Source organism: Mobula birostris, chromosome 8, assembly GCF_030028105.1.
Source record: "Mobula birostris isolate sMobBir1 chromosome 8, sMobBir1.hap1, whole genome shotgun sequence".
NCBI lineage: Eukaryota > Metazoa > Chordata > Chondrichthyes > Myliobatiformes > Myliobatidae > Mobula > Mobula birostris.
In genome coordinates, this window is record NC_092377.1 from 114244688 (window position 1) to 114305635 (window position 60948).

The 60948-nt window shown below is 42.6% G+C and overlaps 1 protein-coding gene across 1 annotated transcript; it reads right to left on the reverse strand.

Annotated features, from left to right (window-relative positions):
* Positions 1-48662: 48662 nt before the first annotated feature.
* On the reverse strand, positions 48663-58828 carry dld (deltaD). Its single transcript, XM_072267170.1, has 11 exons — positions 58769-58828; positions 58363-58656; positions 57729-57789; positions 57331-57588; positions 56515-56575; positions 54374-54504; positions 54100-54269; positions 53266-53482; positions 49882-50671; positions 49634-49748; positions 48663-49164 (listed from the first exon to the last, which is right to left on the reverse strand). The coding sequence occupies exons 1-11, from the start codon at positions 58820-58822 to the stop codon at positions 49159-49161; spliced, it is 2157 nt and encodes a 718-aa protein (XP_072123271.1). The 5' UTR covers positions 58823-58828; the 3' UTR covers positions 48663-49158.
* Positions 58829-60948: the final 2120 nt, after the last annotated feature.

Sequence of the window (60948 nt, forward strand, 5' to 3'; positions counted from 1 at the left end):
GAAATGAATGCCAACATTGCAATCGCCTTCTTCACTACTGACTCAACCTGAAGGTTAACTTTTAGGGTATCCTGCACAAGGACTCCTAAGTCCCTTTGCATCTCTACATCTTGAATTCTCTCCCCATCTAAGTAATATTCTGCCCATTTATTTTTTTCCACCGAAGTGCATGACCATACTCTTTCCAACATTGTATTTCATTTGCCACTTCTTTGCCCATTCCCTTAAACTATCTAAGGGTCTCTGTTTCTTCGACACCGCCCGCTCCTCCACCTATCTTTGTATCATCAGCAAATTTAGCCACAAATCCGTTAATCCCATAGTCCAAATCACTGACATACATTGTAAAAAGCAGTGATCCCAACACCGACCCCTGTGGAACTCCACTGGTAACCGGCAGCCAGCCAGAATAAGATACCTTTAGAAAACCATAGAAACCATAGAAACTACAGCACAGAAACAGACCTTTTGGCCCTTCTTGGTTGTGCCGAACCATTTTCTGCCTAGTCCCACTGACCTGCACACGGACCATATCCCTCCATACACCTCCCATCCATGTATCTGATAGAAACCATAGAAACTACAGCACAGAAACAGGCCTTTTGGCCCTTCTTGGCTGTGCCGAAATTATTCCCATTCTCTGTTTTCTGCCGATCAGCCAACGCTCCATTCATGCGAGTAACTTCTCTGTAATTCCATGGGCTCTTATCTTGCTAAGCAGCCTCATGTGCAGCACCCTGTCAAAGGCCTTCTGAAAATCCATGTAGACCACATCTACTGCATCTCCTTTGTCTACCCTGCTTATAATTTCCTCAAAAAACTGCAGTAGGTTAGTCAAGCAGGATTTTCCTTTCAGGAAACCATGCTGGCTTTGGCCTACCTTGTCATATGCCTCCGGGTACTCCGTAATCTCATCCCTAACAATTGATTGCAACAACTTCCCAACCACTGATGTCAGCCTAACAGGTCAATAGTTTCCTTTCTGCTGCCTCCCACCCTTCTTAGATAACAGAGTAACATTTGCAATTTTGCAGACAACCGGTACAATTCCCCAGCAAGACCTGCAGCAGCTGCTCGAGGATAATGAATTCCCTGATCTTTTCCTTGCTATAGATCTCTGGCCTTATTCAGCACTGATAGAGTCCTTTCGGGCGGTGGTAGGTCCCCTTTGGTGACTCTCCAGCTGGCACAGACCTGCCCCGGGACCTCAGTCCATAGGTCTCCAGTCATATGTCGAATTTTGCCAGGAGTGCTTCCTTCAGGTCAGGGTAACAGTTGGACCTTTCCGCATCCATGGCTGAGTAGACTTCCAACGCTCTCCCAGTCAGGAGAGGGACGAGTCGACACACACATTTTTCCATGGGTCACTTCCACGTCTTGGACAGCCACTTGAACTGCAGGGGATAATTCTCAATATCCTCTCCCTCTTGGAAGACTGGCATCTTGGGTTCTGACCAGTAGGCAAACTCTTGGCTCAGGTGCAGGAAAGGGTGCAGGCACCAGTTGCTGGGAAGGTACCTGCAGTGGCCATGAGGGCTGCTCGTGCACACCTGGAGGTCCAGATGACAGAGAGTGCCAGGGTGCTGGTGGTGGAAGCAGCATTCTTGGGCTTCTGCTATCCGAGGAGACCGGAGACGTTCTGAACCTTGGAGTCCCAGAACCTTAGATGCAGTGAGTGCTGCCGGGTCAACACTTGTCTCTGGTGGTGGAGCTTTGCTCAGGCTGGTTTGTAGCTCTCAGAACTCCTGCACAAGTATTTCTTCCCAGGCCTGCTGCGTGGCGAGGAACTGGCTGGGAAGAACTGCCATCTCTGACATCTCAACAGACTTTCCCTGCTCCTCAGACTCCATCATGTCCCACTGTCCGTCCTCATGAGACTCCCTGGATATTTGGCTTAACTCTGCTCTTCCATGAGTGCAGACCCACTCTTTTCCCCACCTTCACCTCCTTTCAGCTTACCACCCCACCACTGCCACCATCTGTCACAGCTCACTGTCAGGCGTGGGTAAGCATGCCCAACGAGGGTCACCAGTTTAAAAAAAACAGATGGTAAACCACAGCAGCACATTAGTGCAAAGGGGTTTTACTGAGTGACTGGAGGAAAAAGTGCAAGAAGTGCGCATATGAAGAAAAAAATATACAAGTAGACAAGTGAAAAATAACCACATATGTACAAAAATTTACAGATATACAGAGGCTTTCTCCACAACTCACATAGTCTAATACCCCGATATAACTAGTTATCATCAAGTCCAACCTCCACACCTCTCTGGCAAAGCTAGACCGAGATTTAAATCTGCCTCCGTCTGGCCTAGAAGGACCAGGAAATTCTACTGTTGGTCTAGGAGGGGTGGGAGGGGGGGATAATCACATGACCAGGCCATAATAATTATTTCAGATGCAGAATTGGGACATTTTAAACAGGGATTCTAACATCCTATACTTTTATACCACAACAAATGTCTCAATTAAACCCATAAATCAGTGTCCATGCTCAGATGACTATAGAAGAATAATGCTTCCCCCCCTCCCCACCAGTGGTGTTGCCTGTGTAGACTGTGGTGCGTCTGCTCCCACCAAGCCCGGCATTATTTCAGGACACCCCAAACTGTCTCCGGGTCTTTTAGGGCTGTTCTGCTGTCTACAAACCAATGTAATGGTGTGATTGAAAATAAATTAAACTTTTTGGAATGCCTGTGTCTAGAATCCTTACTTTTATGAGTTATAAACCAGTAGAGCACATGAACTAAGGGATTGTTTTGAGTAGCCAAGCTAGAAATTGTTTTACTGTTGGGGTGTGTGAATGGTGAACTCCCAAGAACTGCAGAACAGGAGGGCAAAGTGCGTGAACTACTGGGGAAATGAGACCAGGGACAGAACAAGGAAGAGTGACTAACCAGGCAAAGAGGCAAGGTTAGCGGGAGATTTAGCATTGCCAATTTGTCCTGCCACAAGGTCCCATGGAGTTCCACAGGAATATTGTCAACAGAAACTTACATTGAACAGACACTCGGGTGTAAGGGAAGATGATCAAAAGCTGGGTCAAAGTGGTGGATTTACACGGATGGAATTCTGGAACACACTTACTGCTGATGGTGCAATTATATTTGATGAGTCAGTTTTGAAGAAGAATAAATAATTCAGATGAGTGATTAAGTAGAACTGTTGATTATTGATATAGAATAAACCCAATCTGTTATTGAGAAAGTACAGAATTCATTGTTAGAGACAGTTGCAAAACTATAAGACGATGACACAGAGTCAAATGGCTTTCTGAAAGAAAAATCATATTCAACAAATTTGCTAGAGCTGTTTGAAGATATAGCAAACACAAAAAAGAGGAGCCAGTTAACGATAGATTTGGATTTCCAGAAGGCATTTAATTAGATGCAATATGTAAAGTTTACTGCACGGGAGCACTTTAAGTTCTGGTCACCTAACTAGAGGAAGGATATCAGTAAGATTGAAAGAGTTCAGAGAAGATTTACTGGAATGTTGCTGGGTCTTCAGGAGTTGAGTTACAGGGAAAGACTGAACAGGTTAGGACTTTATTCCTTGGAGCATTGAAGAATGAGGGGGAATTTGATAGAGGTTTACTAAATTATGAGGGGTATAGACAGAGTAAATGTGAATAGGCTCTTTCCACTTAGATTAGGAGAGATAAATACAAGAGGACATGGCTTTAGGGTGAAAGGGCAAAGGTTTAGGGGGAACATTGGGGGAAGTTCTTCACTCAGTGGTGGGAGTGTGGAATGAGCTGCCATCTGATGTGGTAAATGTGGGCTCACTCTTAAAAGTTTTAAGAATAAATTGGATAGATACATGGATGGGAGAGGTCTGGAGGGTTATGGACTGGATGCAGGTCAATGGGACTAGCGGAATAAAGTTTTGGCACAGACTAGAAGGGCCAAATGACCTGTTTTATGTGCTGTAGTGTTCTATAGTTCTATGGTTCTAAGTTGGGGGTTATATTTGGGAATATATTGGAATGACAAGCTAACAGCAAAACAAACGAGAGAATTTCAGATTGGCTGTCAGAAGCATCAGTTCTGAGGTGACAAACATTGAAAGTTCAAAGTTCAAATTATATTCATTATGGAAGTATTTATATGTCCTTTGGTACCAATGACATAGGAAGGAAAAGCAATGATGTCCTGAAAAGAGAATTTAGAGGGCTAGGTAGAAAGCTGATAAGCAGGACCCCCCAGGTAGTAATTTCTGGATTGCTGCCTGTGCCACACGTCAGTGAGAGTGGAAACAGGATGATTTGGCAGATAAATGTGTGGTTGAGAAGCTGGTGCAGCGAGCAAGGCTTCAGGTTCTTGGATCATTAGGATCTCTTCTGAGGGTGGTATGACCTGTTCAAAAGTGACGTGTTGCACCTAAACCCAAGGGGGACCAATATTCTAGTGGGCAGGTTTGTTAGAGCTGTTGGGGAGGGTTTAAACTAACTTGGCAGGGGGGTGAGAACTGGAGTGAAGGGACTCAGGAAAGGACAGATGGTAAAGAAGTAAAGACAGCGTGCAGTCAGACTGTCAGGAAGGGCAGGCAGGTGGTGGGACTTAGTTGCAGCCAACAGACTGAGTATCAAATCATTAGGGATGCAGAGTCAGAAAGGACAGCAAATATAGTACTCAAGGTGTTGTATCTAAATGCGCATAGTATAAGAAATAAGGTGGATGATCTTACAGATCGCCAGGTATCATGTTATGGCCATCACTGAATCATGGCTGAAAGATGGTTGTAGTTGGGAGCTGAATGTCCAAGGTTACACGTTATATCGGAGTGACAGCAAGGTAGGCAGAGGGGGTGTTGTGGCTCTACTGGTAAAGAATGGCATCAAATCAGTAGAAAGATGTGACATAGGATTGGAAGATGTTGAATCCTTGTGGGATGAGTTAAGACACTGCAAGGGTAAAAGGATGTTGATGGCAGTTACATACAGGCCTCCCAACAGTAGCTGGGAGGTGGACCACAGGTTACAAAAGGAAATAGGAAAGGCATGTCAAAAGGGCAATGTTATGTTAGTCATGGGAGATTTCAACATGCAGGTCGATTGGGAAAATCAGATTGGAAATGGATCTCAAGAGAGTGAACTTGTTGAATGCCTAAGAGATGGCTTTTTAGAGCAGTTTGTCATTGAGCCTACTAGGGGATCAGCTATATTGGACTGGGTGTTATGTAATGAACCAGAGGCGATTAGGAAGCTTAAGGTAAAAGAACCTTTAGGAACCAGTGATCACAATATGATTGTGTTCAACTTGAATTTGATAGGAAGGAAGTAAAGTCTGATGTAGCAGTATTTCAATGGAGTAAGGGATTTACAGCAGTACGAGAGAGGAGTTGGTCAAAGTAAATTAGAGAGGAGCTACTGGCAGGGATGTCAGCAGAGCAGCAATGGTATGCATTTCTGCGAAAAGTGAGGAAGGTGCAGGACATGCGTATTCCAAAAATGAAGAAATACTCAAATGGTAAAATAGTACAACCATGGCTACAAGGGAAGTCAAAGCTATTGTAAAATCAAAAGAAAGGACATACAACAAAACAAAAATTAGTGGCAAGATAGAGAATTGGGAAGTTTTTAAAAACCTACAGACAGCAACTAAAAAAATCACAAGAAGGAAAAGATGAACTATGAAAGCAAGCTAGCAAACAATATCAAAGTGGATAGTAAAAGCTTTTTCAAGTATGCAAAAAATAAAAGAGAAATGAGAGTGGATATAGGACTGCTAGAAAATGGGGCAGGAAGATGCTGGAGACAATTATTAAGGATGAGGTGATGGAGTACTTGGTGACACAGGACAAGATAATACAAAGTCAGCATGGTTTCCTTCTGGGAAAATCCTGCCTGACAAACCTGTTGGAATTCTTTGAGGAGATTACAATTAGGATAGATAAAGGGGATTTGGACTTTTAGAAACCTTTGACAAGGTGCCACACATGAGGCTGCTTACCAGGTTAACAGCCCATGGTATTACAGGAAAGTTACTAACGTGGTTAGAGCATTGGCTGATTGGTAGGAGGCAGCGAGTGGGAATAAAAGGATCCTTTTCTGGTTGGCTGCCAGTGACTAGTCGTGTTCCGCAGGGGTCGGTGTTGGGACCACTTCTTTTTATGCTGCATATAAATGATTTCGACAATGGAATAAATGGCTCTGTTACCAAGTTTGCAGATGATATGAAGTTTGGTGGAGAGGCGCATAGTGTTGAGGAAACAGATCGAATGCAGAAGGACTTAAACAGATTAGGAGAATGGGCAAGAACATGGCAAATGAAATACAATGTTGGAAAATGCATGGTCATGCACTTTGATAGTAGAAATAAATGTGCAGACTATTTTCTAAACAGGGAGAAAATCCAGGAATTTGAGATGCAGAGGGACTTGGGAGTCCTCATGCAGAACACCCTGAAAGTTACCTTGCAGGTTAAGTCGGTGGTGAAGAAGGCAAATGCCATGTTAGTATTTATTTCAAATGGTTTAGAATACAAGAGCAAAGATGTGATGCTGAGGATTTATAAGGCACTGGTGAGGCCTCACCTTGACTATTGTGAACAGTTTTGGGCCCCTCATCTTAGAAAAGATGTGCTGGCATTGGAGAGGGTCCAGAGGAGGTTCACAAGTATGATTCCAGGAATGAAAGGATTATCATATGAGGAACGCTTGATGACTCTGGGTCTGTACTCGCTGAAATTCAGAAGGATGAGGGTGATCTCATTGAAACTTTTCTAATATTGAAAGGCCTAGACAGAGTAGATGTAGTGAGAATGTTTCCCATGGTGGGAGAGTCAAGGACAAGAGGGCACAGCCTCAGGATAGAGGGGCACCCTTTCAAAACAGAGATACAGAGTAACTTCTTTAACCAGAGGGTGGTGAATTTGTGGAATTTGTTGCCACATGCAGCTGTGGAGGCCAGGTCATTGGGTGTACTTAAGGTAGAGATTGATAGGTTCTTGACTGGACATAGCATCAAAGGTTATGGGGAGAAGGCCGGGAACTGGAATTGAGGAGGAGATTAAAAAAAGGATCAGCCAGGATTGAATGGTGGAGCAGACTTGATAGACCAGGTGGCCTAATTCTGCTCCTATGTCTTATGGTCTATGTCATCATATACTCCCCTCAGATTCATTTTCTTGTAAGCATTCACAGTAAAACAAAGACATATAATACAATCAATGAAAAACTACAAAGGCTGACAAACAAGCGACATGCAAAAGAAGACAAACTGTGCAAATACAAAAAAAAAGCTAATAATAAATAAATAAATAATAAATAAATAAATAAATAAATAAATAAATAAATAAATGAATGAATGAATGAATGAATGAATGTTACTGCTAACATGAGTGTAGAATCCATAGGTTGTGGAATCAGTTCAGCATTGAGGTGAATGAAGTTATCCATGCTGATTTAGGAGCCTGATGGTTGAAGAGTAATAAATAATCTTGAGCCTACTGGTGTGGGATCTAAGCTGCTATACGTCAATATTCAATATATTATTGACTTGGATAAAGGGACCGATTGTTAATTTGCCTACACTCCAGTGATAAGTAGGTTAGCAAGTTGTGAAGAAAGCTCGGGGAAGTGGTGGTGTTAAAGCCAAGATTGGAAGAGCCCTGATATTATTGAATGGCAGAGTAGATTCAAGGGTGTGATTGGCCTTCCCCTGCTCTAAGCCCTTATTTTTAAAGGTGTGGGATTCAATGTTTGCCTGTGCTTAATAGCCTGAAGTATTCAACCATTTCAGTTAAAATTTCACAACGTTATTTTGGGTCTAGAGCCACGTATAGATGAAGGTCACGAAAGAGAGTAGATAGATGGACATTAATGCTCCGGATGAATTTTCAGCACAATAGAATGATTTCATTATAGTGTTATACTCCAGCCCTTTACCTTTTCCATCTATCACCTACCAGCTTCTTACTTCATCCCCCCTTCCCCACCCCCCACCTATCACCTTCTAGCTAGTTTTCCTTGCCTTCTGTCCACCTCCTTATTCTGGCATCTTCCCCCTTCCTTGCCTGTCGAGATGAAGGCTGTCAGGCCAACGTTTTGACTGTTTGTTCATTTCCATAGATGCTGCCTGACCTGCTGAGTTCTGCACCATCTGAAGTGAGTTATTCTAGTTATATTGCCAAATGTCTGCCAAAACTTGTTTTTGAACAATTGTAGATTTACCTACTCTTGTCAACTTAGAAGTTGAAGAAAAAGTTCATAAAGCTAACTGAAAAGTAGAAAAAGCTGAAAATAAAGTGAAATTGTTCTATGGTATTTTGAAAATCAGTTGCCTCGATGATTCAACCCCTTAGAGTGCAGTCACACAATGAGCACTCATAACTGACCCCGATCTGATCAAATCCTGCAGCCCCCACCATCTGCCACCCTTAACTCTCTATCCCTGTGCTTGTGTCCCACACAGCCCTCACCATCCGCCACCCATGGCATAATCATGCTCCTGGGTGCTGTGTATGAATGATGTGCTCTGGTCTGACTGGCCAGGAAGCATCTGTTGCCGGCAGGACATGAAAGCATCTGCTGCTATTGCCCCTGTCTCTCAGTGCACCACAAGAAATGGCTTCATCTAAAGGTGCCTTTGTACCTGCAATTGTGGGCTGCAGGCTGTTCGCTATTACACAATGGGGTTACTAACACACTTAGAATACATTTCGAATAACATACATTGGTTCTGCAAGATTCCCAATGCATTGCAGAGCTACTTTATTTCATTCCTGGGAATAGCTTGCATTCCAATAAAGTGGTAATCATGCAGTTTAAAAAAAAATCACCGATATGTTATCGATATGCACGATCATTATAACTAAACAAAGCCCTTCTGAACTGAAGTCAATTTGAACTCTCCATTATCCTGGCTTCTGTGAGTGCAAAAGAATCTAAGGATTAGTATTGTTATATTCTTTTTCTCTAAGTGATTAGCCGGGCTGGAGATGGATTGGGGGGAGGTGTAGTTAACCATTGCAAACCATGATTTATTTGACTGATTTTTAAATACCTTCACCACAGGCCCCTGATGGACATGGGCGTCTTCAGCTGTCACCCTGCCTTGTCCTTATGTCAATGTTGTGAGCTCGTACAGAGCTTCTCCTGGGAACTTTCCGCGCAGGAGTTTCCAAACAGAAAGCACTGGGTCTCCGGAGAGTTACATTTAAATCATGGCAGTATCCTCAGTGTCAGTACAGAATAGCCCACCCCATGGGGTAGGATGGGGAATACACAGCAGATGTTGGTGATAAACCCTGTTTACATTCTAACACGTATGCGTCGTGCAGCACTCACGGATTGGTTAGTCAAGTGAGGGGAGGCAGTGATACTGCCGGATAAAATTACTGCTCCGGACTTCCACTCTATTGTGTTTTCTAATCAACGTGGCCTCTTCTCATTGCTACCATCAGGGAGGAGGTACAAGAGCCCGAAGACACTCATCAACAACTCCTTCCCCTCCGCCATCAGATTTCGGAATGGACATTGAACCCATGAACACAACCTCGCTATTTCTTTTCTTTTTTTAATTTGCCATCTTTTTGCATTACTTACTTAATTTAATTGTGTATATAACTATTTCTCAATGTAAATTATAGGTTTATAATTATTATTATGTATTGTAATGTACTGCTGCCGTAAAACAACAAATTTCACGACATATGCCAGTGGTGTTAACCTTATTCTGATAAGTTACAGTTTAGTTAAAATCTAAGATCAAGAATATTATAAGCAATTAAAAGTGGCTCCATTTATGTTTAAAAGTAATTTTATTTTAGATAAATATCAAACAAGTTCACAATTGAGGGGACGGGGAGCTGGTTTCACGATGCCCTTTCCAGCCAGAGCGTTTCCTCTGGAAAGGAATACACTACATGGTGTTTGCGTTTTGCCAGCTTTGTTTGCCTGACTTCATTGTTGAGGCTACACCACGCAGGCTTCTCACGATGTGGCCGAAGAACCCCTGCTATCAGCTGTCTTTGTCCAAAAAAAACCCAGTGCATTTTACTTGCGCTGAATTTTAATTGTTTCTCCCAGGCCTCCCCCAGCAACAACCTTAACCAGAGTCCCTCGCCCAATCACAAGGAACTGAGGGGGTCAGCTCGGAGTAGCGCAAGGAGGGGTGGATCCAGGCATTGTGTTTTCTGACAGGTGACCAGTATCTCAGCACAAAGAGTGGGTCAGAGCCAGAGCCGGGTCTCTTCTCTCAGCTTCATGTTCTCCACTCCTCGCAATCTGTCCAAATTTAACTCGCCATTGAGGGTCTTAGCCGCAGAAACAGCTTTATATTCACTAATCCAGGCAGAAGTAAGAGTACACACAGAGACAGGTTCGAAGGCGGGACACGACCATTCTCTTTCTCCCCTGCCTCCAGTGAAAAGTCTTCAGAAAATCAGTGACAAGATTAATCAGCCTGTAGAGCTGAAACACATGCTTGACTTAAACAAGCCTTTGCAGTGCTAACAACTGCTCTGAGAGTTCCCTTGTCATGCTAATGCAGATTAGTGCAAAACCCATTGGTTCTTCACTGAACAGGCCAATTAATTCAAAACAATCTACATATGCTAGGCATTACCTCAGAGACAGTCAGAGCACTGCATACATTGCACGGGGAAATTGTATTACAGTACCCTTTCTAACGCTCCGACACATTTCAATGGTGGTCGGCACACAAACCACGGGGTGAAGGGGAAAGTCTGCAGTGAACACACAGTGACAACAATATGTTCTCTTTTCTCATCTGTTTTTGGTGCCTGTTTGATTTTGTGATGGCAAAACAGTAAGCACACAGAGAGGGATGGGCTGTCCTCACTATAGACATCCTTCACAATGTTGTTTGGTCAGTGGTCCCCACTCAATGGCTCCATTAGCGCAGTCCCCTTTTACTGCAGGGCAGAGCGCTGCTATCTGCAAGGTCGCTTTATTCTTTAGGGGGAGCCTGTCTTTCAGCTTGATACCACTCCAAGTTTATACTTGTTTGGTTTCTCGGACAGGCGTTACTGTTTTGTTGAAATTCAACAATACAATTTGCTCTGCTTTGAAGGCCCTGAGGATGTTTTTAATGTGTTGCCAATGCTGCCTACATTAATTTCAAGCTCGTTGTCGAAAGAGACTGCGTGGAAAACAGAAACTCTCGTCTGCTATGTCCTCCCAGTTGGAAATAAAATAAGGATACATTAGTAACATTCTGGGCTCCTGAGGGCGGTTTGCCAGTAGACAACCCCACCCTGAGCCTGGATGAGAAGCTGTGTGGATTTTCCACAGTTCATTTGGCAAATCACTGCTCCACAGATAAATAAATCATTCATTCAGGGTTCAAAGTAAATTTATTATGGAACTACTGAGTATAAATGTCACCAACTACAAGCCTGAGATGCGTTTTCTTGCTCGCATGCTCAGTAAGTCAAAGAGCCATAATGGAATCAATGGAAGACCACACTCAAAAGGACAGACAAGCAACCAATGTGCAAAAGACAGCAAATTGTGCAAATACAGATGATAATAATAAACCAATAAGCAATAATATCAAGAACATAAGATGGAGAGACCTTGAAAGTGTGTCCATAGGTTGTGGGAGCAGTTGAGCGATGGGATGATTGAAGTTGAGTGAACCCACTGGTTCAGCAGCCTGATGGGTGAAGGGGTAATAACTGTTCCCATTCATGGTGGAGTGAGTCCTGAGCCTCCTGTACCTTCTTCCTGATGGCAGCAGTGAGAAGAGGGTGGGGGTCTCTGATGGTGGGTGCTGCTTTCCTGTGACAATGCTCAATGATGGGGAGGGATGGACTGGGCCGTATCCACTGCTTTCTATAGCATTTTCCATTGGTGGTCCCATAGCAGGCTGTGATGCAACACACTGAACCACACATCAATAGAAGTTTGTCAAAGTTTTTGATGTCATGCAGTGAGTCAATCTACATAAAAATATACAAAACAATATACATGTAAGACAGAAATGATCAGCTTTCTTCAAAGCAGTTTTTCGTCAGGTGAAAGCTGGCAGGGGATTGGCTGTGATTAATATGTTGAACATATTTATATAGATAGAAAGACTAATTTGTGACCATTTTTTGCTTGGTTAAGGATTTGTGCTTGAACATTAGGCTTGGATCAGCTATTTCATACAATGGTAAGTAATGAAATGACATGTGCAATAGCAGGCTTAACAGCTTTATGCTCCACTCAGATGTGAACTGTACAGTGGCCGAGGATTAAGGAACAAATGGAGCAACACACACAAAATTCTGGAGGAACTCAGCAGGTCAGGCAACATCCATGGAAAAGAATAAATAGTCGACATTTCGGGCTGAGACCCAGTCCAGATGAAGGGACTAGGCACGAAACGTCAACTGTTAGTCATTTCCATGGATGCTACCTGCCCTGCTGAGTTTCTCCAGCATTTTGTGTGTGTTCCTCTGGATTTCCAGCATCTGCAGAACCTCTTGTGTTTACAAAAGACATAAACTGATTTTTGTGACCTGGCTTCTGTCATGGTCCGGTCCGTGAAGTCTGCATTCTGGTTCACGGTCCAGTCCGTGGACTCCAGACTCCGGATCTTCCAGCTGTCCCTTGTTTCAGTTGGGCTTAATCATAGGCACCTGATGCTCATCTTGGGGCTGAGAATACAAGTGGCCCAGGAATATAAGTGGCCCTGGGATAGAGTGTGAGTGCTGGGTACCATGGGGGGATCGTTTTTGGCAAATGAGAGGTGTGTTGGAAACACTGGGTTGAGACAGCTGACTGGAAAATGGCAGAGAGAGAGAACATCAAAGCCAAGCTGTTGAAGGAAGTTTTTGGCGAGAGTGGAAGTGAACTAGAGATGGAGGTTGGTGGGAAAGAGGAACGGAACGGAAAGAGGAAGAAAAGAAAGCAGAGCTACGGGATATCAAACTCTGAGGAGTCAGCGGATGATCAAAGCAGGACAGCAAAACAATGGAAAGAAGATGAGATTACCCGATTCGTTTGATGAAGATGCTCAACAAAATTATAGGCGAGATTAAAGGAGCAAAGATTTTACGAAATGGATCTCTATTAGTGATTTGTCGGGATAGTGCTCAGCAAGGCAAAGTGATAAGATTAAGTAAAATAGACGACAAAGAAGTACAATGCTCAATGCCCAACAATAGAAAGTGGACTAGAGGAGTTATTTCAGGGATACCAACAAAAGTTACTATGGATGAGATTAAACAGAACATAAAAGGAGCAAAAATTATTGAGACCAAACGTTTGAAAGTTGCAAGAAACGGGAAAAAGTGTGATAGTTTATCGGTGATGGTTAACTTTGATGAAGAGAGATTGCCGACTAACATTTACTTAGGGTATATTTGTTATGCGGTTAAAATATATATACCACCGCCTTTAAGATGCTATCAATGTCAGAAATTCGGGCACATTGCAGCAGTCTGCAGAGGAAAACAAAGATGTGGGCGATGCGCTGGAGAACATGAATATGGGAAATGTGAAGTGGGAGCTAGGCTGAAATGCTGCAATTGTGGCGAGGAACACAACACAGCTTATCGAGGGTGCATTTATAGCAAGAAGCCAGCTGAGATACAATATGTAAAAGTAACTCAAGGAATCAGTTGTGCAGAAGCAGTGAAAGAATTTGCTGAAAAAAAGGCTGTCAAGCAAACAAATGCAGGGAATAATAAACTGGTGAATTGTGAGGGCTGTAATATGAAAAATAAGGATACACTATTAATGAGTAGAAAGGATTTCGTACTTTTTATGGTGGATGCAATTAATTGTTCAGCGCAAACAAGCAAAAGAACTGAGAAAATTAAAATTATAGTCAAGTCTGCAGAAAAGTATCTTGATATTAAAGGGATTAAGTGGGAAGAAGTCAAAGAAACGCTGAATGGAGGATCCAACAGTTCACAGGCAGGGGAGATGGAATCTTAATGGCAGCGTATTTATCGCAAATGGTCAAGAATTTAAGAAATATGTTTCAGAACTTAAGGAAAACCCTCAGATTTTATGGTTGAAGCCCAGGGTAAGTGTGCAGAACTCCAACAACAAATGGAAGTACCCAACAAGAACAACTGTGAGTTGGAAAGAGATTGGAAAATGGAGGAAATTATTACAAGGATACAAAAGGAAAAGGAATTTGTTGCAATGTGAATTATCTACATTCAGATTATAAAATGAAAACATGGAAGCAAATGAAGAAGAACTCCAAGGTCTCAGTAAACAACTGCAGGCTACGATCCAAGAAATGGAAAACCTGAAAAAGCAGATAGACTTGGAAAAACAGCAATTTTAAAAGCATAACGTGTGATAGTTACTATTCTTTAACAAGACGATCTTAGTCTTACAAGTGAAGTAGATGAAATCAGTGTAATTGAGGTAATGCAACTACATGAAAACATGTGACAAAATTAGGGAAGAATAGCAGTTTGTGGCATTATCTAATGAGCGCATTAAGCATTCACGAGGAATTGCAGATACAGTGTGATGCTAATAGAGAACTGCAGGCTGAACTAGATTGTCTAAAGTAGAGAACTCCAGGACATATTTGGTTGGAACACCACAAGTCTAGCAGGTGGTGGTAATGCACTGAAAACTGGTTGCCAACCGCCATAAAACAAAAAAGAAGAAGAAGAAGAAGAAGTATGGGTGCTGGTTTGTCTCATCAGTATCCCCTTGGAGCAACCTACCAGTGGAAGGCTAGAGCAGCCATTTGTGATCTCTAGGCCTGGTTGGAGGACCACTGCTTCATGGAGCCTTGTTGTCTCTAGTCAGAGCAGTCATCGTGGTATGGATTTGGCCGTTTCCAGGACCAGCTGAGTGGCCGTCTGCCACTCCGAGCTAGATATGGATTCAGCATGTCAGGTAGCGACTCTAGGAAAAGGTACAGTCGACGTTTCGGGCCGAAACCCTTCGTCAGGACTAACTGAAAGAGAACTAGTAAGAGATTTGAAAGTGGGAGGGGGAGAGGGAGATCCAAAATGCTAGGAGAAGACAGGAAGGGGAGGGATGGAGCCAAGAGCTGGACCGGTGATTGGCAAAAGGGATATGAGAGGATCATGGGACAGGAGGCCCAGGGAGAAGGAAAAGGGGAGGTATTGTGGTACCAGTATGCAGTGTGCATATATACAGAAAGGTGCCGGAAAAGGGCCAGTATCATCATGAAGGATCCCACCCACTCTGCTCATGGACTGTTTGTTTCACTCCCATCGGGAAGGAGGCTATGTAGCTCCATGCCAGGACCACCAGACTCAAAACAGTTACTGTACTTTTCCTGAGCAGTAAGACTGATCGACACCTTCATTCACTAACCCACCCCTCCACACCCCCACCACCACTACTTTATCATTTCCTGTCAAAGTCACCTTATGTGCAGCCTAGCATCACGTTATGGACATACAATCTACGTTTATAAGCTATCTAATGTGTTTATGTTTATTGTGTTTTTTATGATTGTGCTTTTTATCCTATTGTGTCTTTTTGTGCTGCATCAGATCCGGAGTAACAATTATTTCGTTCTCCTTTACACTTGTGTACCGGAAATCTACATTAAACAATCTTGAGTTTTAAATCAGTGACCTTAGTCTGCAGAAATAAAGGAGGAGAAACTCAGTTTGGCTGGAAACTCACTGGGAGGCACTGAGTGAGGCTGGCATCAGACTCTGTGGTAGCTGGACTTGTTAACTGTACTCTGACAACTTCTACTCACTCTTCAACCACACTTTGTTAACTGTACACAAGGAGAGCAGCATGACCCCTGTCACCGCACTGTTCTGAAGTTCAAACAACGAAATGTCCTCCTTATACAGAAATCCACTCATAATCTACAAATACTGATCCAGTTAAAACTTTGTACAATTTCCACAGCAGTGTGACAGTAGCATGTAGTGGTTAGCACAACGCTTTACAGTACAGGTGACCCAGGTTCACTTCCTGCCGCTAGCCTGTAGGGAGTTTGTACATTCTCCCCATGACCATGTGCGTTTCATCCAGGTAATCCAGTTTTCTCCTACAGTCCAAAGACCTATGGGTTGGTAGGTCAGTTGTTCATTTTAAATTGTCCCGTGATTAGCCTCATGTTAAATGGGGGTGGGGGTTTGCTGAACACCGTAGCTCCAAGGACTGGATGGCCCATACCCTGCCCAATAAACAAACAACTCCCATATCATTCTGAGAATGATCTTATGAGGAGATTCAAGGAAGAAATGATGACAGAAACAATGAAGGAAAGGGAGGAAGTAAAGAAAGAATTGTGGTAAAGGAAGGAGAAAGCTTCACAAGTTCAGAATGTGCCAAAGCACAAAAAACACTTCCTTGCCAGAGAAGTACTTACGAAGTGGAATTATTTTTGTCACGTAGGGGGAAGAAAAGCAGCCAATTTGTGCACCGAAAGCTGCCACATGTGAAATTACCTGTTGATCAGTATTTTTTAAAGCGCTCATTGAGAAACAAATACTGGCAGGGCTGTCAAAGAAATCTCTACAAAATTGTGCTGTGGCTTCTTTTACACTCACCTGCAAAGGTTAATGAATCTGTCAAAAGAGGCATCTCTAGTCTCACACAGAGGTGGTGAGTTTATAGAACGAGCTGCCAGGGAAGGTGGTGGAGCCTAGTACAAATTCAACTTCCTGTCCTTCTGTTCAAACCACTCCCTTCCCCACTAAAAGCCATTTCGGCAGATATACGATGAGGAAAGGTGTCAAACTTTGTCAAGTTCCCTCAGAATCATATATGTTTCTGTATAACTACATCTCTTGCTTCTAACCCCAATGAATTAGCCCCACCTGCTAATTCTCTCCATATCAGACTATCCCTTCATTTCCAGAAAACTTCTCTACACAGTCTGAAATTCAAAACTATCCCTCTTTGAATAAAGAGACCAAAGTAATATGCACACAGCTATGGTGATGGAATGCTTTGAGAGGCTGGTCATGGCTAGAATTAACTCTTGTCTCAGCAAGGATCTGGACCAACTACAATTTGCCTATCGCCACAATAGGTCAACGGCAGACGCAACCTCAGTGGCTCTTCCATACAGCTTTAGATCACTTGGACAATACAAACACCTATGTCAGGATGCTGTTTGTTGTTTATAGCTCAGTGTTTAACACCATCATTTCCACAGTTCTGACCTGAGCCTCTGTACATCCCTCTGCAAATGAATCCTCGACTTCCTAAAGCAGAAGACCGCAATCTGTGCAGATAGTGATAACATCTCCCCCTCACTGATGATCAACACTGGTGTACCTCAGGGGTGTGTGCTTAGCCCACTGTTCTACTCTCTATACACACATGACTGTGTGGCTAAGCATAGCTCAAATACTATCAACAAATTTGCTGATGATACAACCATTGTTGGTAGAATCTCAGATGGAGATGAGAGGGCCTAGAGGAATGAGATACACCAGCTAGTTGAGTGGTGTTGCAGCAACAACCAGTTAGATGAAAGAGCTGATTGTGGACTTCAGGAAGAGTAAGACAAAGGAACACATACAGTGGCATGCAAAAGTTTAGGCACTCCATAAGACAAGACAAAGACAAAGGAGCAGAAGTCGGCCATTCGGCCCATCAAGTCTGTTCTGCCATTCGACCCATCAAGTCTGTTCCGCCATTTTATCATGAGCTGATCCATTCTCCCATTTAGTCCCACATCCCCACTTTCTCACCATAACCGTTGGTGCCCTGGCTACTCAGATACCTATCAATCTCTGCCTTAAATACACCCAATGACTTGGCCTCCACTGCCGCCCGTGACAACAAATTCCATAGATTTACCACCCTCTGACTAAAAAAATTTCTTCGCATCTCTGTTCTGAATGGGTGCCCTTCAATCCTTAAGTCATGTCCTCTCGTACTAGACTCCCCCATCATGGGAAACAGCTTTGCCACATCCACTCTGTCCATGCCTTTCAACATTCGAAATGTTTCTGAGGTCTCCCCTCATTCTTATAAACTCCAAGGAATACAGTCCAAGAGTGGACAAATGTTTCTCATATGTTAACCCTCTCATTCCCGGAATCATTCTAGTGAATCTTCTCTGTACCCTCTCCAACGTCAGCACATCCTTTCTTAAATAAGGAGACCAAAACTGCCCACAATACTCCAAGTGAGGTCTCACCAGCGCCTTATAGAGCCTCAACATCACATCCCTGTTCCTATACTCTATTCCTCTAGGAATGAATGCCAACATTGCATTCGCCTTCTTCACTACTGACTCAACCTGGAGGTTAACCTTAAGGGTATCCTGTACGAGGACTCCCAAGTCCCGTTGCATCTCAGAACTTTGAATTCTCTCCCCACCTAAATAATAGTCTGCCCGTTTATTTCTTCTGCCAAAGTGCATAACCATACACTTTCCAACATAGTATTTCATTTGTCACTTCTTTGCCCATTCTTCCAATCTATCCAAGTCTCTCTGCAGACTCTCCGTTTCCTCAGCACTACCGGCCCCTCCACCTATCTTCGTATCGTCAGCAAACTTAGCCACAAAGCCATCTATTCCATAATCCAGATCGTTGATGTACAATGTAAAAAGAAGCGGCCCCATCACAGACCCCTGTGGAACACCACTGGTAACCGGCAGCCAACCAGAATGGGATCCCTTTATTCCCACTCTCTGTTTCCTGCCAATCATCCAATGCTCTATCCACGTATGTCACTTTCCCATAATTCCATGGGCTCTTATCTTGTTAAATAGCCTCATGTGTGGCACCTTGTCAAAGGCCTTCTGAAAATCCAAATATACAATATCCACTGCATCTCCCTTGTCTAGCCTACTTGTAATTTCCTCAAAAAATTGTAATAGGTTTGTCAGGCAGGATTTTTCTTTAAGGAATCCATGCTGAGTTCTGCCTATCTTGTCATATGCCTCCAGATTCTCTGTAATCTCATCCTTGACAATTGACTCCAACAACTTCCCAACCACCAATGACAAGCTAACAGATCTATAATTTCCTTTTTGCTTCCTTGCCCCCTTCCTAAATAGCAGAGTGACACTTGCAATCTTCCAGGCCTCCGGAACCATGCCAGAATCTATCGACTTTTGAAAGATCATCGCTAATGCCTCCGCAATCTCCACAGCTACTTCCTTCAGAACACGAGGGTGCATTCCATCTGGTCTGGGAGATTTATCTATCTTTAGACTATTCAGCTTCCTGAGTACTTTCTCTGTTGTAACTGTGACTGCGCACACTTCTCTTCCTTGCCACCCTTGAGTGTCTGGTATACTGCTGACGTCTTCCTCAGAGAAGACTGATGCAAAATACTCATTCAGTTCCTCCACCATCTCCTTATCTCCCATTACAATATCTCCAGCATCATTTCCTATTGGTCCTATATCTACTCTCACCTGTCTTTTACTCTTTACACTCCTGGTCAAAATTTCTGTAAATGTGAATAGTTAAATGAGTAGAAGATGAACTGATCTCCAAAAATCATAAAGTTAAAGATGAAACATTCTTTTCAACATTTTAAGCAAGATTAGTGTATTATTTTTGTTTTATACAATTTTAGAGTGAAAAAAGGAAAGGAGAACCATGCAAAAGTTTGGGCACCCCAAGAGATTTGAGCTCTCAGGTAACTTGCACCAAGGTTTCAGTTCTTAATTACTTGTTAGGGCTATTGCTTGTTCACAGTCATTGTTAGGAAAGGCAAGGTGATGCAAATTTCAAAGTTTTATAAATACCCCACCTCCTCAAACCTTGTCCCAACAATCAGCAGCCATGGGCTCTTCTAAGCAGCTGCGTAACACTCTGAAAATTAAAATAAATGATGCCCACAAAGTAGGAGAAGGCTATAAGAAGATAGCAAAGGGTTTTCAGGTAGCTATTTCCTCAGTTCATAATGTAATTAAGAAATGGCAGTAGACAGGAATGGTGGAGATCAAGTTGAGGTCTTGAAGACCAAGAAAACTTTCCGAGAGAACTGCTCGTAGGATTGCTAGAAAGACAAATCAAAACCCCCGTTTGACTGCAAAAGACCTTCAGGGCTCTGGAGTAGTGGTGCACTGTTCTACTGTGCAGCAACACCTGCACAAACATGACCTCATGGAAGAGTCATCAGAAGAAAACCTTTTCTGCATCCCCACCACAAAATTCTATGTCAGGAGTTTGCAAAGGAACATCTAAACAAGCCTGGTGCATTTTGGAAACAAGTCCTGTGGACTGATGAAGTTGAAATAGAACTCTGGCCGCAATGAGCAAAGGAATGTTTGGAGAAAAAAGGGTGCAGAATTTCATAGAAAGAACACCTCTCCAACTGTTAAGCACGGGGGTGGATTGATCATGCTTTGGGCTTATGTTGCAGCCAATGGCACGGGAAGCATTTCACTGGTAGAGGGAAGAATGAATTCAATTAAATACCAGCAAATTCTGGAAGCACACGTCACACCGTCTGTAAAAAAGCTGAAGATGAAAAGAGTATGGCTTCTACAGCAGGATACTGATCCTAAACACACCTCAAAATCCACAATGGACTACCTCAAGAGGCACAAGTTGAAGGTTTTGCCATGGCCCTCACAGTCCCCTGACCTAACCATAATTGAAAACCTGTGGATAGACCTCAAAAGAGCAGTGCATGCAAGATGGTCCAAGAATCTCACAGAACCAGAAGCCTTATGCAAGGAAGAATGGGTGAAAATCCCCCAACCAAGAATTGAAAGACACTTAGCTGGCTACAGAAAGCGATGAAAATAAATCCAAAGGGTTTCTACAGTTATATTAATAGCAAAAGGATAGTGAGGGATAAAATTGGTCCCTTAGAGAATCAGAGTGGACGGCTATATGCGGAGCCAAAAGAGATGGGGGAGATTTTGAACAATTTCTTTTCTTCTGTATTCACTAAGGAGAAGGATATTGAATTGTGTAAGGTAAAGGAAACAAGAAGGATAGTTATGGAAAGTATGATGATTAAAGAAGAGGAAGTACTGGCGCTTTTAAGAAATATAAAAGTGGATAAGTCTCCGGGTCCAGACAGGATATTCGCTAGGACCTTGAGAGAAGTTAGTGTGGAAATATCAGGGGCTCTGACAGAAATACTTCAAATGTCATTGGAAACGGGCATGGTGGCAGACGACTGGCGTATTGCTCATGTTGTTCCATTGTTTAAAAAGGGTTCTAAGAGTAAACCTAGCAATTATTGGCCTGTGAGTTTGAAATTAGTGGTGAGTAAATTGATGGAAAGTATTCTTAGAGATAGTATATATAATTATCTGGATAGACAGGGTCTGATTCAGAACAGTCAACATGGATTTGTGTGTGGAAGGTCATGTTTGACAAATCTTGCTGAATTTTTTGAAGAGGTTACTAAGAAAGTTGACGAGGATCAAGCAGTGGATGTTGTCTATATGGACTTCAATAAGGCCTTTGACAAGGTTCAACATGGAAGGTTAGTTAGAAGGTTCAATCGTTCGGTATTAATATTGAAGTAGTAAAATGGATTCAGCAGTGGCCGGATGGGAGACGCCAGAGAGTAGTGGTGGATAACTATGTGTCAGATTGGAGGATAGTGTCTAGTGGTGTTCCTCAGGATCTGTACTGGGTCCAATGTTGTTTGTCATATATATTAATGATCTGGATGATGGGGTGGTAAATTGGATGAGTAAGTTTGCAGATGATAGTAAGATAGGTGGAGTTGTGGATAATGAAGTAGGTTTTCAAAGCTTGCAGAGAGATTTAGGCCAGTTAGAAGAGTGGGCTGAAAGATGGCAGATGGAACTTAATGTTGATAAATGTGAGGTGCTACATTTTAGTAGGACTAATCAAAATAGGACATACATAGTAAATGTAGGGCATTGAAGAATGCAGTAGAACAGAGGGATCTAGGAATAATGGTGCATAGTTCCCTGAAGGTGGAATCTCATGTGGACAGGATGGTGAAGAAAGCTTTTGGTATGCTGGCCTTTATAAGTCAGAGCATTGAGCATAGGAATTGGGATGTAATGTTGAAATTGTACAAGGCATTGGTGAGGCCAAGTTTGGAGTATTGTGTACAGCTCTGATCACCAAATTATAAGAAAGATATCAATAAAATTGAGAGAGTACAGAGGAGATTTACTGGAATGTTACCTGGGTTTCATCTAAATTACAGAGAAAGGTTGAACAAGTTGGGTCTTTATTCTTTGGAGCATAGAAGGTTGAGGGGGGACTTGATAGAGGTATTTAAAATTATGAGGGGGATAGATAGAGTTGACGTGGATAGGCTTTTTCCATTGAGAGTGGGGGAGATTCAAACAAGAGGACATGAGTTGAGAGTTAAAGGGCAAAAGTTTAGGGGTAACATGAGGGGGAACTTCTTTACTCAGAGAGTGGTAGCTGTGTGGAACAAGCTTCCAGTAGAAGTGGTAGAGGCAGGTTCGATATTGTCATTTAAAGTTAAGTCGGATAGATATATGGACAGGAAAGGAATGGAGGGTTATGGGCTGAGTGCAGGTCGGTGGGACTAGGTGAGAGTAAGAGTTCGGCATGGACTAGAAGGGCCGAGATGGCCTGTTTTTGTGCTGTAATTGTTATATGGTTATATGTTATATGGTTTACAAGCTGTGATACTTGCCAAAGGGGTGTTACTAAGTACTGCCATGCAGGGTGCCCAAACTTTTGCTCCGGGCCCTTTTCCTTTTTTTTATTTTGAAACTGTAAAAGATGGAAATAAAAAAGTAATCTTGCTTAAAATATTAAAGAAATGTGTCATCTTTAACTTATGCCTTTTGGAAATCAGGTCAACTTTTACCCGCTTAGCTATTCACAGTAACAGAAATTTTGACCGGGGTGCCCAAACCTTTGCATGACACTGTACCGATCCTCATAGAGGCATCAGAAGTGGAGAGATTGAATAATTTCAAGTTCCTTGGTGTCAAGATTGCTGAGGATCTATGTGGTCCCAGCATATCAATGTAGCTATAAAGAAGGCAAGACATATATCATTTGGAGCTTGAAGAGATTTGGTTTATTACCTAAAACACTCAAAACTTCTATAGATTTACTGTGGAGAGCATTTTGACAGGCTGCATCACTGTCTGGTATGGGCCCCGTGGGGGGTGGCTACTGTACAGGACCAGGAGAACATACAGAAAGTCGTAAAATTAGTCAACTCCATCTCGGGTAATAGCCTCCATAGTATACATGACATCTTCAAGGAACGGTGCCTCAGAAAGGCAGCGTCCATTATTAAGGACATGGGCATGCCCTTTTCTCACTGTTACCATCAGGTAGGAGGTACAGAAGCCTGAAGGCACACACTCAGTGATTTAGGAACAGCTTCTTCCCCTCTGCCATCTGATTCCGAAATGGACATTGAACCCATGAACACTACCTCACTTTTTAAATATATATATTATTTCTGTTTTTGCACTATATTTAATCTATTCAATATACATATACTGTAATTGATTTGTTTATTGATCTTTTTCCCTTTCTATATTATGTATTGCATTGAACTGATGCTGCTAAGTTAACGAATTTCACGTAACATGCTGGTGAAAATAAACCTGATTCTGATTTTGATTTCTGCATTGACCCAGCTGTGGTTCCAGCAATACCCTGGAAAATTACAGCAACACTTGTGATTTTTGTATACCATCCCTGTTGCAATAAAAGCTAACATTCCCTTTGCCTCCCTAAATCAGGGGTCCCCAACCTTTTTTGCACTGCGGACCGGTTTCATATTGACAATATTCTTGCAGACCGGCCGACCCGGGGTGGCGGGGGGGGGGGGGGGTAGGGTTGCCAACGGACAAGAGTAGCAGTCAAATACATTGGGTTTACCCCGAGAAAGACTACAATGACCATGAAGCCTTGCGCGGGCACCAGTGTGCATGTGTCAGGTGCGCATGCGTGCACGTGCCGATTATTTTTCTACTAATCGTTTTTGTCGATTCTGTTTAGGGGGCGGGGGGGCTAGTGCTAATCACGACTGGGATATCGGTGATAAGTGGCTAATACACTCAATTTCATTTCTAAAAGGGTTTATCTAACAAATTTAATATTAAACACATAGCACATATTTTCCTCACATGAATATAGCGATAAGTCAATTATCAGGTGAGGACAGGGGAGCTTGAAGTAAGTGTTGAACGAACTTCCAGTAGAAGTGGTAGATTCGCAGGTTCAATATTATCATTTAAAGAAAAATCGGATAGGAATATGGACAGGAAAGGAATGGAGGGTTATGGGCTGAGTGCAGGTCGGTGGGACTTGGTGAGAGTAGCGTTCGGCACGGACTTGAAGGGCAGAGATGGCCTGTTTCCGTGATGTAATTGTTATATGCTTATATAAGTCAATAGCATCATAACATTTTAAGTAACGTTTGGATATTGAACACACAGAGCATATTTTCCCCGTATGAACATATAAAATCATTGCAACACACCAATATCGCTGAATCAGTGGGAGCCCTGGGCTCAAGACGGTCCTATCGAGGGGTGATAGGAGACAGCGATACTCGAACAGGGTTCCTTATGTCCAGTCTATTCCGCAATTTAGTTTTCGTTGCATTCATCGCAGAGATATTTTGGAAATGGAAGCAACGTTTTCAGTGCTTTCGTGGCTATCTCAGGATATTCAGCCTTGACTTTGATCCAGAATACCAGCAGAAATATTATGTCAAACATACTTTGCAGCCCGCCGTCATTTGCAAGCTCGAGGAGTTGATCTCCTTCCCGCGCTGACATGGACACGTAATGACCTCACGTGCGTAATGGCTCAACAGTGGCCATGACAGGGAATGAGGAAAGGTGCAGCTGACTCCTATCGCCAAATCATATCGTTTCCTCGCGGCCCGGTAGCGCATGCTCTGCGGACCGGTACCGGTCCGCGGCCCGGTGGTTGGGGACCGCTGCCCTAAATTACTTGTTTCACCTGCATTTTATTTTCCTGCATGTCATGTATGAGGATATCCAGGACCTTTGTGCAACAGTATGTCGTATCCTCTTTCCTGTCGTGACATTTTCTGTTGTGCAGCAGCAATACATTGTAATACATAGTATAAAAGCTGTAAATTACAGTAAGTATACATATATTTAAAAAGTTAAATTAAATAAATAGTGCAAAAAAAGAAAAAAAGGTGAGGTAGTGTTCATGGGTTGAATGTTCATTCAGAAATTTGATGACAGAGGGGAAGAAGCTGTTCCTGACTTTCTGAGGCTCCTGATAGTAGCAATGAGAATTTCCTCCATTTATCTCAATTCTTCTCATAAGGTCCTAGCAGTTTTCCATTCTGCTGGGACATTACCAGAACTGAGAGAATTTTGGAAGATCACAAAAAATTTGGTACACTTGTGTACCAAAAATGACATTAAACAATCTTGAATCTTGATATCCTAACATCTTTGGAATCATCTTTTTTTAAGGACCTTAGGATGCAAAATACTATATCCATGGGATTTCATTACCATTAACCTGTTTCAGCCTCTATAGTAATAATTATTTTAAGATCCCCCCCACCTCAGCTTTGTTCTCTGATTTTCTATGATCATTTGGATGCGGTTTGGATACAACTCAAAGAATTTCCTCCTTATTTCGATTATTAATTTCCCAGTATTTTCCTCTGACCTCCAAGAGGACCACAACCTTGTCATAGGGTATAAAGGGCTTGCATGCCTCAATGACTCAGAGAGCTACATTAGCTGAAGTCAGGGCTTTGTGCTTTGACTCTTGGTAGCGTCACCCATGCCAAACAGATCAAAGGGTGAGGCCAGACTAAGGGTGATCCACTGGTACTCCAAGTTCAGGGATTCAGTTCAGGTCTAACAACCCTGACTGATAAAACAAAATTGTTATAGAAAAAGCACTGAAGGATCCTTCTATATCTATGTGAGACGGTACAGACAGACAGAGATGGAGGACCTTCATTGCTGCCCTAAACGCCAGTGGCATAACAGGAAGTAAGTACTCTATGTAACTGTCCTCTGAGGGATCTTGCTAGTTCACCCTTCTATAAATGTCCTAAATAGACAATGAACCCTTGGACACTACCTCACTTTTAAAATATATATTATTTCTGTTTGTTGCACGATCTTTAATCTATTCACTATATGTATACAGTAATTGATTTATTTATTTATTATTATTATTTTATTTCAGTTTTTTTCTTCTGTATTATGTATTGCACTGAACTGCTGCTGCTAAGTTAACAAATTTGACATCACATGCCAGTGATAATAAACCTGATTCTGATTCTGATATGGTCTTAATCTATTATTCAGATACAGCCCGTTAGGGTTCGCGTTAGTGAATTGCTGGTGTCGGAGGCATGGTGACACTTGCAGGCTGTCTCCAGCACATCCTTGGACTGTGTTGGTCATTGGCACAACGATCCACTTCATTGTATGACAAGTAAAGCTAATCTTGATCTTCTGTTTGGTCACCTTTCATGGTTTCTAAAATTTCTCCTACTTCAAAGCATTATATACCTTTTCATCCTAACCTTATAAGGCATGAATGAATTCTTAGAGAATCTTTGTAATTTAGTGGGATATATCTTTGCTGGGGATTGTGAATTACTTTTTAAAATGGCTGCACAACATAATTCCTATTTTTTCTTTAACTTCCTGGCCCACTTTAGCCAAAGTTACCATTATATTTTTGTAACACACACAAAATGCTGGAGGAACTCAGCAGGCCAGGCAGCATCCATGGAAAAGAGTACAGCCAACGCTTTGGGCCGAGACCCTTCACCAGGACTGGACAAAAAAAGGTGAGGAGTCAGAGTTAGAAGGTGAGAGGAGGGGAGGGTGATCTGGTGAAAATAGGAGGGGGAGAGGAGTGAAGTAAAGAGTTGGGAAGTTGATTGATGAAAGAGATACAGGACTGGAGAAGGGGGAATCTGACAGGAGCAGAATTAGGCCATTTGGCCCATCGAGTCAGCTCCATCTTTCAATCATGACGAAATCATTTTTCCCTCCTCAGCCCCATTCCCCAGCCTGCTCCCTGTAACCTTTGATGCCATGTTGAATCAAGAACTGATCAGGCTCTGCCTTAAATACCCATGTACTCTCTCAGCTGTCTGGACTATACCTCTTCCCACCCTGTTACTTGTAAGAATACCATCCCCTCTCTCAGTTCCTCTGTCTCTGCCGCAAGTGCTCCCAGGATGAGGCTTTTCATTCCAGGACAAAGGAGGTGTCCTCCTTCATCAAAGAAAAGGGATTTCCTTCCTCCGCCATCAATGCTGCCCTCAATTGTATCTCTTCCATTTCATGCATGCCTGCTCTCACCCATTCCTACCAATACCCTGCAAGGGATAGGGTTCCTCTCATCCTTACCTACCACCCCACCAGACTCCACGTCCAGCACATAATCCTCTTCTGCCATCTCCAACAGGATATCTTTCCCTTCCCTCATTTTCTGCTTTCCGCAGGGATCGCTCCCTGTGCAACTCCCTTATCCATTCATCCCCTCCCCACTAATCTCCCTCCTAGAACTTATCCTTGCAAGCAGAATAAATACTACAGCTGCCCCTACACCTCCTCCCTCACTACCATTCAGGGCCCCAAACAGTCCTTCCAGGTGAGGCGACACGTCATTTGTGAGTCTATTGGGGTCATTTACCGTGTTCAGTGCTCCTGGGGAGGCCTCCTGTATATCAGTGAGACATGACGTAGAACAGGAGACCACTTCACTGAGCACGCTCCGTCCACCAGAGCAAGCGGGATCTCCTAGTGGCCAGCCATTTTAATTCCCTTTCTGATATGTCCATCCATGGCCTCCTCTACTGTTGCGATGAGGCCACACTCAGGATGGACGAGCAACACCTTATATTCCATCTGGGTAACCTCCAATCTGATAGCATGAACATTGGTTTCTCAAACTTCCAGTAATTTACCACCTCCCCCCATCATCCTTCACCATTCCCCATCCCCTTTTCCCTCTCTCACCTTATTCCCTTACCTGCCCATCACCTCTCTCTGGTACTCCTCCTCCTTTTCTCCCTTCCATGGCCTTCTGTCCTCTTCTAGCAGATCCCCCTTCTCCAGCCCTGTATCTCTTTCACCAATCAACTTCCCAGCTCTCTATTTCACCACTCCCCTTCCCAGTTTCACCTATCACCTTATGTTCTCTCCTCCCATTTTCTAACTGTGACTCCTCATTGTTTTTTCTCCAGTCCCGATGAAGGGTTTCTGCTGTAAATGTTGACTGTGCTCTTTTCCATGGATGCTGTCTGGCTTGTCGAGTTCCTCCTGCACTTTGTGTGTGTTGCTCGGATTTCCAGCATCTGCAGATTTTCTCTTGTGTGCGATTATATTTTTGTAACCAGCTTTGTTCAAAGTGAGGACAATATTTGCGGAAATGCTTTTCTCAGAATGTAAATTCTGCTTTTATTTACTTTTAGGCCTGGGCATCTTTGACAAGGCCAGTATCTCTTACCCATTACTGATTACTCCCAGAGATAAAGATTAAAGATCTTAAGTATTAGCTTTATTTGTCACCTGTGTATTGAAACATACAGTGAAATGTGCCCCTTGTGTCAAATCAAATCAGCGGGGATGTGCTGGGGGCAGCCCGCAAGTGTCGCCATGCTTCCAGTGTCAACAAAGCCTGCCCACAACTCACTAACCCGAACCCGTCTGCCTTTGGACTGTGGGAGGAAGCTGGAGGAAACCCACATGGTCACGAGAAGAACGTACCAACTCCTTACAGACTGTGGTGGGAATCAAAGCTCAATAGGTGATCGGTGATGCTGTAAAGTGATAGCACGAACTGGTACTGCCATACCACCCTCTCCTCAGAAGGTAGTGGTGAGCATCTTTCTTGAACCACCGTGGTAATTCTGATGAACCCACTCCTACATTGTTGTTGACTAGGAAGGTTCAGAAAGTATATCCAGCAACAATGTAGAACTAGATACTGGTGTGTGGTTTTCCCATGTACTAGCTGAACTTGTCCTGCTGCTTGAGAAGCGTTACCAGAGCAGATGGGTGAGTAACTGTGGTTATGATATATTGTGATCAGTGGTTAGCACAACGCTCTGCAGGACCAGCGGCCGGGGTTCAATCCCCACCATTGCCTGTGAGGGAGTTGTACGTTCTCCCTGTGACCACACAGATTTCCCCTGGATGCTCCAGTTTCCTGTCCCAGTCAAAGACGTACCGGATGTTAGGTTAATTGGTCATTGTAAATTGTCCTGTGATTAGGCGAGGGTTAAATTGGGGGAATCGCTGGGTGGCATGGCTCAAAGGGCCAGAAGAGCTGATTCCAAGCTGTATCTCAATAAATTCTTTCCTAGAAAACCCTTTACTATAAAGGTGATTACTTAATTACACATGAGAAGTCTTAAAATATTCCACTGCAAATCATTCTATCCTTCCATTTAGGTAGAGAATACACTCGAGGCCACTTTATTAGGCTCAGGATGTAACTAATAGAGCACGGATATAGGCCCTTCTCGGCCTTCCAGTAACCCCAGACAACTCCGATTTAACCCTAATCTAATCATGGTACAAATTACAATTAAATTAACCTACCCAGTACATGTTTGGGCTGTGGAGGAAACTGGAGTAAAACCCATGCTTTCCATGGAGAGTGACTTGTTACAGAGGACCCCAGGATTGCACTCTGAATTGTAATCACCGCACTACCGTGGTGCCTATTCTGAAGTTTGTGCACACTTGTGTTCTGCTGCTGTAGCCTATCCACTTTAAGGTCTGTGCATTCAGAGATGCACTTCTGCGCACCACTGTTGCGTCGTGTGGTTATTTGAGTTACTGTTGCCTTCCTGTCAGCTTGAACCAGTCTAGCCATTCTCCTCTGACCTCTCTCATCAACAAGGTGTTTCTGCCCATAGAACTGCTGCTCACTGGATGTTTTTTTTGTTTATCACACTATTCCCTGTAAACTCATGTTGATGTTGTGCATGAAAATCCCAGGAGATCAGCACTTTCTGAGATACTCAAACCACCCCATCTGCCACCAACGATCATTCCACGAACAAAGTCACTTACATCACATTTCTTCCCCATTCTGATGTTTGGTCTGAACAACAACTGAATCTCTTGACCATGTCTGCATGCTTTTATGGATTGAGTTGCTGCCACATGATTGGCTAATTAGGTACTTGCATTAATGAGCATTTTCTTTAAATTGCTGGACTCTTTACCTTATCGTGCCCTTGCTTCTGGTCTGCTTGCCCTGCACATTCCCTGTTACTACACGTATCCTGCATTCAGTTTTTGCTTTTCCCTGTACTTCCTCAATGCACTGATGCAATGGATGATCAGGATGGATGGGTTCAAAACACAGCTTTCCATGGTACCTCACGACTGTCAGGCCTGCACAGCCAGGCTCCTCTTAGTCTCCACTCTACTAATAAGAGTCACCTACAACTCGTTTCCATCTCATCACCTGCAGCCTATTTGAATCCAGCTCTCAATCACAGTCGTTACTCACTCTTTGAACCAGCCAGCCTTAAGCGGTTGCTCCTAGCTCTTAGTTGCCTTGCTTCCTTGTGGTGTTAAGTTTGGTTCTCTCTTGTTTTGTGCTCCGTCATGGCTTGTTATTTTGCAGTTTATTAGTAAAATATTAGGAAGAAGGAGGAGAAGATGGCAGTGCAACGCAGCTCACAGCAGCCACTCCAGTGGTGATGTCTGTTATTTGTCAAGTGGGGTGCCGTGCACGATCCTGATTTGATGGAGACGGATGTGAGAGCACGGAGGAACATCTGGTGAAACTTCTGAAATGCCTGTTTCACTGCTGCTGCTACTGTGTGGTCCAGAATCTCCGGAGGAGAAGGCCCTGAGTCCTCAACTTTGCTTGTTGCTTGGCGGCCAGGGCAGGGTCGAAGTGCTCAGCAGAGGATGGTGCTCAGAGAGGCTGTGTTGGCGGGGCTGGTTGGAGGCTCGAAGTTTTCGGACGGACTCAGAGTCCGCTGCGGTCGGCTGCTTCCAATGGTGCTACATCGGCAAGTTTGCGGCGCTTGGAGGTTCATGGCAGGGAGAGCTGCCTGCGTGAGATGATGAGGCTATCGGGACTTTGAGACTTTTTTTTACCATGCCCTTAACCTGCTCTTTATCAAATTATGGTATTGCTTTGCACTGTTGTAACTATATGTTATAATTATGTGGTTTTGTAAGTTTTAGTCTTGGTTTGTCCTGTGTTTTCTTGTGATATCATTCTGGAGGAGCGTTGTATCATTTTTTAATGCATGCATTTCTAAATGACAATAAACGAGGACTGAGTGTCCTCATAATCTAAAAAATATATATCATTTACTGTCTCTGCTGTGCTCTACATTTCTGGACAGCTACATGTGACAATAATAAACCAATTTATCAATGTACTTCTCAGAGAGAACATACTACAGCAATGTAATCCTAAATCAAGTGCAGAACTCCGAAGGAGTGACCTGTCGTTTAGTAGTTGTGTGATCTCTCAAGCTGAGTATAATGTTCTCCTAATGCATTGTCTATTGGTGGATCCTCAACCGATCTGAGCAAAACCTCATAATCCTAGACCTTTGCCACTTGTTCATTGCCATGGAACTTAATCCTGAATGTTACGGTGGATTCCCTTAATGGAGAATGCCTATGCGTGATCTTATTTAACGTGGGGAGCCTGATGCATGGGCAACCACCACGTGGTCCTTGATAGATTGTGGTCAGGGCCCAGTGCCATGGAATGCAGGATGACTGGAGACTCTTCACTGTTGCAGCCTTCCTCCACCTTCATTGCCGTTGTGATGTGTCATCATCTTCCACCAGCTCCCCCGCTGAGATCCTGGTTGGATCGATCCTTGTGTGGAACCTTTCCTTTGACCTTACTGCCAAGGGTGAGCGCCAAATGGCTAAACTCCAGATAGCATCACTCTTGGGATTTCAGAAACCCAGAAGCCTTTCCACCACAATGATCCTCAGAGAAGAGCTATCAATTACAAGTACATTTCTCAAATAATTTGAGCCTTGACTGAGGCTACTAAGATTAGAGAGCCTACTGTTATCGTAATAAGATCATAAAATATAGGAACAGAATTCAGCCATTGGCTCATTGGATTTGCTCTGTCATTCCATCATGACTGAAATTATTATCCCTCTCAAACCCATTCTCATGCCTTCTTCTCATAACCTTTATAACCTTACTAATCAAGAACCTGTCAACCTCTGCTTTAAATATAGATAACGACTTGGCCTCCATTGCCCTCTGTGGAAATGAATGCCACAGATTCACCACCCTATGGCTAAAAGAAATTCCTCCCTATCTCCGTTCTAAATGGATGTCCCTCTATTCTGAAGCTGGGCCCTTTGGTCCTAGATGCTCCCACTATAGGAAACATCCACTCCCTGTCAGCCTTTCCACCTTGGATGAATGAACACGAGTTTGTTTGACTCCATTGACCCAGGAAAGGGGTGGGGAGGTTTACCAGCTTACATTGCTCTGACTATCATAGCCCTCTGTTGGTTGAGGTCGACCATGGATGTTGTGCCCTAGCTATCTACATTCTTGGTGCAGTGCAGGCTGTGGATGGCGAGACTAATGCGAGAGTGGCCGTCTCTTTTCCCACAATCACATCTGTGAGTGGTCTTCAGTTTGCTGGAGATGCTGTGTTCCTTTCTATGGACCCATTTGTCTTCTGTCACTTTCAATATTTTGTCTTCGCCTGATTTAAGGTGTTGTTTCAGGGTAATTCTCCATCTGTTGCAGTTGGCTGCAAGTTCCTTCCAAGACTCGATGTCCTGTGCCTTCATGTCCCAATTGCAGATAGAGTGCAGTTGCAGGCAGCCAGATGCTGCCATCAGGAAGAAGGTACAGGAGCCTCAGGACTCACACCACCAGGTTCAGGAACAGTTGCTACCCTTCAACCATCAGGCTCTTGAACCAAAAAGGATAACTTCACTCAATTTCACTTGCCCCATCTCACAACCAATAGATTCGCTTTCAAGGACTCCATCTCATATTCTTGATATTTATTGTTTATTTATTTATTATTATTATTATCATATATGGTGACATGTCTATACTTTGATAACAAATTTACTTTGGACTTTGAGCTGGAGATCATGACTTTGACCATCATAATATCATAAAACTAGCCATAGTGATAAATGTTCATCTTGTCGGCAATTGACAACAGGAGACTAGTTTCCTTTCCACTTCTGCAATGTTTGCATTCTTGACAGAATTTTTTTCTTAATTCCATATGTTTTGGGACAGGTCTGTCAGTCATTTTATTAGGTGGCCACCCATAACTTCCAACATTATTCTCCAGGACCTGTGAGAGAACCAGACGTGTTTGATCTCATTAAAGCTATGCTGAGGTAATTGTTCCATCTCATCAGTCTTGATTGTTGGTTCTCTGTCAAGATGATTGAAGAGGATGGTTTTAGTGAAAGCTGTTAAAAAGATAGATAGCTGAAATAGGCATCAAATCAATGGAAGGAAATTGTGTGATGGTGACTTTAGATAGGAGGGATAAAGATACAGGCAGGGTGTTTTAGGAGCCTGACAAAGGAATGGAAAGAAGCGACATAGCGCACAAAACAAACTTTTCATTACATCTCGGTACATGTGACAATAATAATAAACCAACAGCAAAAGTCTAGTTCTTAAGGGAAGTTTAGGGCAGGATAAAAATGAGACCTTACTATGAAGTAAAGTTAACTCAAGCACAAGAGGCAGCACAGTAGTTTAGCAGACAGCACATCACCTTACAGTAACAGCGATCAATTCCCACCACTGCCTATAGGGAGTGCGCACATCCTCTTCGTGTCTGCGTGACTTTCCTTCAGATGCGCTGACTTCTTCCCACATTCCAAAGATGTACAGTTGCGATTAGTGTATTGTGGGCATGTTATGTTGGCACCAGAAGCATGGCAACACTTGCAGGCAGCCTAGCACAATCTCCACTGATTTGATTCGATGCAAATGACACATTTCACAGTATGTTTCAATGTGCATGTGACAAATAAAGCTAATCTCTAAATCTCTTTAATCCTTCATCACAAATCTGTATGTAAATATATTGTGAACACTTCCAAACTTCAGTGCCACGAGGCCAGGCAAAATGTATGCATTCTTGCAGTAACTTGCCGATTTCATTTATGAAATATTGTACAGCCGATGTCATCTCATTAATAATTTGATAATATCTGATTAGAATACTGAACTCTGAGTGCTTGATTGCAGTTCTGCCAGAAAGATTTTTTAAGTCTCACGTTACAATTTTAAAGAAACTGCAAAAAAAAATTCAACAGCATTAGTCAAAATGAAGTTTAAAATCTGAACCATAAATCTGAGCAGCATGTGAGATCTATCTCAATAGTTAATAGCAAGCAGCTCCGAAGCACAATAGCTTGCAATTAAGAATAGACAGCTGGATGAAAGGAATTAATATATAGTCACAACCCTCAATTAGGAGTGTGCTACTTCTCAATTACTGCCTAAAGCTAAAAAAAGACTGAGTGAACTATTCTGTAATGAGCATAAAGCAGCTGCATAACTATACGTAAAGCTGTGTATAATGAACAGGTGCTTAAGAGCTGAGAATAAGGTAGTCTTCCTTACTGTAACTCACTCTTAAGATATTTTTCAGAACATAAGCTGAATTAATACAAAGACAAGATGATGCCAACCCTGTTCTCTATACTGTTAGCATCTGGAAAATCATGGACATACAATAGCATGCAAAAATCTTAGGCACCCTAGAATCTTATATAAATTTTGTTTTTGATGTTTATTTTTTTGTCTTCTACAATAGTGTATCAGTAGAAAAAAGCAAATTTCAGATTTCCAAACACTCATTTTCCAAAAAATTAAATGTTACAGAGAAATTTTTATATTCCATTAAATAAAGTAACATTAAGTAATAGACCACTTTTCAAATAAAAACTTGGTTATTTGGTGGGTATATAGCCCAGTTCATGATTAAACAAACATAACAAACAGGATGTTAATGATCAGTGACATCATGAGTAGAATGAACTAAACTGATTAATTGAAACAGAAGTGAGCATAGGAGGAATCAGACTGGGCGAAGGACAACCAAACTAAAAGATGAGGGTATGGCCAATGTGACAGTTTAACCTTCAAATCATCATTTCTTACACCATGCAAGGGTGAACACAGCAACAAGACACGAGGTAGTCATCCTGCATTAAGAATGTCCCTCCCAAGCAGAAATTTTGCAGCAGACAGGAGTTTCAAGATGTGCAGACAAGCTCTTCTGAAGCAGCACAAAGAAACGGGCTCTGATGAGGACCAGAATTCTGTGGTTGGCCACAGAACCTGAGTGCAGTAGACAAGAGATACATCAAACTTATGTCCCTTCTAAACTGAAAGAAGTCCAGCACTGCTATCAGCTCTGAGATCAGAGAAACCACTGGAACCAAAGTACATCCCTTTACATCTCTCTAAATCTTGTCAGAAGCGGACTTCATGGAAGAGTTGCTGCTAAAAGTCATTCCTCTGAAGTAGGAACAAAGTCAAGACACTCACCTACACACAAGAACACAAAGACTTGGGGTGCTGAACAATGACATCAAATGCTCTGGACTGATGAATTGAAATTTGAAATTTTTGGCTCAAACCAGAGGCAGTTTGTCCACTGGAGAGTGCTACGTGGATGAGTACCGGCAGTCAACAGTGAAGCACAGCGGAGGTTCCCTGCAGATTTGGGGCTGCATTTCTGCAAATGGAGTTGGTGATCTGGTGAGACCTCTATATCATGCGCCCTTGCTTGTGTGGTGGCATCCATTAGTCTCACAAGACCATGGATCTGCACCAGGAAAGTCTTGCTTCAGTCTCTCCAGGGTGCAGACCTGGACAAGGTTGTATGGAAGACCGGCAGTTGCCCATGCAGCAAGTCTCCCCTCTCCACGACACTGATGTTGTCCAAGGGAAGGGCAAGGGCCGATACAGTTTGGCACTAGTGCCGTCACAGGAGTTGCCAGAACGAGGTTGAAGGCAACGTCAGACTGCCTTAGGGACTCCAGCTCCGGATTTATCCTCAGGGTTTACTCCCGAAGCCTTTCCCATGAGTGAGTATGGCCACAAGGCAGCGGAGGTTTGAAATCAGAGTTTTCCCTCCCTTAGATGGACTGCCTTCCCAGACTGACAAGCTCCATCTACCTGAAGCACTGGTTTTAGGGCACCAGGACCTGCCTTCGCCCCTTCTCCTGTCAGTAGAAACAGTTCTGCCAGGTTTAGAGGCTAAGCCACACGAGAAGGCCAGGAGTTGGACTTGGTTGTCAGAGGCTATTTAAGGCATATGCTGTGAGGAGAACTTTTAGGTAGTGGGAGCTTGTCCCCACTACCACTCCTCGGCTTGACCACCTTGGAACCTTGTGTACTGGCTTGCATATCGACTGACGCCGCTGCGACCACAGTGCAACGCCCATGGTGGACGCTGACCGATGGACCGCATTTTAATCAGCACCAGCAGCTGGGTCAATAAGTTGCACATGGTTGTGAAAAGAATACGCTGGTGCTAGTAGATTTCTGACATTGACTGGGCCACCTAGGGAGCAATGAGCTTGAGTGGGTTGGAGTATAGAAAGATTAAGAGCAAGCTTCAAGGGGAAATCAAGAGAACAAAAAGATGGTAGGAGATGGATTTGGTAAGCAGGGTCAAAAACTATCCCAAGAGGTTCTTCAGTTATATTAACAGTAGGGATTGGCTGTGTCCTCTTAAAGACCAACATGGCTGCCTGTGTGTGGAGCTGGCTGACATCTGCCACGTTTACTGAGGAGAATATCACGAATGCCAAAGACATGAGGACCATAAGTAATAAGGTCATGGAACATATGCTCATTACAGGGAAGGTGGTATGGGGGAATTTCAATAGACCAGGCTAAGTGCACCGCCAACCTTCTGGGAGGCCAGGAAAGAAATTGTGGAGGCCCTTGTAGAGATATTTGCTTCATCATTAACCACTGGGGAAGTTCCAGAAGAATGGAGCATGGCTAATGTTCCACCGTTCGAGAAAGGTAATAAGGACAAGCCAGGGAGAGCCTAACTTCAATTGTAGGCCAGTTACTGGATGAGATTCTGAGGGACAAGATCCACCATCACAGAGAGAGTCAAACCTGATCAGGAATAGTCAACATGGTTTTGTGCTTGGAAGGTCATTTCTGACCAACCTCTGGGAGCTTTTTTGAACAGTTAACCAAGGGAATAAATGAAGGTAGGACAGTAGATGTTGTCTATGTGGAATCTAGTCAGGCCTTGACAAGATCCCACATGGCAGGCTGATCTGGAAGATTAGGTTCCACAGGATTCGGGGGGGGACTAATGAGGTGGATCCAGTATTGGCTTGATGATAGGAAGTAAAGGTTGATTCTCCAACTGGAGGCCTGTGACTATTGGAGAGCCCCAGGGTAAGTATTGGTACCTCTGTTATTTATTATTTACAGTTATTACAGTGTTGGCACATGGCCAAGTGGTTAAGGCATTTGTCTAGTGATTTGAAGGTCGCTAGTTCGACCCTCCGCTGAGGCAGCGTGTGTGTCCTTGAGCAAGGCACTTAACCACACGTTGCTCTGCGACAACTTCAGTGCCAAGCTGTATGGGTCCTGATGCCCTTCCCTTGGACAACATCGCTGTTGTGGAGAGGGGAGACTTGCTGCCTGAGCAACTGCTGGTCTTCCATACAACCTTGCCCAGGCCTGCGCCCTGGAAACTTTCCAAGGCGCAAATCCATGGTCTCATGAGACTAACGGATGCCTATTATTATTATTATTATGGATAGTCAGCATAGCTTTATGCAGGGGAGGTCATATCATACAAATTTAGTTGTACTGTTGACTGATGAAGGTGCAACAGTGGATGTTGTATATAAGGACTTTAGTAAAGCCTTTGACTAGGTCCTTCATTGTAGATTGATCCTAAAGATTAAGGCAAGTGGAATCCATGGATACTTTCTTTCTTTTTCAATCTTTTTATTAATTTCAAAATATAGAAACAAAACATAGCAATAATACAAATAGTAGGAGATATATTGTTACACTTAAAAAAGTAATTGCAAAACCAAATAGTGTAAATTAACAAAGCTCCCAATCATGTAGAACTAACCACGGATAATACAAAGCAAAAAAAAAACTGGAAAAAAAACCATGAAAAAGAAAAAAAAACAAAACAAAAAAAAACAAACCCCATCCCCAAAGAAAAGCAGAATTAATCAACTAAGCTAAAAGACTTGGGCAAAACTAACAACTTAAAAATGGAAAAGAAGAAAACCTTAGTGTCGACGACTCCATTCCTCTCCAACAACAGTACAGAGAAATAAAACAAGTTTGGAAATGATCAAATTACATCAAATGAAAATGCTGAATGAATGGCCTCCAAATTTTTTCAAACTTAATGGAAGGGTCATAAACCGCACTTCTAATTTTCTCCAAATTCAAACACACCATAGTTTGTGAAAACCAATGTAATACATTAGGAGGGTTAATCTCTTTCCAATTCAACAAAATGGACCTTCTAGCCATTAAAGTAAGAAATGCAATCATCCTACATGATGAAGAGGTTAAATTATTTAAATCTATCATTGGTAATCCAAAGATAGCAGTAATTGGATGAGGTTGTAAGTCTATATTTAGGACCGTTGAAATAATATCAAAACTATCTTTCCAATATTTCTCCAACAAATGACATGACCAAAACATGTGGGTTAAAGAAGCAATCTCGGAATGACATCTGTCACATAATGGATTAATATAACAGTAATAATGAGATAGTTTATCTTTGGACATATGAGCCCTGTGCACTACTTTAAACTGTATCAACCTCTGTTTAGTACATACAGAGGATGAATTCACCAACTGAAGAATTTTTTCCCATTTTTCAGTGGGTATATTAATCTCAAGTTCTCTTTCCCAGTCAGCTTTAATTTTATTAGAAGCATCAGGACATAAATTCATAATTATATTATATATAATTGCTACTACACTTTTCTGGGAGAGATTTAAATCTAAAATTTTTTCCAAAGTGTCCATTGGATATGGGTGTGGAAAATTAGGGGAGACAGTAATTAAAAAGTTTCTAATCTGTAGATATGTAAAAAAGTGAGATCTGGGTAAGTTATATTTATTAGAGAGTTGATCAAAAGACATAAAACAATTATCCAAAAATAAATCGCGAAAAGATATTATACCTTTGGTTTTCCAATCAAAGTAAGCTTGATCCATAGTGGAAGGTTGAAAAAGAAAATTTGATATAATGGGACTTGCTAGAATAAATTGATTAAACCCAAAAAATCTTTGGAATTGAAACCATATACGTAAAGTATGCTTAACTATTGGGTTATTCATTTGTTTATATGATTTAAAAGAAGTAAAAGGAAGTGAAGTTCCTAAAACCGAACCCAAGGAAAACCCTTGTAATGAATTAGATTCAAGATTTACCCAATGAGGGTTTAAAGATACATCCAAATCTCGTAACCAAAATTTTAAATATCGAATATTAATTGCCCAATAATAGATTTCTGTAGATACCTTTTACCTAACCTAGGATTTTTGTTCTGCCAAATATATGAGGAAATTTTTGAATTTACGTTATCAAAAAAAGATTTTGGGATAAAAATTGGAACCGATTGAAATATATACAAAAATTTGGGCAAAATGATCATCTTAATAGCATTAATCCAACCAATCGAAGACAAAGAGATTGGTGACCATTTAGTAAATAAAGGTTTAATCTGATCAATTAAAGGTAAAAAATTAGCTTTAAATAAATCTTTATATTTTTTCGTAATTGTTATCCCTAAATATATAAATGAATCAGTAACCAATTTAAATGGTAAACGTCCATAAATAGGTACTTGCTTATTTAAAGGGAATAATTCACTTTTATTATCCATGGATAATAATCCATGGAATCCATGGATTCTAAATTGTCTTAGCTACAGAAGGCAAGGATGGTAGCGAAGGGGTAACATTCATATGGGATATTTGTGACCAGTGACCATGACATTCCTTAAGAATTGATGTTGGATCTCTGTTCGTGATATGTAGAACTGATTTAGATGAAAATTTTTAGTGGGCTGATTCATAAGTTAGCAGATGACACAAAAATTGGCAGAGTTATGGATTGTGAGTAAGGTTACTAAAGGATTCAGAAAGATATAGACCAGTTGGAAATGTGGGCAAATAAATGGCAGATGAAGTTTAATTGGAACAAATGTGAGGTGCTGCATTTTTTGGAGGCAGGAAGAAAGAGAGAAGACAACTCAAGTTTGTCCAACCTCTCATTACAGCTAATATTCTCTAATCCAGATAAAATCTTGGTGACCCTGTCCTGCACCCTCCCAAAGCTTCCGTATCCTAACTGTTAAGCAAAAACTAGAATGCCACACTATACTCCAAATGTGGTTGAATCAAGTTGTTGTACAACTGCAACATGGCTTACAACTTGAATACGCAACACTCCAAATGATGGAAGCAAGTGCTTTCTTTACCACCCTATCTACTTGTGTTGTCACTAACAAGTTCTGGGACTTGCACTCCAGGATCCCTCTGTACATCTGTCTTCCTAAGGGCCCTGCCATTTGCAGTGACAATGCCAATGGCATTGATATACATAGCACTGTCCTTTTCACACAATCAGCCAAGTACTGTTGTAGTTCCAATAACATTGAACATTGAAGTAATTGTTTTGTCTGACTTGAGACAAAAATGCAAGTTTCAATCAAAATATGACAAATAAAGTTACTCTTTACTCTCAACTTTAATCATAAGTTCTTATTAAATAAATTAATTGTAAACACCTTCAAACTTCAGTGCAATGAGGCCACACAAAATGTATACATTCTCGTTCTAGTAACAGTGATGAAAATATTCAACTAATTAGACTCAACTTGTTATTTACATCAAACAACACAATCTTTAAAGTCTTGTTCAAATTCATACTTTAGGGAAGTAGTACACACAAGAAATTCTGCAGATGCTGGAAGTCCAAAATGTAGGAGGAACTCAGCAGGTCAGTCAGTATCTATGGAAATGAATAAACAATGTTTCAGACTGAGCTTCTTCTTCAGGACTGGAAAGGAAGGGGGAAGATTCCAGAATGAAAAGGTGGGGGGGGGGTGGGGAAGGCTAGCTAAAAGGTGACAGGTGAAGCCAGGTGAGTGGGGAAGGTAAAGGTTTGGAGAGGAAAGAATCCGATGGCAGAGGACAGTGGACCATGGGAGAAAGGAAAGAAGGAGGGGCACCAGGTGATAGACAGGTGAGGCAGGTAAGAAGAGGTAAGAGGCCAGAAAGGGTAATAGAAGAGGGAAGAGGGAGGGGAAAATTACTGGAAAGAGAAATCAGTGTTCATGCTGTCACCCTAGGAGTGGCCTCTGGCATAAGAGGAGGCCGTGAACTGACTTGTGGGAACAGGAATCAAAAGTCCACGTTTGGCAGATAGGGAACTGGTATTCTGAGTATAAATAACACCTGGTCAGTGTTAGTGAAAACACATTTCATAAAATTCTACCCTTAAAAATGTGAAATAATTAGTTCCCCAATTATTATGAAGTGAAGGTTAATACTGACTTTCAGTTATTATGTCAGTCTTTGATCAGTGAGTCAGAATGTGGTTCAGAGTTGTGCATCTAATCAAGATATTTCTGTGGGGAATGAGACATTAAACCAAAATCCTACCTGCCCTGCTATGATGGACACAAAAGATTTTAAAATAATGCTTTGAAGAACACAAATAAACTTTTCCCAATTCATCCAATATCATGAATAAAACAGGTCAGCGGCTCTCATTTAGGCATTTCAAAGTTCAAAGTAATTTATTATAAAAGTATATATATGTCACAATATACTGCCCTGAGATTCATTTTCTTGAGGGCATTCACAGTAAATACAGATGAACACAATAGAATCCATGAAAAACATCATACAACAAAAACAAACTACCAGTGCGCAAACTGTACAACAAATTGTGCAAATATAAAAAATAATAAATCAGCAATAAGTATCAAGAAAATTAAAAATTGAGACCATAGATTGTGGAATCAGTTCAGTTTCGGTATCTGACCATAAAAAAATTCCCAAGAGAGAGAATTTATCGAATGCCTTTTTAGAGATGCTCGTGGTTGAGCCCACTAGGGGAAAGGCAATTCTGGATTGACATTAGGCAATGAACCGGACTTGATGAGGAAGCTTATGGTAAAGGAACCCTTGGGAGGCAGAGTTCATAATATGATAGAATTCACCCTGCAGTTTGAGAAGGAGAAAATAAAATCAGATGTATTGGGTATTACAGTAGAATAAAGGAAGTTATAGAGGATTGAGGGAGGTCCTGGCCAAAGTTGGAAGGGGACACTAACAGGGATGATGGTTGTATAGCGATGAATGGGATTTCAGGGAGAATTACAAAGATACAGGAGAGATACATCACAGAGACAAAGTATTCTACAGGAAGGATGAGGCAACCATGGCTGATCAGGAAAGACAAACAGAGGGCATATAATAGAGCAAAAATTAGTGGGAAGTCAGAAAATTGGGAAGCTTTTAAAAACCAACAAAAGGCAACTGAAAAAAAATAAGGAGAAGAAAGATGAAATATGCAGGTAAACTAGACAATAACATAAAAGAGGATACCAAAAGTTTTTCAGATATATAAGAGTACAGGAGAGGCAAGATTGGACCACTGGAAAATGATTCTGGAGAGGTAGTAATGGGGGACAAAAAATGGCGGGCAAACTTAATAAGTATTTTGTATCAGTCTTCACTGTGGAAGACATTAGCAGTATGCCAAAAATTCAAGAGTGTCAGAGGGCAGGAGTGAGTTTAGTTGTCATTACTAAGGTGAAGGCACCTGAGAAGCTGAAAGCTCTGAAGGTAGGTAAGTCAGCTGGACCAAATGGACTACACCCCAGAGTTCTGAAAGAGATGGCTGAAGAGATTATGGAGGCATTAGTAGTGATCTTTCAATAATCACTAGATTCTGGAATGATTCCAGAGGAATGGAAACTTGCAAATGTCACTCCACTCTTCAAGAAAGAAGAGAGGCAAAAGAAGACAATCTGTGCAAATAGAAACATATAGTAATAGCAATAAATATGTAATAGATAATATTGAGAACACAAGTTGTAAAGTCCTTGAAAGTGAGGTCATTGGTTGTGGAATGGGATGAGTGAAGTTAGTCATAGTCATAGTCATAGTCATACTTTATTGATCCCAGGGGGAAATCCGTTTTCATTACAGTTACACCATAAACAATAAATAGTAATAAAACCATAAATAGTTAAATAGTAATATGTAAATTATGCCAGGAAATAAGTCCAGGACCAGCCTATTGGCTCAGGGTGTCTGACCCTCCAAGGGAGGAGTTGTAAAGTTATGGCCACAGGCAGGAATGACTTCCTATGACGCTCTGTGTTGCATCTCGGTGGAATGAGTCTCTGGCTGAATATAATCCTGTGCCTAACCAGTACATTATGTAATGGATGGGAGACATTGTCCAAGATGGCATGCAACTTGGTCAGCATCCTCTTTTCAGACACCACCGTCAGAGAGTCCAGTTCCATCCCCACAACATCACTGGCCTTACGAATGAGCTTGTAGATTCTGTTGGTTGATTCAGGAGCCTGACAGATGAAGGATAATAACTGTTTCTGAACCTGGTGGTGAGGACGCTAAGGCTCTTATATACCCTTCCCAATGGCAACAGCATGGCCTAGGTGATGGTTCTTGATGATAGATGATTCGTTGTTGTGGCAGCACCCCTTGTAAATGTGCTCAATGATGGGGAGGCCTTTGCCTGTGATGGACTGGACTGTGTCCACTACTTTTTGTAGGCCTTTCTATTCTTGGGCATTGTTGTTTCTATGCCAGGCTGTGATGCAACCAGTCAGAATACTCTCCATCACACATCTATAGAAAGTCTTGGATATTTGAAGAAGGCAGGCATAGTGGCTTAGTATCATCTTCCTGATTATTGCTAGTAATATCCATATCCCATATATAAAATCAAAGAGAAAGTGATATGGTGAGATCAGACCCACAGGGGTATTGCCAAGACGTAGTGAGAATTTTCAAAATGACATACAGTGAGGAAAAGACAGTTAAGTTTGGATCACCAAGTGACTTATTCATCCAGCATGCTCCAACTCCACAATGCTGAATCGTTAGCAAGGAACTCAGTATCCAATTCTAGAATGCTGAATGGTTAGCAAGGAGTTCGGTATCCAATTGTAGAATGCATCAGCAATATTGCATCTTTGTCAGTCATCAACATTAAGTGAAATTGTAAAAATGGCAATTAATATAGAGTGGAAATATAGTTGTGGCAGTTAAAATATAAATAATGACAATATCAGTGTCGGTGTGTAGATCCAAATGTGCATCAATGGGACGAGGCAGAGGAAGAGTTTGACATGGAGTTTTGGTGGCTGGAGGGCTTGTTTCTGTACTGTGGTATGCTATGACTCTAGCTTTAATTTATAATCACAGCATTGAGCTCAAACTGGCTCCATCCCAACTCTTAAATAATCTGAAAGTGAAACCAACAATCTTCAAATTTAGTTGATATTCTAGGAGTTTGAAAATACTGATTAAGATTTCAGATCAGTTATATTGAAGAATTTATAAATTCTTTCTCCCAGGTTAGCTTGGTGGCTTTATAAATCCCTTGTATTTGTAAGACCAGAAAGGTGAGGTTCAGACCTCGGTTAAACAATTACCAATCACACAGAAACTTCCCAAAAGGAAAATGTTTGTTGGTTTTGCCTTAGTCCACAGTTTGCAGAACCCGTGTGATAGGATAGGGTGGGATGGAGAGGAAGGAATCAAAAGACTGGCAGACCCTGTGCATTTTCCTGTTTAACCTAGTTGCATTCAGCAATATTTGTGGAATTATCTTCAAACTCTCCCATAACCTCTGCCTAAGAATAGCATAGAAAAATTAAGGGACATAATCCCAAAATGGGAGTAGTGGGTGTGGGTTAAGAAAATGAAGTAAAGGGCAAAAGATGGAACGTGACAAAAATGAGTGTGTTCATTTTTCGCTTTTCAGCCAAATGTCAATTCCTGTTTACACTGAAAAGTAAAAGTACAGCTGATGTGCGTTCAGCTACAAAAAGATCACAACTCGAGTCAAGCAACTAATCACAAGTGCACAATACAGCCCCTTTAAACAGGAAAACCTCATATACAGCAAAATAAAACAATAAACCAGCAGGAGTTGGAGGTCAAATATCCTCCGTGCAATGTGTTGTGCATTCAGAGAAGCTCTTCTGCACACCATGGTTGTAATGTGTCGGTTGCCTTCCTGTCAGCTTGAACCAGTCTGGCCATTCTCCTCTGACCTCTCTCATTAACAAGGTGATTTCACCCATAGAAGTACCACATACTGGATGTTATTCACACCATTCTCTGTAAGCTCTAGAGACTGTTTTGTGTGAAAATCCCAGGAGATCAGCTGTTTCTCTAACCACCCCATCTGGCACCAACAATCATTCCCAGTCAAAGTTACTTAGATCACATTTCTTCCCTATTCTGATGTTTGATCTGAACAAAAATTAAACCCCTTGACCATGTCTGCCTGATTTTATGTATTGAGTTGCAGCCACATGATTGGCAGATTAGATATTTGCATTAACGAGCAGATGTACAGGTGTACCTAACAAAGTGGCCACTGGGTGTATTTCATCTGGCATTAGCAAACAATGAGCTCCATTTGAATTCTCATTTTTAATGTCTTTGCTAGTTGTTCTGCAGTTAAATATGTCTTACCTGCCACCTCTCCCATTCCCACTTCTGTATCTTTAAAAAGCAAAACCCCATCTCTACTAAACTGTCAGACCAATAATGAAATCTGCTGCAAAAACAGAAAGCATTAGAAATAGTCAGCATGTCAGGCAGCATCTGTGGAAAGAAAAATAGAGTAACATTTCAGGTCAAAGACCTTTTGACAGACCTTCATTTAATGAAGAATCTTTGACCTCAAGCATTAACTTTGTTTCTCTTTCCACAGAGGATCTGCTGAGTGTTTCCTGCATTTTCTGAATGCAAAAGGTTCTGCAAATGTTGGAAATCCAGAGTAATGCACACAAAATGCCGGTGAAGGGTCACAGCCTGAAACTTTGACTGAATATTCTTTTCCAAAGATGCTGCCTGTCCTGCTGAGTTCCTCCAGCATTTTGTGCGTGTTACTCGGCATTCTGTGTGTGTGTGTGTGTGTGTGTGTGTGTGTGCGTGTGCGTGTTTGTGTGTGTGTGTGTGTGTGTGTGTGTGTGTGCCCATGTGTGTGTGTGTGTGTGTGTGTGCGTGTGTGTGTTTGTGTGTGTGTGTTGGGGGGGGGGTGGTTCCAGTCTTCCAACATCTGCAATGTAGTGGTAGCTGATAGGTTATTCCTATGTCACTCAGTTAGCTGCTCCCATATGGGAGGAGTTCACATACTGTACATACCAATAAAGTTCAGTAGAGTATCCTGCATGCCAGCATCCTGGTGTGCTCTGCACTCTCCCTCAATAACAAACACAACGTGCAATAGTTTGATTTTTAAGACAAACCGATAACTTGCAGAAAAACAAAAACAGAAGAAAATTGCTCTGGAGAAAAATAGTGTTTTAAGCTGTATTAAGTTTCAGAGTTCTGTATGAAGTTTCTAGTTTCAGATTCTCAAGATATAACTGAGAGAGTTCTGACTTTGAGTGAAAGTGTAAGTTAGAATTTATCAATTTATTTACATTACTGTACATCTCCCTCATTCATTTTCTTTGATTTCAGTTGTAGAGGTGTACAGTTCAGAAACGGACACTTCAGCTTACTTTCTCCATGCCAACTTTTTTGCCCAGCTACGCTAATCCTATTTGCCCATTTTAGCTCAGTACCCTTTTATGGCTTGCCTTAATAAATACTTGTCTAACAGATGATGGAGATCGATCTCAGGAATGAAAGGGTTAAATATACAAAGGAGCTTTTGATGGCTCTCGGCCTGTACTCACTGGAGTTTAGAAGAATGAGGGGATCTCTGAATATTGAAAGAGTGCATGTGGAGGAGTCTGGGATCAGAGGGTCCAGTCTCAGAGTAGAACATCCCTTTAGAACAGAGATGAGGAGGAATTCCTTTAACCAGAGGGTAGTGAATCTGCAGAATTTGTTGCCACAGGTGGTATGGAGGCCAAGTCATTGGGAGGTTGACTTGTTCTTGATTAGGTAGGGTATCAAAGATTGCAGGGAGAAGGCAGGAGATTGAGGTTAAGAGGGATAGGTCAGCAGACTCAATGGGCTGAATGGCCTAATTCTGCTCCTATGTTTTATGGTCTTGTAATTGAGTGGATGGAAATGAATTGGACAGAAAGTATAAAGTGAGTACCTGATTGGATATCAACCTAAGTTAAGGACATTGGAGTGACGGGAAAACAACTCACAGCCGAGGCAAGCAAATTACAAACTGTCCAGGTTAATTTGTTAACTTACTTCACAGTGGAAACACAATAAAAACACAAACAGGAAGCCTCAAAGGCAGTGAAATCAAAAATCAAACTCGCACTGTTTCAGAGGTCAGATATTCCCAGGGCAAAGAAAACAGAGACAGAAACACTTTGAGCTTCACGAAGTTATGTGACACCTTTATAACCAATTAAGTGGTGCCTTTGGACAATTGTTTGGTTTGGAAACTCTCAAATTCCAATTGTTCCAGTTGAAAAGACGCAATATCCTTAGTTTAAGTCAATGGCAAATACGTGTTAAAGTTACTCACTTCAAGGTGCAGGACAAAACAGAGATGGAATGAAAGAACTGAAGAGGTGATGTTTTTGTCCGATGGGAAAATACACTCAGAGGGCACTTTATTAGTTATCTACTGTAGTTAATAAACTGGCCACTGAGTGATGTTCATAGTCTTCTGCTGCTGTAGCCCATCCACTTCAAAGTTTGACGTGTTGTGCATTCAGAGATGCTCTTCTGCACACCACTGTTGTAACTCATGGTTATTTGGATTAATATCGCCTTCCTGTCAGCTTTAACCAGTCTGGCCAATCTCCTTTGAACTCTCTCATTGACAAATTGCTTCCCCTACAGAACTGCCGCCCACTGAATGTTTGTTTTTTTGCACCATTCTCTGTAAAACTCTAGAGACTATTGGACATGAAACCCCAGATGATCAGCAGTTTCTGAGATATTTAAAGCACTCTGCCTGGCACCAACAATCATTCCATGGTCAAAGTCACTTGGATCACATTTCTACCCCATTCTGATGTTTGGTCTGAGCCGCTGAACCTCTTGACCATGTCTGCATGTTTTTTATGCATTGACTTGCTGCCACATGATTGGCTGATTAGATATTTGCATTTATGAGTAGGGGTACTGGTGTACCTAATAAAGTGGCCACTGAGTGTACAACTCCTGTAAGAAATCAATCAAATCGTGTTACTGAATGATATAGAAGTTTAGGGACTTGCAATTGTTCTAATTTGAAAAAATGTAACCGCCTTCATTTAAATCATCAGCAAAAATATGTGTAAAAGTTACTTGCACAAAGGTGTAGGACAAAACTGACATGGGCAGAAAGAACGGAGGAACTGATATTTATCCCTATGACAAAATAGGTTTGAAGCTAAAATCAGAGCATGAAGCACTTAGTGTATTGCACCAACAATAGACAAAATAGAACCAGAGAAGACCACCAGAAAATTATAATCCATTTCATTTATTTAGAAAAAATATTTATAAAACACTTTTCTTCAGTAACAAAAAACAATACAAACAAGTCCAATAATCTTTTGCACCTGTTTCTATAAATACGAATATGTACAAAATATAGACATATAGAACTGAAGTGCCTTTTCCTTTTACATATATAGCAGAATTTTAAATTATGTGAAATGAACTTCAAGAACCTTCAAATGCACAAGCAAGTTTTTAAAAAATATTTCGGTGCTTGAAAGAATACTTGTGTTCTCTTTTCCTCCTCCTCTCCTCGACCATTAAATAGTTCACGTCCAAGGAAAGGCGTCGGAGGCAGCATTTGTGTCTGCAGTGTGAGAGCATTTTCTCAAATTTCTCCTGAATTTACACTCAAAGGCAGTGCTGGCTTTCTGTTCAGACATTGTAGAGAATACAGGAAGCAACTGTCAGTCCATAGTGCAACGGATTTTTATTTCTTTATAAAAATGCCATTTAAAGACAGTGCAAGTGGAGAGTACAGACTCCTGGCTTGCTGTCTGTCCTTTGAGTCTTCCTGCCAGTTTCAGCAGAGAAACCGGTTCAATCTAAGCAGCAGTTTACTGGAGAAAATCTCTTCTTGGCAAGGCAACGATACTTCAATTATTGTCCTTCCATTTCACACCTGCGGAGAAAGCAAATACATTTACTGTCAGTTGCTGGTCTCTTTTTAAACTTTTATTTACAGATACAGTGTAGAACAGACATTTTGCCCTATGAACTGCTCCACCCAGCAACCCACCTATGTGACATTAGCCTAATCACAGGACAACAGAACAATGGCCAATTAAACTCGTAACGGGCAAGTCTTTGGACTGTGGGAAGAAACCAAAGGGCCTAGAGAAAACCCACGCAGTTCATGGGGGGAACATATAAACTCCTTACAGATGGCGCTGGAATTGAACTCTGAATGGCCCGAGCTGTAATAGCAACACGCTAACTGATGTAATATCTCGATGCCCAGAACCTTTGCCGCCATAAAGGAGGATTACGTTGAGTGGCATACAGAGAACTGGTTCTATTACACATGCATTAAGTTTATGCCATCGTACATTTTGTGTGTGAATTAAGGAATGGAGAAGAAAAATACTGACCTCAGTTGCAATGATACACTCGTCCTTCTCTTCTGATATGACGTATATCGACTGGTACTTGGTATCTTTTGAAGCAGAGTATGCCGACACTGGCTGCTTCCTTTCTGATGGTTCGCTGGTGGTTTGAGACAAAAGCAAGGGTTAGGTTGCTAGGTAATTGACTGTGTTTCCCAGCAATTCACTGGATATCCCAGATAATAGCCACATTCACAGCAACTAATAAAAAGTAAACGGATTTTCTTATTTACCCATTGTGTTGTGGAGTACTTTTCTGTTCTGCATCTAAAATACTGGCATCCCCCTGCTCATTTTCATCTTTAAGGAAGTCTTCATTTCTCAACTCGTGCACCAGATTATAATCCACTGAAGGGAATTTGACCCGGTAACCATTTCTCTCCATCGAACTTTCACTTTGCAAATCTACTTTCTTGTTGGTGTTTTTGATCTGTGTGGAAGCAATGATGCTGATGGAAATGTCCTTCTCACGATGGCAGTCATTCAGGTTGTTCATTGTCTCTATCTCACTCTTGGAGATGGCGGGCCGCTGTTGGCCCTTCTGAATCTTTACCCGCATGCAGACAACAATCGCAGCACATCCCAGGAGCAGCATCAGGACCAGAATAATCCCAGCACCCACGGCAACCCACGGGAACTGGCCCTTGTTCTCCGCATCCGTGTATTTATCCTTAATGTCGATGATGAGAGTTTGATCCCGGGGCTGCTCCGGCAATAGGAACTGACAGTTAAGACCACCATAGCCATGGGCGCACTGGCAGATATAATGATCATTTCTTTCATGGCAGGTTGCCCCATTGTGACAAGGGTTGTTGATGCATTGACTGAGAGCGATGCTGCAGTTCTTCCCACTAAATCCAGACAGACAAGTGCAGGTGTAGTCATTAATTCTATCCTGACATGTTCCGCCGTTAAGACAGGGCCTGCTTGCACAGTTGTCCGCATCAATATTACAGTTTCTGCCCATGAAGCCAGCGCGACACTTGCATATGTAGGAATCCCCAATATCGACACACTCAGCATCTATAAAGGAAATAAAAGAGATCATCTATTATATGATGATTCAAGTTTTACGTGAAAGCCAGAATTTATATATCAAGGATTTAACACATGAAACTTCCCTCAAGGTTGGAATTGGTTTATTACTGTCACACATATCAAGACACAGTGAAACACTTGCCTTGCATACTGTTCAGACAGATCAAATTGTCGAGGTAGTACAAGGTAAAACAATAACAATGCAAATTAACGTGTAACAGCTACAGAGGAACTACAGGCAGGTAAACAAGAAGGCACAAGATCATAACAATCGCACTAAATCAAGAACCTTTCAACCTCTGTTTTAAATATACACAATGCCTTGGCCTCCACAGCCATCCGTAGCAATGAATTCCACAGATTCACCACCATCTGGCTAAAGAAATTCCTCCTCATCCCTCTCCTAAAGGAATGTCCTTCTATCTGAGACTGAGGCTGAGGCTGTGCCTTCTGGTCCTAGACTTTCCCCCTGTTGGAAACATCCTCTGCATGCCCACTAAATCTAAGCCTTTCAATATTCAGTAGGATTCAGTGAGATCCCCCCTCATTCTTCTAAGCTCCAGTGAGTACAGGCCCAGAGACATCAAACACGCCTCATACATTAACTCTTTCATTCCTGGGATCATTCTTAGGCACCTCCTCTGGACCTTTTCCAATGCCAGCACATCTTTTCTTAGTTAAGGGGCTCAGAATTTCTCACAATACTCCAAGTGTGGTCTGACCAAAACCTTATAAAGCCTCAGCATCATATTCTGGTCTTAGAAACATAGAAAACCTACAGCACAATACAGGCCCTTCGGCCCACAATGCTGTGCTGAACATGTACTTACTTTAGAATTCGTTCCTTTTGAAATGAATGCTAACATTGCATTTGCCTTCCTCACCACCGACTCAAGCTGCAAGTTAGCCTGCACAAGTCCCTTTGCACCTCAGGTTTTTGAATTTTCTCCCCATTAAGAAAGTAGCCCATGCCTTTATTCTTCTGCCAAAGTTCATGACCATACACTTCCTGACACATTTGCCACTTGTATTCCATTTGCCACTTCTCTTTGCCCATTCCTCCAACCTTCTGCAGACTTTCTGCTTCCTCAGCACCACCTGCCCTTCCGCATATCTTTGTATCATTTGCAAACTTGGCCATAAAGCCATCCAGTCCATCATCCAAATCATGGACATATAACTTGAAAAGAAGCGGTCCTCTTACCAACCCATGTGGAACAGCACTAAGACACCAGAAGCCACCCAGAACAGGCACCCTTTATTCTGACTCTTTGCTTCCTGTCAATCATCCAATCTTCTATCCATATTAGTATCTTTCCTGTAATATCTTGTTAAGCAGCCTCATGTGTGGCACCTTGTCAAAGGCCTTCTGAAAATCCAAGTAAACAACATTCCCATTGACTCTACTTTTGTCTATCCTACCTGTTACTTCCTCAAAAAATTCCAGCAGGTTTCTCAGGCAAAATTTCCCCTTAAGGAAGCCGTTCTGACTTTGCTTATTTTATCATGTGTCTCCAAGTACCGCAAAGCCTCATCCTTAATAATGGACTCCAACACCTTCCCAACCACTGAAAGTCAGGCTCACAGGCCTCTCAATTTCCTTTCTTCTGCTTCTTTCCCTGAAAAGACCATTACTAATGCTTACATAATTTCTTCAGCTACCTCTTTGTGGGTAGGTGAGGTGGGGTCTTTGATTATACTAGCTGCCTTACTGAGGCAGCAATAAGTATAGACAGAGTCAATAGAGGGACAGCTGGTTTCTGTGATGTGCTAAGCAGTGGCCAGTCCTCTGCGTTTATTTGCTGTCACGTGCATACCGATCTGTGATGCATTCAGACAGAATGCTCTATATGGTGCAGTGGCAAACATCGGTAAGGATTGATGAGGAAGAAGAGGAATTGCTGAGCTTTCTTGGCTGTGGCATCTACATGGTTGGACCAGAACAGACTATCAGTGAGGTCTGAACCTCAACACCATTGATGTAGATAGGAGCATGCACCCTACCTTTCTGAAGTCAATGAGAGTTCTTTTGTTTTGCTGATGTTTGGGGGGAAATGTTGTCTGACACCATGTCACTACACTCTCTTATCACCTTCCCGCACTCTGACTCATTGTTATTTGAGATGTGACCCACTACTATGGTATCTTCTACAAACTTATAGCTGGAGCTGGAGCAGATTCTAGCGACAGACTCAACCATGAAGCAGGAATGTGTGGTTAAGCAACTTTTGATGCCGAGTCACAAGAGGTAGTATTAGGAGCGGCTGACCAAAGGACGTTCAAAAGAGACAGGACTTCAGGAGACCCTTAGAAGGAAAGACAGGTTGTGAGTTTGAGAGGAATTCAGGAACGTGGGTGAGTGGAGGGGGACATGGGTGAGTTGGAGGGATGTGGGAGAGTGGGCGGGTAATGTGGGAAAGTGGGGGGGTAATGTGGGTGTGGGGGTAATGTGGGAGAGTGGGGTGATGTGAGTGAGTGAGGGGGGCAGATGAAGCAAGAAGTTACAAGGTGATAGGTGGATGAAGTAACATAAGCACGACCATTACACCTGAAATCTGCACATTTCCATTCCTGCTTACCATTGGTGCATGGACTGGAACTGCAGAGGTCAATTTTCTTTTCACAGTTGAAGCCAGAGTAACTAGCCGGACAGTGACAGCTGTAGCCACCAGTGGACTTGTCCGAGCATCTCCCTCCATTAAAGCAGGGCCTGTCCTCACACTTCATGGCACTCAGTTCACAGTTTTTCCCATGGAAGCCAGGAGGACACGTACAGGAATACAGATTCTCCAGATCCTAGAGTGAGATTTTCATGCAATGGTTACTTAGACACAAGGTGGAGTGAGTCATAGGTCTCTTTTATCAATATATAACATATATTTACTCCAAAAAAACACATACATTATCAGAAGTTCACAAAACCTTTTACAATTTCAAACTAAAATATGATTACTATTATCTCAAGCCCCTGCTGGGCCCCACAGTTCTCCTACTGTGCCCATGGAGGGTGCATGCTCCTTCCCCAAGCCATCGAGCACTACAGCACAGAATCAGGCCCTTCAGCCCATCTCATCCATTCCAAGCAATTATTCTGCCTGGTCTCATCAACACCCAGCTGGGTCATGACCCTCCAGACCCCTCCTCTCCATGTACTTATCAAAACTTCTCTTATTGCACCCATATCCTCTGCTTCTGTCCGCAGCAGGTTCCGCGCTCCCACCATTCTCTGAGTGAAGAAGATCCCCCCCCTTAAACATTTCACCTTTCACAATTAACCCACGACCTCTAGTTCTAGTCTCACCACCTCAGCTGGAAAAGTCTGCTTGCATTTCCTCAATCTATACCCTTGCTAAGAGCTTCATTACACTTGACTAAAGGCAGTTATTCTGTTTTAAAGGGTAATTCTCACTTACTGTGCAGCTTCCTCCATTTTTGCAGGGATTGACATCGCACTCATTGATTTCGGTTTCGCAGTTGGACCCGGTGAAACCAGGGCGGCAAGAACAAGTGTAGCTTCCTTGACCGGTGTTAGTGCACGTGGCTCCATTCTTGCATGGCTTGTGGTGAGTACAGTAATTCAGGTCTGGCATGAGAAATGGTCAATCACAGAAGAAATTAAAACAAAGACTAAATCAAACACCAAACCAAAGAGTTGGACTTTCAGTGAAAATGGGAAAACATCTTTACCTTGGTTGCAAAACAGACCACCCCACCCTTCCTGACAGTTACATTGCCAAGGCTGTTGACACGTTCCATGTAGGCAACCAGGATAATGAATGCACTCGTCACAGTATCGTCCTTGCCAGCCCACCCGGCATCTAGAAATACACAACAAACAATGCTTGGAAACATATTTCATGCAAAAGGAAGTCTTAATTCTCCTCTTAAGGTTTATCTGAACAAACCTTTGTAAGAAAGTTAATCATTCCCCTCTTGAAATTGTTACTTGATGAAAGCAGAAGGCTCAGAACTGAGCAACTTTCAGCCCAGAATGGAGGATGCTGTCAGCAGTTCACAGCCCAGGAGGGGTGACAGGTTATTTACTCATTTATGTAACATGGACATCAGAGGGAAGGCTAACATTTACTTGGTATCCCTTGCTGCCATTAAGAAGGGGACAGTAGTTTTGCTAATTCTGGGACCACAATGCTGCCTCCTCATTGTTAGGACAATAACTCTGTGATGATTAACTACTGTTAAAAGGACACACTGATTAAGACCTAGGATTTTAAAATATATAGTTATGCAACTACAGTAAATATATAATTATGGAACTGTATATTAGGTATACAGAATTATGAGGGGAATGTATAAACAGGGTAAAACCAAGCACAGAGATTGGGTGAGTCAAAAATTAGAGGTCATGTGTTAAGGGTGAAAGGTGAAATGTTTAAGGGGAACCTGAGGGTGAACTTCACTCGGAGAGTGGTGAGATTGTGATCAAGTTGCCAGTGGGAGCAGTAGGTGCAGATTTGATTTCAACATTTAAGAGAAGTTTTGGCAGGTACGTGGATGGGAGGGGCGTGGAAGTGATGGAATAGGTGCAGTGGATGGGACTAGGCAGCTTAGCAGACTGGGTCAGCCTGTTTCTGTGCTGTCGTGTTCTAGAGGTGTGCAACTCTGCTGCTTAGAAAACTCAATTTGAAAGTGAAGAACTAAAAACACACAAAGGCAACAATCAAATTGTTGTTCATCATGCCAATTCACAATGTGCAAGATTCAAGTTCAGTAGGTTTGCAGTATTGGTTTATGAAACCTTGGGACTTCGCACCAGTTCATATACCACCATGACAGCTGTGGAATTTTAATTCACTGAATAAACTGTTTAAAAAGAACTGGTCTTAGCAATGGTGACCATGTCATAAAAAAGCCACTTGGTTCACCCTCCAAGAAGAAAACAGCTTTTCTTACCCACCTATGATTCTAGCAAGTTTTTGAAAGATAGCTGAAACCTTCCCAAGGCAATCAACTGACGTCCATATCCTGAAAAATGGCTTAAAATGCCAATTTACGAGAGATTTAAGATTGATTGAATTTCTATGGGCCAGTATGGTTGACGTGAGAGCTTTAAAATACAATAAATGATTTTGTGAAAAATGTCACTCTCTACAGAATGGTCAGTCACTGTTCCCTCTGAGCTGCTCGGGAGGCCGTGCAGTAACTGAAATGCTCTCTCGCACATTGCCTTTGTTTCCACACAGCTGCGACTGGACGCAGCTAAAAAAGGTTTACGAACGTGTAAGATTTTCTTCCTTGTACTCTATTTCATTATACCCTTCAATTCATAAATAAAAACCGAAAGTATGTGATTTTTCAATTTTCATTCTGAATGTTCATAGTATGCATATTATCAAAGAAAGTTTTCAAAACCCTGTAAAAATTTCCTGCTGAGCAATGGTGGTGAAAAAAGAAGGAACGTCCGTACTGCTGTGTTCCCATGAAAACTTGCCCAGGTTGACTGAGTGTTTCGTTCCGCAGTCTCTCCGCACGCCACATTGGCCAATAGAGGGCGCAGTGAGCAGCTGTTCGGTGACAGAACACTGAGTGCTGTAATGAGTCTCCCTGCACTCATTTAACTCGGTAATAATAGTAAATTTACTTCCCAGTAGGGTAGTATAAATTCGAGTTAACAGTAAATGTTTTCCTTTTGTTACATGATCCCCAAAGACTTGCAGTTTCCCAGGCTTCCAAGATGTACCTAACAGCCACCAGGAGATGAACCTCTTTGAACTCTGAAAGATGCCTTCTATTCCCACGCACCTTCCGATACAGATCATTTACCGCCTCTTTTATCTACCGATCATCCGACAGCAGCTCTCATTACTCACTTGCATTCCCCCGGTTTGTCGCAGTATCCGTGTTGCTCGTCGCATCCAGGAAGGCAGATAGCTGAGGGAAGAAAGAAAAGTTGCAACTTTTAATTCTACCTATCAAACCCTAAAACAAAAGATGAGGAGACAGAATAGTACGATGATTGAAGATCACTCACTACTGTAAAACATCCATACAAAGCGAACTCACAAAACGTTTTATATTTAACTTTTATTATCCGCCCTTCTCTCTTTTCTGTAACACCCTCAACTTCATTGCCGTTCAGCAGTTTACAGCCCCCCAACTCCACCCGTGTGTGTGTGTGTGAGTGTGTGTGTGTGTGTGTGCAGATAAGAGTGGACAGCTGGTTTGCAGGCTGGCTGCAGCAAGACAGCTGCCTCATTGTTCGCTACCTCTCAGCCCCACAGCGCAGCTGCCCTCGTGGACTTGTGTGCTCTCGATAACAATGCACGCCACCGCCAGCCAGCCTGCCGGCCGGCCGCCCACCCTCCCATCCGCGCCCCGGCCCAAAGCCCGCCCGCTCGATTGTCACCGCACGAGCTGAGATGGCCCAATGAGCGTGAACTGGGGGCCCCCGGAGTTGCTGCTCTTTGCATTGGCTAGAGCCTAAAGTTCGCTGCAGTCTGTAAATATAATCTTTGTTCGATATGTAAAGAAGCGCCTTCTTGTTTACGAAATCCATCTTAAAAATTGTTTAAAGTAAATAATGAAAATGGTTTAACCTGAAGAGCAAACTTAAAGACGGGGTTGAGTCCCGTTGATTGAGCAGTGTAAGGTCGCGGCGTGTACAGTAATGAGAAGTGTGCACTCACATTCAGTACAGTATGGCCCCTTCCAGCCCGGGTTGCACATTTTTTCACCTTTCTCGCCACAGCTGAAGTGGCCAAAGGCATCATCTCGGGGGCGGCAGAATACGGAGCAGCCCTCTCCGTAGTAGTGTTCGTCGCAGACGAAGCGGTAGGAGTACTTGAGTTCGGTTCTGCTGCTGATATGTACGTCCTGGGACCACTCGTCGCCCACGGTGAGGTGTCGTTGGGTAGCCAGGCGGCTGATGAGCCGATCTGGATTATCTGCAGCCACGTAGCGTGGGGAAACACGCATTGTTAGATATGACAAAACATCTCACGAGAGGCTTTAATAAAACGGGTGTGTGTTGGGAGGGGGGGGTTAAATTCGAGATTACGGGAAGTCGGGAGAGGGAGGAAGTTACCTGTACTAAGGTCATCGGTGGGGTCTGCGTGCAGGGCTTCAATGATCAAAGAGAAAGTCCCCTGTTTAAAACAAGATAAAGCCATGTGAACCTGCAAAATTAGTCTCGATAAAAGGGAATCATATCAAAGCTGTTCTTCACTCTCGTAAAGATACAGGCACACATACATACATACACACACACACACACACACACACACACACACACACACACACACAAACACAAGACACACACACCACACACAAACACAAACTCAGACACACACACACACACACAATCTCTGCAGTTTTTGCATTTCAAACATTAGGAGCGGATCTCTAATCTCTAATCAGAAGTGTGTTTATAATCCAGGCGCAGGTTACTGGCAGAGACGGCAATTGTTATCCATCTTTACGGTTAATTTCACCACCTTCACACATAGGATTGTAAAATGAAGCCGTTAGGAATCTCACGCTGGGATGAAAATTGCCAGTTAGGGTCTGTGACGTTTCTCACATCATTAACTCTTTTTACTCTAGTTCAAACGCGTGTTCCTTCTTCACAGCCTGACTCTCTCAATCCACCGTCACCTCAGCCTTCCCCCACTGTTCTCTCTCACACACACACTCCCTCCCTCCTCAACAATGCAACTTACCGGCCAGGTGAACGCGAACGGGAATCGAATGGGGTTGCTGAACACTTCGGCGTCCGGGATGGAGAACGAGTTCGAGCCGAGCACAGGGGTGAGGGCGCTGCCGTAGGTGCACGGGGGCTCCGGGGAGATGTTCGTCTGGTAATGTTTCAGACACACGCGGAAGAAGGTCTTACACTCGCAGGGTAGCCCGTAGTTGGAAGCAGAGCCTCCTTTACAACAATTTACGTTGCCATTCAGGCCCTTGCGATTATTGAATTCTTGTAATTTCAACTCAAACACCCCCGAGGGAGAAGCCTGTGGAGAGTAGAAAAGGTGGGATGTAAAAGGGACGAGGAAGAGCCACGAACGGACGTGAGCGATTTAGGTGTAGGTAGAAAGGGGATAAATCGCGAGCAGCCAAGCTTACCTGATGAAGCGTGGCAAAAACTATGATAAGGAGACAGAGGCTGCGACGGGCCATGGCTGGGCACGATCTCACTTGGCCTTTACGGAAGGGGGAGCCCGCACTAAGGCTTGCCGCTCCCAGCTCCACTGAGAATGCTTCTGTTTTTCCTCTCTCAAATCCTCTGCCTGCTGCAATTCTCCACAGAACCGCCCTTGCGCCGATGACTGACAGCTCCTCTCAATGAGACTCCGTGACCGGAGAGCAGCGGTCGGAAGATCGATGCGCACACACTGACGGAGGTCCTTTGCACAGAGCTGTCACCTTTCTTTTCTCTCTCTCTCTCTGCCTCTGTCTCTGTCTCTCTGTATCTGTCTGCCCTCTCTCTCTCTCTCTCTCTCTCTCTCTCTGTCTCTCCTGCTGCCTCTTTAATTTTACCCCAGATATTCGGGGTTTAATTCCAGAGGGGAACACCCTATGCAACGAGATGGTTTCCAGGAAATTTATAAACAGCCTTAGTTCTCTCAATTATTCCAGTTGAATTTTTAACTAGTTGATTTTAAATGGAGAAGGCAGAGCGAGAACTAATGTTCTCGGAGAAGGTCGGATCCAGGAGGTTATCCCTTTTGTTGTCCTCTCACTTTTTTTTACTTTGATCCTCTGCCTCTCTCTCTCTCTCTCTCTCTCTCTCTCTCTCTATGTCTCGTATACAAACGCCTTCCCTAATTCACTCCCACTCGGATCCGCAACCCTCGAAGACTGATGAACCAAGCGCCCTGCCCTCTCTTTATATACAACAGCGGAACTGCATTCCTAATGACACACAGATTGTTCGACCAACTCTCCCCCCACCCCCTCCCAATCTGGCGAGCTGTTACAAAAGGGGCCGGTCTTGCCCTCCTCAATGGATCGCCAAATGGTCACTGAGCTGGGCAATTCTCCCAGCATACACAAAAACTCATTTAAATTCCAACGAATACATATATGCCGTATATAAACAGTCGTGCAAGTTTCTCTGAATTGTAACAATTTATTAAGTTAACAGAAAAGCGGACTGGGGGCCATGTTGTGAAAATATGCTCCCCTTCCCCACTTTTCGCTCCAATTTCACTTTACGCAAGGAATTTGAGGGGCGGGGAGGATTGTAGCGACGGAAACTTTGAGATTTCTGATGAAAGTTAGAGCATTTATGGATTTTGACTCCGTGTGTGTGTGTGTGTGTGTGTTTCTGCAAAGCTGTGTCGGGGGGGGGGGATTGGTGGGTGTGTGTCGTTCGCGTGGCTGTCATTACGACAGTTGTTATTGTTGAGCTCAAGGCGACTCATTGTGCTCTCAGCTGTATGTTAATGGAAGCAAGCACCTGCTCCCTACAATAGAGCAGCTCCCCTCGGCGCACGCTGCCTCCCCTCTGGTCCTGCATTGAATCCGGCCAACAAACAAACACATCACAACAACTGACCGGCCCTCTAGGTACAAAAGTGCATTACCTGGCTAAAAGTTCACTAAACCTAGCTCACACACAACAGTTTTTTTTAACCTATCGTAGCTCAAATCCACAGGCAAAAGTTTCTTTATGTTAGTAGACTTTGTTCTGCACTATCGGCTAAGATCTATGAACAGCTGTGGAAGCGGCTTTCACAGAAAAGAATTTACCGGTCAAGTTTGTTGTAAACAGTTTGCTATATTTACCTTTCACTCCTGGGGGCATTTATCGTGCTCCTCGCGATATGTGAAAGGGAGGGGGCGAGGGAGAAATACCCATGGAGAGTTCACATGAAGTGCCTTTTATTGTTATATTTTTAAAAGGCACCGTTGTGCTGCACGGTTTCCTGCTGCATTAATGACTCATCTGACCGGATTACTTTTACATCAGGCGTGCAATGACTTGGAGAAACTCAATTTATCTCGAGCCAATCGCAGAAACATTGACTTTGGAAAGAGAATGCTGATGCGGCGGCTGTAATGTTAACTCTTATAAAAGGAAGCAACAAGTGATTGAAAAGACTTTCTTTGCCACTCTAAACAATGTCTTCCAAAGAGATTTTTTTTAAAAAATACACAGACGCCAGATAATGGCTTGCAAGTTAATGTATTGCAAAAACGTAACGCATTGCAATTTTATTAATATTCAAGTGTAAATAGGTTCCACGCGCAAGGGTTTAACACGACAAAAAAAATGTGCCTTTCTCAACCGCCCAGCATGC

Excerpts from the sequence above, each read along its gene's own strand:
- dld (XM_072267170.1), bottom strand. The coding sequence starts at position 58,822 with ATGGCCCGTCGCAGCCTCTGTCTCCTTATCATAGTTTTTGCCACGCTT. Across the intron at positions 57,790-58,362 it reads CGTTCGCGTTCACCTGGCCG|GGGACTTTCTCTTTGATCAT; the intron begins GTAAGTTGCATT and ends TGTTTTAAACAG. Across the intron at positions 56,576-57,330 it reads GGGGCCATACTGTACTGAAT|CTATCTGCCTTCCTGGATGC; the intron begins GTGAGTGCACAC and ends TTCTTCCCTCAG.